Raw genomic sequence first — 72,089 nt, forward strand, 5'->3', positions numbered from 1 at the left:
TATTCTATGAAATAATAAATTATATACATTACATATAATAGTCTAATTACATATAATATCTAAAACTAAATAACTATTTTCTAAATTATAGAATGCTATAACTTTATAATTTCCAACTTATTACCAGAACTGAAATAAATAGAACAAATGATTCCATAAATTATTAAGCATAAATATGAACCATATTATTAAAGATTTTATATTATAAAATATTAATTAAACTGAAAAGAATGCGCATAAAAGGCCTCATATCGGTGACACCTGATATTGTGAGCGATAAGTCGAATAGACTCGCGACGGCTACGACCACGAGAGCCGAAACTTAAATAGCAGATAGGCATATCGATCGACAATTCTCAGAAGAATTGTTGCTAAAAATTTTTCTTCTCGGAAGTCCTCCACTGAATCATCCTAAGAACATTTCAAAGCGCAACGCTTGATCTGCACACGGCCCGAAAACCCTTCGTTTGGACAGTATATAAGCCGGCGATTTCGAACCTCAGGCATTCAATTAAAAGCCTTCAAGCATTCAAGTATTTATTCTTGCATTCAAGATTTAAGCAATCATTCATAGTCAGCATTATAGCTCAGTATTTCATAAGCATTATTTCACGAGCATTCAATAGTCGCGCTTCATTATTATTTCACTACTCCGATTCATTACTATTTCATTACTGTTTCGTACATTATTGTTCAAGTATTCGCTCCGTATTATTTGTTCATTATTAAATTCATTCACTCACAAACTCATTTTCGAATCATTCATCCGCTCTGCACCTGGTCATTGTTCGCGTATTCAATACTATTCGCTATACAATTTCGATTAATACATTAATTGTTATTGCTGTCAATTCAGTGTTCAAGTTGTGTAAAAACTAAGGAAATAATAAAAGACTTTGTGCATACGTCTGTGTATTTTTATCCGACCTACCTCACTCACGACCGAGGTCTTAAAGGACGAGAGAAGGGCCTAATAGAGTACGACCAGGACTTGAGCAGAAGGAAGGATTTTTCTGCCACATCATTGTAAATATTTACAATTACTATAAACCCCCGTCTTTCCATAAATATTAAAAACTTTATTTCAATTGACTGACAACCCTTAATATCATTTAATTATTTTTTCATCCTCTAAATAATAAGAAATCCCCTGTCAAGCATCAGCAAGTTGCTGACAGTTTCTAGTCAGTCAACTTTAATAATTTGAAACATCCTCATAATATCAATACTAGTAAGTAAGATTTATAAATTATCCATGAAAAATATACACTCTACTGTTGTCATTTAAACCTGACTTAATCTTGCAACATCTTGTTCTTTTCCCTAAAAATTCATCGTTGCCGAGGGCTTATGGTGCCCCTGGCGACCCCCTCCTATCCTTCTGAATTCTTGATATAAGCGGGGAGCACACACTTTTGCATAAGCGCATAACCATAAACATAAAGAAATTGATTGGTCCACAAATGTATGCATAAGAAAATGAACCAATCAATTTCCTTATGCTTATTGTTATGCGCTTATGCAAAAGTGTGTGCTCCCCGCTATAATCCTTAAACCTAGTTGCCGAGAGCTGATCAAGGTGCCCTGGCGGCGTTTCCTATCGATTTAAAAACTTTCCACAAGAAATGACAACGAGAGATTAAATTGAAATCAAAATTTATTATCCAATTTTCTGAACACAACCCAATCTTTGAACCTAGTTGCCGAGCGTTGATTACGGTGCCCTTAGCGACCTCTCTTTTCTAAACCTTTTTTTTCTATCAGAAATTTAGAGTCATAATATAATCAAGTATTTATATTAAATAAAAGATTTTATTCTTTAAACAATTTTCATAATTAATTAATTCGATCTAACTAACATTCCATTATTTAGTCTCCACAAATTTATTTACTCTTAATTTTTATTATAATATTCCTTTTTAAATCTTAATTCTCTTCTTTAAATCTCATTAACTTTCGAATTACATATACATAGTTGAGCCTATATCCCTAAAATACCTAGTGAAACCTTCTAGTAACCAACTAGTTCCGCGCCTAGATCATTTCCCTAGACCACTAGGTTAGTCCTAGCTCTCGGCGTCTCTTAGATATAGCCGGTGGAAACAGGTTGTTTTATAAAAGTAGAGAGCAATCTTTTTCTCACTAATTGAAGTATAGAGAGAAAAAGAGCTGAAACGTAACACAAGCGTATCAAACTTCGATCAATGACAGACTATATCCGCTGTTTTTATACATCGATGATCTATTCAATTCATTGTTCGAGCGGATTGCACTCATACATATGTATAATTGTATATTGTTACATATATGTGTAAAAAAAATGTTAATTAATTGCCAATATATACTAAATATTTATGATAATTAAATAAATTTGACATTAATTAAGATGACTTTAAAAATGACTATTAATATAGAAATTAAGTTTAATCTAAAAATAAAATGATAATTTGTTTCATGTGTTCAATATAAATTTAATCCAAAAATAAAATGATAAATTGTTGCGTTTGTTCAATACGCCGTAGTTGGATCTGCTACTGTCCCATAAAGCGGATTACGCGGAAGCGGAATCTGCGGATCACGAGACTGCTTTGATGTATTTTCCACTAAACTATATATCATAGAACTATATACTGGAACGTGCACGGCTCTGCTGATTGGCGGTCAAAAATGTAGAACTGCGAGATTTATCTTTTCAAACCTGTTCTTAATTGTGTTCCGTTTTATACATAAAGCGTACAGATCGCTTGGAAATCTATAATATATGTTACGTGAACTATAACTTTTCAGGCGATCAATGCATTAATGTATGAAACGGAACGCATTCCTTGTCTATCTAACTATGTCGACCACGTGACCAGATGTACTATCCGTTCTTTACCTGTGAAAACCTTAGAACATATAGAACTGGAAGGAAAACGACAAACTCATATATGTAATATTATTATATTGCTAGTCACGTATCTTCCCAATAAGCGGCGTTAGCGAAAACATTACGGTGTACAGATGTATATCAACTCGCTTCCACAATTTGTGTATTTGACGCTATGCATATGCGCGAATTTTGTTGAATCAATAATACCACATACATGGTCTTAAAGCCATTGCACGTTAAAAAATTTTAACCATAGTAAAGCCGTAAGTAAATCAACCAATCACAGTTCAAACATTCTTATTATGTTTTAGAATGTTTGATTGTGATTGGTCAATTTTCTTACCGCATTATGATTACGATTAAAATTTTAACGTGCAATATCCTTTACGTATGCGCATGCGCATTGCGTCAAGTACACGAATGTGGAAGGAAGAGGTTGATATACGTCTGCATCGTAATGTTTTCGCCCGCATTGAGCTTTGACTAGCAATATAGTATTATATATATATGAGTTTAGTGCAACACAAATTCAGTGTCAGTGTAAATCGATCAAATTCACTATTAAAAAAATATGTCCGAAAGTATGCAATTTATTAAATATAATTTTTTTAATATTGGAAATAATAAAATAAAAATATTTTACAACATTTTTATTCAGTTGGCATAATTTTTCAATATTATTATTTTTATAGGAAATTTAAATAACTATTTTAAACAATTTGACTAAAATGTTTTTATTTCAATAATGATTAAAAAATTATAAATTGATAAAAATTATAAATTATAAATTTTATAGCATTAGTTTTATTCTTTTGGTGCAATTTTCTGATATCATTATTTTTGTAGGAAATTTAAATAATTATTTTATATAAAAGTATTTTTATTTAAAATGTTTTTATTTAAATATAATATTTTTCACATAGCGTGTGTACTTGGAGCCTTTTTTACATTTTTTTAAAAAAGATAATTTTTTTAGGGATATTGTTCTTTTTTTCATCAAAATGCAATAGTTCTTTTTGCTTATTATAGATATTTAAATCTTTCAAATTTCTTATTAACTCTTAATCTAAAAATAACGGATAATTACAAATTAGTGTATCAGAAATATACATTATTATATACAATCTAAATATTTTGATGAATAATCGCTGTTATTCATTTAATTTTATTATTATAGATAGAAAGAAAATTACGGGCAGCTCATACTTTTTATAAATTTTAAATTAAAGAATAAAAAATTAACTTAAATATAATAATAATATAATTATATTCAATATAATATTCTAAGAATAATATTTTTAATAATAATGTAACAATATAACTTTTTGACTTTTTAACATTATTTAATTAATTTAATTTATATAGTATGATCATTGTTTTGCTATTTTATATTAATTTGATTAGTCGGTTTTTGGTACATTTTATTCTAAGTGAAATAAATCATTTAATAATTTTCAAACTTGATTGATAACAATTGTTAATAAAGACTTGCATAAAAAACATTTTTATACAACGCAATTATAACTGCATTGCACTACATTCGTTCATGTATACTAGAGACCTTAAAGATAGAATCTGCAGGTGAGTGGCCACTTAATTAGTTTTGGAAAATATATGCAGCAGTGTATACATGAACGAGTGTAATGCAAAGCAATTATAATTGTTGTATAAAAAAATATTTCTTATGCAAAAGACTTGCATAGATAGAATAATAATAATAAGACATTAACAATTGTCACCAATCAAATTTGAAAATGAGACAATTTATTTCATATAAAACAAATATTGCCTGTATCAAAAGCCGAATAACCAAACCAATATCAAAGCAAAATAGCCATTCTATTATTAAATATTAAAAATTAAAAGTTTTAATTTTTATTATATAGTTTATATTTTTTATAATATCGTATATTATTATCTTAGAATATTATATTAAATATAGTTATATTATTGTTATTTAAGTAAATTTTTTTATTCTTTAATTTAAGAATTTATAAAAAAGTACAAGTTGTTCGTAATTTTCTTATTTAAATAAATATGTAAATTTATAAAAAGTACAAGCTGTTTGTAATTTTCTTATTTAAATAAATATAAATTGTTTGTAATTTTCTTATTTCATTTTTTTTAATTATTATGTTTTCCCTAAAAATTTTTATTGGTTCTGCCATGTTTTTCTAAACTTTGTTTCAACTAATAAAAAAGAACACGCACTATGGTCAGGAGGCCTATTATGGTTTTCGAAACGAAGTGAAAAATACAAAAGTGAGGAAATTTACTAGAATATCTTCAATTTCATTTGTTGAAATCTAGTAAATCTGCTCACTTTTATAATTTTCACCTTGTTTCAGGAACTGTAATAGCTCCCCAGATTAAACTCAGACTTGCACAAATGTAGGCCTTTAGTTTAGATGCAATTACCATGGTAAATTTTTCAATTAATCGCTAATTACAGAACGTTGCTAATATAACTCAGAACAACGCTAGCGCAATCTTTCGTCGAAAGCAACAAATGAATATTTTATATTATATTATGGCTGCGGTCGGGAAGATGCTAGAAATGCTTCGAAGCATTTGATCGACCAATCAGGACAAAAAGAGCAAAGATTTCTTTATTCTGATTGGTTAATGTAATGCTTCAAAGCATTTCTAGCATCCCGATCGCAGCCTATATTATATATATATATATATATATATATATATTTGTTGATGATAATGACGTAGACGTTTCTTAAAAAAATTTTCACATATGAAACTTTGTATCATAATATCACTGATTATAGATCAAGTAGAGCAAGATAAAGATATTTTTCTTATATGATTATTAAGATTCAAGCTATCCATAAGGTGTAAATTCATGAGACGTTGCATGTGGTCACGTGACTTCGAACGTCACTAGCCGCGCTAGCGTCAAAAAAGAGATGTTGGATTTTTTCAACTTTAGCATCAAGCGCATAGACAGAAAATATAGAGACTGAGCATAAATTTCTGGGATAGACGAGGGAAGTAAAGCCACTACGGGACGATGCGACGAGGTAAATTGTGCTTAAATTTGATTGGCACGTTATATCGCGCAAGTTCACATTAGCGATACTCGTGTTGGCGGCTGTCAAACTGTCACAAGTATTTTGACACTATTTTTCTATATGTTAAAAAAATTTGTCAGAAATAAAATATCTAAATATATAGGTATATAAAATATATATCTATATATTTGTAAATATATAAATATGATTTAATAACTTTAAAATGCATACATAAAATATACATAATAAAATATAATAAAATTAAATATTATATTTGTTATAAAATTAAAAAAATAATTATATTATATTATATTATTATTTAATATTTAATAACATTCAATATTTATAATAAATATTAATAATATTTATCGATTTATTTGATATATATATATACTAATAAATATTCAACAATAGAACGTATTATACAATAATACAACATATAATAAAATAAAATATAACACATATAATACAATATATATTCTTCATTGAAACATATATAATATGAGTTACTGAAAATTTGGCGCTGACATTTAAATTTATCTATATTATTTAAAGCTATATAATGTAATTTAATTTTTATAATAAATAATAATAATAATAAAATTTCTTTAAATAATATAAATAAATCTAAAAATCAGCGTCATTTTTAAACAAACTCCTACTGTTTATATAAATGTGAGGCAAACAACTGACTTGAATCGCGCGCCGATAATACCTCAGAAGTACTAGGTTGCGTTCCATTTCATGCATAGAGCGCATAGATCGCTTTGAAATCTATAATATATGTCACGTGAACTATAGATTTTTAGGCGATCTATGCGCTCAATGCGTGAAACAGAACGCATCCCTAGTAAGATGCGCTAGTAAGACGGAATAGGAGAGAGGGCAACAGAATCGCAAGGGAGTAGCGAGTCAGTCAAGGGGAAGCGTGCGATAGAGAACATTATTGTTGTTATTGCTTGACTGTGCAATATTGAAGTAATAAAGTTATTAATCGAGCAGGATTAATCAACTCCTTACATAAAGGTCAATTAAAAATGTATTATATATATATATATATATATATTGTATATATTTATACATTTTATTTTATTATATGTTGTATTAATAAATATTGTATTTATTAATATATTATGTTATATGTTTATGTGCGTATTATTAAATTATATTATATGTATGTGTTGTATTGTTAAATATTATATTTATTAGTATAGTGTATTAAATAAATCAATAAAATTAATTATTATAAATATTGAATGTTATTAAATATTAAATATTAAATATTAAATAATAATATTAAATATTATAATTATATAATTATAATATAAATATTATTCTTTTATTTTAATTTCTATAACAAATATATTTAACTTTAATATATTATTTTATTATGTACTTTTTATATGTACATTTTAAAACTGTTTAAAATATATATATATATATATATATATATATATGTATATTATATATTTATATATTTATAAATCTTATTTTTGACAAATTTCTTTAATATATAGACAAATACTGTCAAAATACGCGTGACAGTTTGACAGCCATCAACACGAGTATCATTGACGTGAACTTATGCAATATAATAGCCAATCAAATTTAGACCTAATTTACGCATCGTCGCATCGTCCCGCAGTGGCTTCCATTCCGCAATGATATGCTCGGCCCCTATATTTCTATGTCTAGGATCAAGCGTCAAGCTATACTGTTGGCCAGTATTGACGCTATAAATTCGACGCTATAAACTCTTTTTATACGTTTTTACAATATAGCGTCAACTTTAATGACGTGATCTACTTTGACGCTAAAAATGAACGTCGAACGTCAGCGTAAAAAGGCATCTTTAAGCTTATTAAAAATTCGATCGGCCCAGCCGTTACTGAGAATCGTAATTATGAGGTTCTTGCTAACTAACCGACTCGCGTAGATACACGATGTGCTTCGCTATAGTTGGCGCGAGACACTACCATGTCTCTTGATAATTCAGTGATATTCTCTATCGGAGTAATCCCGTGATTAGCGATCCGTTGGTTCCGCTTCTGCATCATCCGCTTCATGGGATAGTAGGACCGAAATTCCAGCGTACTGAAAACAGTGGATCGTCTGTGATTGGTTGCGGAGTTCAGTACGCTTGATACGCGCGTATCGCGATATGCGCCATGGGATGTCACCCGGGGTGCGTTTTGATTCCCCACTCGGATGCACCAGAAAACGTTCAGATTCCTTCCAAATGGTCCCGCCGAACTCTCAAGTGAAACGTTCAAATTATCATTTTATTCACCCGGGAAAGTGTAAAAGCCACTCGGCTCATGGAGATCTCCATATACTTAGCAGACAAATTTGGTAGTTCTTATTTTTTATTATTGCAATTGTTTGGGAATCGTTTGGGCAAATTTAGGAATATATTCTCATAGTTTAGAAAATAATAATTTGTTTATAATAAATGAAAATTAATTGAGCATATAGTTAGCAGACATAATTAAAAAAAAAATTATTTTTTTATTTTAATCAACGTGAAATTATTTGGGAAACACGTCTGTAATGTTTCTAACATTTAGGAAATAATAATTTATTTTATAATAATTAATTTTCTATCAGTTAATAAACCGGAACCGGATACATAAGGGATCCGTTCATATTGCTAATTGGCCAATTGTTGCATTAAGATTCTGATTGATCAATCGTACTACATTGATCCATTTTCTTAATATAGACTTATATGGACTAATTAATTTTCTTGCATTTATCTGCACTTATTTTGTCTGAATATATGGTCTTTATGGTTACGACTAAAAATTTTTCATGTGGCAGGCGTGGTCTACAATCACGATCTTCTATACAGGTCTGGGCACTCGCTACTCTCACTTTTGTGTAGCACCAAAATCGGGCATTGTTTTTGCTCTTTGCCACGGCGCTACAATCAGGCGGGCCGGTGTGCAAGAGAGAAAACCATAAAGCAACTGTCCTTTTCAACCACGAGCATACGCAAATACTAATGTATTAATATTTTTTAAATACATTATTTTGTATGAAATCAGACTTGTAGTAAAAAAGGGGTTGAAATATATCTGAAATTTGATAAAAATTGCTCATGCGCTTTTTATCGGCTCGCCTGTCATTAACGACACCGTGCGGCAGAAACGAGAAAAATTGCCCGTATTTGAGGCATAGCTTTCAAAAGTAAGTGTCCAGAGCAAGTGTCCTGTATAGAAGACCGTGTCTACAATAGAGTCGTAATTCATAAAAAAATGAGCAATTACAGTCGACATTCTCCTATCAATCAATCTAGTACAATTTATTAATCTGAGAGTTCTAGTGCAATAGTCTAATTAGCAATATAGTCTATATTAATCAATATATTAATCAATGTAGACTATATTAGTCTATATTAGTAGCCTAGTTTACATTGTGAAATCGTTGGTATGCGTATTAAGTTTGATACGCACTAATGCTTTAGTACGGATACGTTTACATCGAATTAATGTAGAAAAATAATACAAATATAATTCATGTCGATTGCCTCATAGTTACGTTTAGCATATAATATCTATTACTGTAGAAGTTATGTTCCATGCTACATTCTCTTCAAGACTCCAAACTGTTTCATGCGTTTACATTGTCATTTGCATCATTTAATACGTTCAATTTAGTACGATATTCTTGCTTAATTCGTTCGTACCAAGTTGATCCGGCTGCGTTTACATCGTGCGTACTAAATATTTAATACGAATTTGATACGAATACCTGACACACGTATCAAATACACGATGTAAACTAGGCCACATACGTCACCTTTAATCGAATTTAACAATGTCCGTTGTTGTAAAACTGACCAATCATAGCTATTCCTCTGAAGAATGTAATGACTGTGATTGGTCAGCCTTAGAACTACTAAGTTATTAAGCCCGATTAGGGATGACATGTAAACGTAGTCTGCTGTTACGTCTCAGCGACGCTCTTTCACTCTCTATACATCAGTTAGTGAGAAAAAGATTGCTCTCTACTTTTATAGGGCAACCTGCTTTCATCGGCTATACCCCAGGGACGCCGAGAGCTAGGACTAATTTAGTGGATCTAGGGGAATGATGTAGCGCGGAACTAGTTGGTTACTAGGAAGTTTCACTAGGTATTTTAGGGATATGAACGCAACTAGGTATATGTAATTCGAAGGTTAATCAGGTTTAAAGAATAGAATTTTAATATTATAATAAAAGAAAGATATCGATTATGGTTGCGTTTTATGGCAAGTCCGCTTGTACTGCGGGTTCACCATATACAAGGGGCTTGTTACTTAAGATATATATATATATATATATATATATATATATATATATATATATATATTAATTAGAAACCGTAAGAGTTAGAGAATTAAGATTTGAAAAGGAACATTATAATAGAAATTAAGGGTAGTTAAAAAATTGTGGACACTAAATAATAGAGAGTTAGATCGAATTAATTTATTATGAGAATTGTCTAAGGAATAAAGTCTTTTATTTAATATCAATACTTGATTATATTATGACTCTAAATTTCTGATAGAAAGAGAAGGTTTAGAAAAGAAGTCGAATGTCGCCAGGGGCACCGTAATAAGCGCTCGGCAACGATGGAATTTTAGGGAGAATGTGTAATGTCGCCAGGGCACCGTAATTAGCGCTCGGCAACTAGGTTCAAAGATTGGGTTGTGTTCAGAAAATTAGATAATAAATTTGATTTCAATTTAATCTTTTGTTGTCATTTCTTGTGGGAGGTTTTTAAATTGATAGGAAACGCCGCCAGGGCACCTTGATCAGCGCTCGGCAACTAGGTTTAAGGGTTATATAAAGAATTCAAAAAGAAAGGAGAAGGTCGCCAAGGCACCGTAAGCGCTCGGCAACGAGGTTTAAGGATTATATTCGGAATTTAGGAAGAAAGGAGGGAGTCGCCAGGGGCACCATAAGCGCTCGGCAACGATGGATTTTCGGGAAAAAGAGCAAAGTGTTGCAAGATTAAGTCAGGTTCAAATGACAACAGTAGTATATATTTTGCATGGAATTTATAAATCTTACTTAGTATTGATATTAGGATGTGTTTTAAATAATAGTAGGATAATAGATTAAAGTTGACTGACTGGAAACTGTCAGCCACATGCTAATGCTTGACAGAGGATTTCTTATTATTTAGAGGATGAAAAGATAATTAATTGATATTAGGTGTTGTCAGTTAATTCAAATAAAGTTTCTAATATTTATGGAAAGATGGGATTTATAGTAATTGTAAGTACTTACCGTGATGTGGCAGAAAAATCTTTCCTTCTGTTCAAGTTCTGGTCGTACCTTGTTAAGCCCTTCTCTCGTCCTTTAAGACCTCGGTCGTGGATGAAGTAGGCCGGATAAAAGTACACAGATGTATGCACAAAGTTCTTTATTATTTCCTTAGTTTTACACAACTTAACACTGAATCGACAGTAATAACAATTAATATATTAATCGAAATGGTATAGTGAATAGTATGCAAACAATGATCAGGTGCAGAGCGGATGAATGATTCGAAAATGAGTTCGTGAGTGAATGAATACAGAGCAAATACTTGTATGAAATAGTAATAAATTAGTAATGAATAATGTTAACTAATAATAAATGCTTGAATGTAAGAATGAATGATTCGAATGCTTGAAGACCTCGTAATTGAATGCTGCTTAATTGAATACCCCGAAGGTTCGAAATCGCCGGCTTATATACTGTCGCAACAAAGGGTTTTCGGGCGTGTGCAGATCAAGCGTTGCGCTTTGAAATGTTCTTAGGATGATTCAGTAGAGGACTTCCGAGAAGAAAAATTTTTAGCAACAATTCTTCTGAGAATTGTCGATCGATATGCCTATCTGCTATTTAAGTTTCGGCTCTCGTGGTCGTAGCCGTCGCGAGTCCGTTCGACTTATCGCTCTCAATATCAGGTGTCACCGATATGAAGTCTCTTATGCGCATTCTTTTCAGCTTAATTAATATTTTATAATATAAAATCCTTAATAATATAGTTAATATTTAAGCTTACTAATTTATCATTTGTTCTATTTATTTCAGTTCTGATAATAAATTGGCAATTTATATAAAGTTATGGCATTCTATAGTTTAAAAAAAATAGATATTTTAGATAACTTATATGTTTTATATGTAATGTATATAATTTATGATTCCCTAGAATATAAGCCTCTTAAATTTATATTTATGGTCGCTTGATCGATACTACAATAAAGCATATTAATTTTATTAATATCATTTCTTTATGGAAGCATTCGTGCATTATATAATAACTTGTTTTAATTAATATAATTTTAGTTATTTATAAAGTATAATTGTATTGAATATAGGATTGAAAGTTATATATGTGATGTTTTGGATAAAATAATTATAAATATTGTCAACAAATTATTATTATATATGTTTTATGATTCCATAAAGTACGGCGCATTTACTCCTCAATTTAAGAGTGAGTAATTATTATATATATATTTGTCTGTACGATTAAATATTAAAATCTTAAAAGTTAGATATTAGTATCGATATTATCGAGTGTGAAATTCGCAAGTCCGTTTTTAAAGTAATCAGTACGTTAGTTCTAGAAAGTCACTGCTAGTTAGTTCTAAATTATGCTTCCTGATTCGTCGATCTAAGGAATTCTCAATTCCTTGCGCCATCGATTATTATTACTAAAAGGATTAAAATATATTCGGTTTTTAGCCTAAATAACCATATGGAACTAAAATGATAAGCAATTAATGAAATTAGTTAACAATTAAAATAAAAGCAAATGGATTACATAATTATTCCATAGGTATTTTGCAGGGATAAAAGCGGTACTTAATTACTAGCTAAAATATAGTTTTTAAAATTGGCAGGACGTTACACTGCGATTGCGAATTTCTTACGAATTACGACTCTATTATAGATCACAGCTGCCGCATGAAAAATTTTTACTCGTAACCGTAAAGGTATATTCAGACAAAATAAGCGCAGATAAATATGCAAGAAAATTAATTAAGCCATATTAGTATGCATTAAGAGCCAATTTCACCACTTTGGTTAAGTTAACCGATGGTTAAAATCAGCAGGGTGGCAACAGAAAATAGAAGTAAAGGAAAACCAAGCATTTTTATCATTTCAATTGCCACCCTGCTGATTTTAACCGTCGGTTAACTTAACCGTGGTGAAATTGGCTCTAAGAAAATGAACCAATCTAGTACAATCAAAGTCCTAATGTAATAAGTAGTCAATTAGCAATGTGGACTATATTGGATCCAGTCCATTTAGTATATTTGACCTAGACGGTCTGTTCTTTACAACTGAATTGACTGCACTAGTTCAGAATTTATCTTTTTTTCTTCATATTAGAAAGAGAAAGTATACCCTGGGGATTAATCGTGTAACTTTTTCCCTAGGGCGGAAACAAAAATGAAAAGTTTTCCATTGAAATTAATGGCAAAATTTTTCACTTTTTACGTTTCCGCCTTAGGGAAAAAGTTATATGATAAACTCCCTGAACTAGTGCAGCCGTAAAGAACAGACCCTATGTATTCGGTTTCGGATTATTATCAGGAGGTTTAGAAAATAAACTATTATTTTAAAATTATGTTAAAAACATAATAGATGTGTTTTCCAAATGATTTCACGTTAATTAAAATAAAAAATTTTTTTTTTTAATTATGTCTGCTAACTATACGCTCAATTAATTTTCATTTATTATAAATAAATTATTATTTCCTAAACTATGAGAATATATTCCTAAATTTGCCCAAACAATTGCAATAATAAAAAATAAGAAATATTAAATTTGTCTTCTAAGTATACGAATGTTTGATGGAGCCGGGTGATTTGGGTGGTGATGACCATAGACATAGTAAGTATAGACTGCGCGTTCCCTATCTTTCCTTTGTTTAGGCAGCGTGAAACTTAGAAAGAGAAAGCCTCTGTTCGCAGGCTCTTTCTCTTTGTCTAATGACGCGTGAGGGAAAGAAGCCTTCGCTGATTCATAGTATGTCGCAGCGATATCGAATTTCTGCCCCACTCTAAATATTGATAGACAGAGATACATAGCCTGTGAAAGCATGTTGTCTCCTTCTAAAATTTGTACATCGATATAGTCAAACGCGCAGTTTATACTATGTCTATGGTGCAATATGCGGGCAATATTAAAGTCTAGTTCATTAAGTCAGTATCGGGCATCAGACTATAGAGTGCGTTCAGATTCTATTACCTTTCCAGATAGTTTTCATTAGACTCCGCCCATCACTCGCTTACCCAACTATCATCGGGTGAAGAATCGAATTCGTATGATGTTTGCCGACTAACACTTTTTTTAAATAATTCTGTATGAAATCGATTGTATTTCATAGATGAATGCAGTGCATTTATTTTTGTATGTTAGTTTATAATTAATTTTTATTATTTATTTAATTGTATACCATGAAACTAGTCGACATGTACTATAAAATTACAAAAATAAATGTGAAATCGATTGTATTTTGTTTGTAGATGATTGTAGTGCATTTATTTTTGTTTGTTAGTTAATAATTAATTTTTAATTAATTATTTAAAGTTTGAAATATACCAAAAAGTACGTGCATGACAGGAAGCACGCGCGCGCGCGCATGCGCCACACACACCCACACAAGGGGTAGTGCAAGTGGGGCCTTCGGTCCCCCTCCCGCAACCACCCCGTCGTTAGGCAAGGTGGACCTTGCTTTACAATATAGCATGTACTTTGTAAGTTGTAAAATGAAGTTCACCCTGCCTACCGGTGGGACGGGTGCGGGAGGGAGGCCAAAGGCTCCCCTTGCACCACCCAGTGTGTATGTGTGTGTGTGCGCTAGTGTGCGCGTGAGCGCGCACGCGTGCTTTCTGCCCATGCATATATTTTGGTATATTTCAAACTTTAAATAATTAATTAAAAATTAATTATAAACTAATAAACAAAAATAAATGCACTACAATCATCTACAAACAAAATACAATCGATTTCACATCTATTTTTGTAATTTTATAATGCATATCTGCTAGTTTCATGATCTACAATTAAATAATTAATTAAAAATTAATTATGAACTAACAAATAAAAATAAATGTACTACAATCTATAAACAAAATACAATCAATTTCACACATAATTATTTAAAAAAAAGTGTTAGTCGTCGGCTAACATCATACGAATGAGAATCGAAACACAGCCCAGGCTAAAAAGTGATTATATTAAATAGTAAATATAGTTACTTCGTTATTCGAAGACAATGAGGATTAGTCTACAAGTATAGTAAAGCGGGGAGCATACACTTTTGCATAAGCGCATAATTATAAGCATAAGGAAATTGATTGGTTCATTTCCTTATGCATATATTTGTGGACCAATCAATTTCTTTATGTTTATGGTTATGCGCTTATGCAAAAGTGTGTGCTCCCCGCTTAAACTTCAAGCCTTAAGATCCAAGCACAGACTTTTGCATAAGAGCTTAACCATAAATATAAGGAAATTGATGGGTCAATTTCCTTATGCATATGCTTATGGACCAATCAATTTCCTTATGCTTATGGTTATGCACTTATGCTAAAATCTGTGCTCGAGCCTTTAAACTTAAGGCCATTGCACGTTAAAAAATTTTAGTCGTAATCATAATGCCGTAAGAAAATTGACCAATCACAATCAACATTCTAAACATAATAAGAATGTTTAGACTGTGATTGGTTGATTTACTTACGATTTTACGATTATGACTAAAATTTTTTAACGTACAATGGTCTTTACTACACCTATTGTAGATCTTAAATTATTAATTCAATCAAGCCAAACTGACACGAGATTTGAATCGAACCGAGTTGAATTGGGTCGATCCAAACCGAGTCGAGTCGAGTCGAGTTGAACCGAGCCGAATCGAACTGCCATGATGAATTACGTACTGAATGATTTTACATATTGTAGAACCACAGACTTCTATATTATACTAGACCGCTAACTCTACGAAATACATAACCCCGAAAAGTATGTACAGAACACATGCATAGCACACACACACACCAACACACACACACTTTTCGTCTGTACACGTCGGCCATATTACCTATCAGCTCCTGTCCTTTTCTTTCCTATTGATTCCTACTTAAATCACGCATGCGCAGATGCTTACTTTTATATGTTTTACATACTTTATGGGGTCAATTTTTCGGTCAGTATATAAGGGAGTTAGCAATCTAGTATTGTATAGAAGTCTGTGTATAGAACACAAAAATAGAAACTACAGCAAAAAAAAACGATGTATAATATAATATTTCTTCAACACAATAGAGAGCACCATTTAAATCAGTGGTAAATATAAGAAATACCTATACCATTAATGCTTATTTACGCTGTAATCAGTGAATAAAGCATCTCCCGAAAGAATTATACAGTAGAAAAACAGAAGATTGAGCGTTCATATATATATGTAAATATATATATATATATATATATATATATATATATATATATATATATTATTTACTGAATTTTATGGATATATACCTATGTCGGCGTTGCAGTAGTTCTTGATATGTAAACAATTTGTTGAACTGCGTGTTTCGTACGGGATAATGATTTATTATGTAAGCTGCATATGAGAAGAAGGCTATGGTGAGAAAAAAGTGTACGAAATTTCCTCGATTTTTTGCAACGGATGGTGGTTTTCAAAAATGACTGACTCTGCCTCCTCTACTTTCGTCAGGTAAAAACGTCCGCTCACTCATGAAAGTTACATTTTTTTGCAATATTCATTACATTTTCTTTCAAATTGCTAAATATTTATATATAATACATATCTCGAGAGATAAAAATTTTCTCCTGTCCTAATGTAAATATCGCAGCATGAATATATTCATACTTATATCTCATAGGCACAATGTATGCTTAATCCTAACCTTATATCATGTATGAAGAAAGCGAAATCGAGAAAAAAGAGAGAAACATATATCTTTAACAATATCTTCTAATAATTTTAGATATTAATATCATTAATACAATATATATATATATATATATATATATATATATATATATATATTGTTTTCTCTCTTTTTTCATAAAATGTTGTAGCTACTTGATTAAACATGTGTATTATCTGTACACATGTATATGTATATGATATATAGAAAAGAATTTTATATTTATTATGTATGTGTAAAAATAATGTATAATAGTATAGTTGACTCTGTTCAGTGCTGATTCAAAATTTTTGAAATTTTTTACTTTTTTTTCTACTTTATTTTCACTTTTAAAGCAATTTATTTTTTTTTTAATTGTAACAAAATTATTATAATAAGATATTAATTATATGTTATTATTCATATTAATTATAATAACCATATTAATTATTATTCATATTAATTATAATATATTGATATTATTATAATAACTGATAATAATTGATATTAATATAATATTAATTATGTTATTATTCGATTATTTGATTATTACTTAATTTTTTCTACAACATATGATGAATTATTTTATATATAATTTTTAGCTGCAATTTTATTTTTAATAATGCTTTGTTATAATAAATTATATTCAATATCGGCATAATTTTAGTTTTTAAATTTGGAATTATTTATGTATTATACATTGATTTTCTTAAAACGATATAATGTTACTGTTTGAATTCAATACAATTTGAATTCTACTATACTATTTGCTTGATTCTTTAATGTTGAAATTGCATATAAATGGATTGTGCAGAAATTATTCTTTTCAATGATTAACTTTCAAAATATTTTATATGATATATTCAACTGAAACATATTGACTAAAGTTGTCCCATAAAAGTTTCAGTCTTTGTTTGTTTTTTGAACGTATCTAATGTTATGAAAGGTAATATGCATATTAACAAGAAAATATATAGTATTTCTTGTGCATACTCTTAGATAATTATATTATCTAAAAGATAATTATATTATAATCTGTGTTAATTATATATTTAAAAATTAGTTATAAAAAATTTAATTATATTAATTAAATATAATTACAGTTTGTTAATAATAATTTGTTATTAATAAATCATAGGAAAAATTTATTTTGCTTCTGTTTTTATATATATCTTGTATGTATATTTTATATATTTATTTATATATCATTATATAAATCATATATATTAAATCAAAATGTCATATATATATATATATATATATATATATATATATATATATAATATATAAATAATATTTTTTTAACAATTCTTAAATAATTCTATTTCTTCTGGCATACTTATAATATATTTTACTTTTCCCTAAAGTAAAAGTGTATGAAATGTTGCAATAATTAACAAAAAAAGAAATACATGTAAATTATTAAGAAATACATAAAAATTTGATAAAAATTTGTATAATCTACCTTTTTGTTAAAATTAGACAAGCAATTGATTTGATATTTAGACATACAAAAAAAAGTTCTAACTAGAATATATATTTTGCAGAATAATTAGCAACGTAGTGACTTTATTGAAATGTGTTGCTCGGACGGCATTTGTGATATTGAACAATGTCTACTGTATACCTACATATGCAGTATGGATGATGTTATTGTTTCCTGTAAAAGTATATCAACCTCAAGTGTATTGGCGAATCGAGGGCCTATTTTTTCACTGGTTGTTGGCAATGGTATCAATGTGGACTTGGTCTGCAGGTTACGACAGTAAGCATTAATAATATACAAATTAAAAAGGAGCTGTTTTAGACTTTTAAAATATGATTATCTTTTGTTCAACAGTAATAGAACAAGGTGATGACATACAGCAGATTATAAATGAAAAAACATTAGTTATAGCAAATCATCAGAGTACTGGTGATGTTCCTATATTAATGACAACATTTAATGCCAAACCAAATGTTTTACCCAATTTAATGTGGATAATGGATAGAGTATTCAAATTTACTAACTTTGGAATTGTTTCTATATTACATCAAGATTTCTTTATTGTATCAGTAAGTATGAAATTGCTTCTTAAATTTCTGTTTCTTTACTGCAGTCATATTGAATACACGAGAAATCAAGTAAATTTTTTTCTTGCAAAATATGAAAATTAATTAGTTTTTTCATTTGCCATTATTTGCAATCATGAAATATATAATAGTCGAAATCAAGAAAATTATTTTTTATAATAACTTGTTTTATTATTCCTTTTCCTGAAAATTAACACATTGTAATTACTATTACTGATTTAAAAAAAGAACTGGTTAGCATTACCATTACTCGAAAAGTAATGAATTATTACAATTTCTATTACTTTGTTTAATGCTATTTCACATTAAATATTTAAAATTTATATTTTTAAATATTCTTTTCATATTAACAAAACATTATATGCAGAATAGGGCATTTAAAGTGTTATAAATTGTTATCTCTGAAAATATATATTATAACAAAAATGGTTTTAGATAAAAATTGTTTGATTCAAAGAGAAAAAAAAAGATGGGATATTTGTTTAACTTGGGCATAGGTGGTTTCCCAATATATATATATATATATATATATATATATATATATATATATATATATATATATACAAGGTGTCCGATAATTCGCAGATTACCTTTTAAGGGAAGGTAGAGGTGTTATTCTGAATAGAAAAGTCCTGTACCATTTTGTGATTTTCTCAATATTTAAGAAAATATTAATTTTAAAGATCAGCCAACGAAGTGCCGCGAAAAGCTCGCGGCGCGAAGATGCCTCCCACTGTCAATTGATGTTCGGTCCGCGGCGAAGCAATGGGAGGAGCGGTTTGCGAGCGTGCTTCACTATGGCAACCAAAAAAATTACACACATGATGAAAAGATCACATACATAAAACGGAGCGCGCATTATGTGTATATTTTTTTCGATTGCCATAGCGAAGCATGCTCGCAAACTGCTCCTCCCATTGCTTCGCCGCGGACCGAGTATCAATTGACAGTGGGAGGCATCTTCGCGCCGCGAGCTTTTCGCGGCACTTCGTTGGCTAATCTTTTAAAATTAATATTTTCTTAAATATTGAGAAAATCACAAAATGGTACAGGACTTTTCTATTCAGAAGAAAACCCTCTACCTTCCCTTAAAGGGTAATCCGCGAATTATCGGACACTCTGTATAATCTGACATATTTTAGTATAAAATATAAAATATCTCGAAAATTATTTTTCGATAGTTGTATCGTAATACTTTTATGTACAGAATAATAAGATGAATCAAATGGTGTGCAGAAAATAATTGTTTTTAAAAAAAAGTATGCAATTATTTGCAATATATTTTTTTATAACAATTATTTATTTTTTCTTTACACCATTTGATTCATTTTATTATTCTGTACATGAAAGTATTACGATATAATTATCGAACATTAAATAATTTTTGAGATATTTTAGATTTTATATTAAAATATGTCAGATTAAGATATAAAATAACTCAAAAAATTCTTAATGAAAAAATACTTTATTGTTTTGGAAAGCTCTCGACATAAGCTATAAGAATATGCAATAAAAAATAGGAGATTCCATAAGAAATTCCATTAAGAAATTAAAGGCGTCTTTGACTTGACCTTAACGATGCTATCCAAGATCAAACCAATGACATCATCTTACGTTCCCCTCAAAATCATACAATTTTTGTTCAAAACGTTTTTCTCTAAAATGCTTAGTTTTTAAAAGAAAAAGGATGTATGGGTGATCTAGGACACCCTGTATATACATACATGGTTTTTTTTACGTAGGAATTATAGGAATTATGTTGCATAGATTTGCAAAGTGATGACAAAAATTATAACTTTCTTAACAAAAAATGTATAAAATTTACTGTATTCATTACATTTTTTAACTTTGGCAATATACCGTTAAAATATTTCAAAATCTATCTTTTCTATTATCCTCCATTAGTAAATGCATATACATATAAATAAAATAACATATATTTTATATATTCTAGCAAAAATAAATATGATAATCAAAATTTATATTATTTATATACTATATTTCCTTTTAATATCACAATTTAATAAACATAGAATTTAGGCATCTTAAGAGTTCACTGATTTTGTTAAATATAGATATACTGCTGTTATTGTTTTTCTATGATTTGATATGGAAAAGAATTTTTTTTTCTTTCTCTCTATTATCTTCAACTATTATATATTAGATAACTACAGGGCCGCAAACGAAGGGAAGAAAGTTTAAAACAATTAGAGAAACATCTTAAAGATTCTTATATACCACGGGATAGAAAATGGATGGTACTTTTCCCAGAAGGAGGTTTTCTGTGCAAAAGACGGGAAACTTCGCAAAAATATGCTAAAAAAAATAATTTACCTATTCTTGAAAATGTAACTTTGCCAAGAGTAGGAGCCATGCAAACGATATTTGATACTCTTGGACCAGCATCAAGCAAGAATATGCAAGATCAACAATTAAACAGTCGACCAAGTAAGATTGCATTTAGTTAAAAATGTAATTATTTTATTTAAAATTGATTAATTCATAGTATATCCAAATCTTACTCATTGCAAAATTGTTATATAGTAATGCAACATTTTGCAATATTTATAGATATGACAGTAGCTAAGCCAGAAATTAGTTGGATTCTTGACATAACAATAGCGTATCCTCAAGGTAAACCACTTGACTTACCTACTATTATAACTGGTTCGAGATCCCCGTGTGAGACGGTATTATTCTATCGACTTTTTCCTAGTTCAGTGGTAAGTCTGATTTGAAATATCATGATGTATTGCTCGAATGCGTGTAATGGTATTTACAATATGATGTACTTTTTGCAGGTTCCTCGCGAACCAGAACAATTATCTAAATGGTTGTATGAGAGATGGGTAGAAAAAGAAGCGCTCTTGGAGCATTTTTATAAATATGGAACGTTTCTTGGTACAAAAGGATCAGACAGAAGTGGTTCCAAAGTACATCAGGATCCACTAAGATTCCTAGTCCTTCATTTATTCTTCATAACTTCTAGTTATATTCATTATAGTATGCTTGCATACGTGCTATCTTACTTTTGGTAAGATATTTTATACATCATGTACAATGATCAATGTTTATGAAACAATGTTTATAAAGGAAATCACAGAGAGAGAGAGAGAGAGAGAGAGAGAGAGAGAGAGAGAGAGAGAAAGAGTAACGAAGTAAGATATCCTTGCCTTAAATGAACACTAATATCTATGAGAACAATTCTAATAAATATGTGCGAATTATCACAAATTTAGGAAGCAAACCTAATATAAAAAAATTACTTGCGTATAACGATTATTTTTATTTAATATGTAATACAATTGAAAGCTATTTAAGTATTTATAACTTATGTTGTGCTATTGATTAAAGCTGATAATATTAGCATGTTTTAAATTTAATTTCACAAAATATTAATACCTTTTACATTTATTAAAAATAAACATTGTAAATAAATCAAATAAGTCGTCTCTATAATTGATTATTACATATTTAAAAATATTTTTATTATACCATATATTTTTTAAATTACAAAATTTATTAATTTTAAGTCACAAAGTTGGTTTCAAGAATCAATGTACTCTTGTGTTTTCACTAATTTGATTAAATACTCTGAGAACAAAATTTTTGAGCATGCGCAGGTTTGTAGATTTGTAATCTTTATTTGAAATATATATGCATATGTATCTGTGTGTAAGGTGTGTGAGGTTTTATACATATACATATATATATATATATATATATATATATATATATATATATATAAAATCCAATGGGAAGAATTATATGCCTAGGTCAAGAAATTGACATCAATAATGATTTCAATCATATATATATAAGACGGTACACAAAATTAATATAAATTTTTAAAAATACACATACATATATGAAAATAAATTCCTGGTGTACAATATTGAAATATATATGTATATATTGATTCTTTTATAAAAATGTTATAATATTTCTTGCTTTAGAATCTTGCAAACATGTAAACGACATAGTATATGAATTAATAATCGATTTGAGGCAATTCCACGAATAATTTGCATATTTTGTCTGCATAATAAATGTTATATCCAATTTTATAGATACTCAAGTGGTATATGCGATAATTCACATTAACTTTAATTATTTTCACTTACAATGTATGCATATGTTCACACATTTATTTGCACATACATCTGAAACTTGGCAGCGTAATAAAAAAAAAAACTTATAATACATAGAGTTACATGCGTATTTAATAGTATAATAAGTTTATTATAGGTTAATTAGATGTTCTATGTAAAATGTGATTACAATGTATAATAGCGAGAAGAATTTCTACTGCTGTGCAGGCTAGAATTTTTCAAAAAAAGTATCCAGTCATTTGTGATAGGTTAGCGAAGAAAATATTTTTCAAGGAAAAAATGGTCCATTCTATAAGCATAATGTTTTTACATTGTAGAAATTTTGTAATAATAAGTTCGTAATTGTATTGATAAAAATTAGAAAAGTAATATGTTAAGAAATTAAAAATAAAAATGAAGAACAGATTATATTGACTATATATTTATATATATGTGAAATATAAACACGGGACATAATTGTTATCACCTAATTGAGAAAATTATATTTTTTGAGCACAAAGAAATGATATTATGATATTTATTATAGTTGATATATCATATAGTCTCATAAATCTAACAAATGATCAATGTTCTCTAGACATTTGCAGATCCTATATATATTATACAATTTATTTTATATATACATATATCATCCCTATTATCGTAAAATTATATATTTTCTTACTTAATCACAAATCTTATGTAGCTAAGAAGGGCTCCGAGGGGTCGCCGGCTGCCGGGGGACGCGTCCGCGCTGCTGCTCTTGGGGGGGACTCGTGGGGCTGTCCGGGTGCGCGGTTCCGACTGGTTCTCGCGGCCTAACCTGTTTCGCGCGCGGTCGGGCGCTCTTCGCCCGGTGCGCCCGCGTTCCTCGCGACGGGGGAGAGTGTCCCGGTGTCGCCGAGACCTGACCAACGGTGCCTGGTGTTGTGTTGAGACCTAACCAACAGTGCATCGGCCGTGGCACCTCCACCGGAGCTGCGGCTGCGGCCTAGCCTGTTTCGCGCGCGGTCGGGCGCTCTTCGCTCGGTGCGCCCGCGTTCCTCGCGACGGGGGAGAGTGTCCCGGTGTCGCCGAGACCTGACCAGCGGTGCCTGGTGCTGTGTTGAGACCTAACCAACAGTGCATCGGCCGTGGCACCTCCACCAGAACTGCACCAACACACGCGCGCACGGACGCGCGAGCCGCACCGGCCCGCCGCAGCGCGGCGTCCGACCGCGGGGCCGCTCCCGCATCCCGAAACGCGCGAGAGTGCTACAAAAAAGCGCAGGACTGAAAGCAGGGCATCGCTTCTCGGCTCTCTGAGCTAAGATCAAAGTGTAGTATCTGTTCTTATCAGCTTAATATCTGATACAATCCCCATAGGGGATTCAGAATATTAAACTGATTTTTGGAGCCTGGCGGGTGACCGGAGCTTGCTCCGACTCTGCCGCGGGTCGGCCTGGCATTGCAGTACAGCCAGGAACGGCCTAACTAACCTATAAAACATATATAGATTGGTTAGGTAACCGTGGTAGAGTGCCTGCGTTGCACTCAGGCACCAGGAGTCAGCGGTTCCTGGATCCCCGGGCACCCGCGTGCATCGCACTAACCGCGCGCGGGTGATTTTTATACTTTTATTTTATTTATTTTTTGTGTTGGTCTTGGCTCGGAGAAGCAAGTTTTTATTTATTTATTATATATATATTTCGTGTGTGAGTGTCGCGTTATTCGTTTACTAAATTAATTTCGCCGAGAAGCGAATTATATTTTTGTCGCGCGGTCGTTTTTCGTGTTTGTGAAGTGCCGCGACGCGAGTGTCCTGTGACAGTTAGTGGTTAGGAATCCCACGCGACCTGGGGCTCTGTGCCATAGAGTCTTATTTATTTGTATTTATTTATTTGTTTTTATTTATTTTTGTATATATTGTTATGGCGCAGAGTCCCCCGCGAGTAATCGTGCTCGCATACCCCTTGCCGGAGCGACTTTATTGTCCGCGCTGTCGAGGGGGTGCGAGCAACGTCATAGGGTCCGTGGGATCCTTCAGTGATCAGGCTCATTTAATTAGACATTTAAAAAAGCATCACCCGGGGGTTCCGTTGCATACAAGTGCTCCGTGTGCGAATATAGGGGACCGGAAAAGTCCCCTCAGAACAGTTATAAATCATTTTAAAAAAGAGCACACGGAGCTCCCCCGGGAAGAGCCTGGTCGCGCCACGACTTCGCGGACACAAACAATTTTAAGTGCAAGTGGTGGGTTGAATAGTGCGCGGACCCGGGCGCCTGCTGCATCATCATCGGCGGCGGCACACACCGGAGCATCGTCGCGAAGCCGTCCATCCTCGCGGCCACCCACGTCCTCCGCAGCCACCTCATCATCATCGAGGACACCACCTGCGGGAACAACAACATCGTCGCCGAGGACAGCACCATCCCGGACCGCAGGGCAGTCCCCCACATACGCGGCCGTCACTGCAGCGGGGCCGTCGACACGGACATCATCGTCGACGGCCCACCTGTCAACATCGCGGGAGGCGGCCATATTGGATATGGCCGCCATGACGGCCGCCACGAGGAGCGTCGCATCGAGAGGTACCGCCGCATACACAGGTAAGGCGCGCCATATTCAAGATGGCGGATTCCCTAGGGAAGATGGCGCGGCCAATAAGAAGAGGCCGTCTCCAGCGTCAAGGGAGGCGCGCGTTAGCCCCCGTGGAGGACCACACGGGGGCCCTTCAACATCAAGGAGGACCTCCGCAACCCCCCCCACCCCCACCACAGGGGGGGGAACAACAATAACAACGAGGAGCATGCGGAGGTCCATAAGCGCGCCTCTCGTGAAGAGCGGCGTGGCAAGGCCGGTGCGCATGCCCCCCAGGAGGTCGCCGAACACAATTTCACCATCGTTTGGCGGCCTGGGGGGCACAGGAAGGAGGACGCCCGAGAGGACCCCCCCGATGACATCCCAGGGGGGGCCTGTCACCAGGAGTAGAGCTACTCGGGCGTCCAGCGTACCGGCTGAGAAGATCGCCACGGAGACGGGACCCCTGGCCCGGCCACCGGCCAGGGGTGTGCTGCGGGGGCCCCCAACGACAGGGAGGAAGGACCAAGGGGCCCAGCCGGCAATTCCATCCCGTGCCGGCACCGCAGCACGCGACCTCTTGGCCGCGTTGACGCCGCGGAGCACTCCGGGGGAGGCGGTGGGGTCGGTGCGGACACCGACCCCGCAACGAGGGTCCCCGCCTCCCCGGATGACCCCCCCCACGCCATCCACCATCTACGGCGTGGTCATGGGGGTCACAGCAACAACACCACCGCTGGTGCCCGCGGCGTCGGGATCCGCCACTTTGACTACCTGCACGGTGACGACATCAACGTGCGGGTCCCCCGTGATGTCCACGGGGTACCCTGCGGGGAGGGGCGCAACACCATCTCCACCAGCGCGCCCTTCCCCCCTCCCTACCATCCGGGAGGTGTCGCCGTGCGAGGTGGTCCAGCGACCGGCGCGCCTTGCCCTCAGGAGAAGGAGGCCTCCACCACCACCAGCAGAGAGGCCTCAGGAGGAGCGGCGGTTGCCAGGAGGAGCGGCGCCGAGGACAACTCCCCCAACGCCATCATCGGGGGAGTCGGGGGACTCCGGTGGGCCGTGGAGGACAGTGGGGCGAAGAGCGAGGAGGCGGTGGAGCGGCGACTCCAGCGAAGGTGATAGTCCGCCGCCGGCGGGGCTGCAGCGGACGCCCGGCCATCCGCCACAAGTGCCGGCGAATAATTTAGGAACAGTGCCTATTGTGCGGCCATGCAGGGTCGTCCTGGAGCGGACCCTCGTCCGCTCCATCAGGGAGGTGAGCGCGAGCATCCCACATCCGAGGACCAACGAGGATGGAGCAACGGGAGAGCGTGCTGGACGGGACAACGCGGGACATCCGAGTGCCCAAGTAAGTGTCCCTGGGGTGATGGGTCGTCGGCGGGGTGAACCCGTAACCGGCGGCCCCGGAGCGAGCGGGCAGACACCGTCTGTCCAAATTAGGGGCGGGGGCGGGGAGCATCCCCGAGGCCCGCGGCGTGTGGCCGCTCCGCGCGGTCGGCCCTCCGGTGGCCAGCCTACCCCTGCGGCTGCTGCAAGGCAACGCAGGCGGGAACGCTTGGCTGTCCGTGACGGGCTGGTGGCGCGGGCGGAAACCGTCGCCTCGATTGCTGACCTGGAGGAGTTGGCGGCCTTGGTCGCTAATTACTTCGGGGAGGATGCACCGGGTGTGGCTCGCGGGGGTGTTCCCGGCGTCCGCGATCGCCCGGATCGGTCGCGTGGGGCGCGAGCGCGTCGGGGTGCGGGGGGAGTGCCGGCGCGAGACGGCGACAGTCGGGGGCCGGTACCGGCCGGTCCCCAGGAGTCGGGAGAAGGACGCGGGGGCTGGGTACGCGAAGCTACGCGTCTCCAGGCCTTGTACAGGGCGAACCGTCGCAGGGCAGTTCGAGAAGTGCTGCAGGGGCCCGCTGAATCGTGCCAGTTGCCGAAACAGCGGATCCAGGCACACTTCGAAGAGCTGTATAGCGGCGGTGAACTCCTGGACACGCCGGACGCTGAGGTGGAGCGGACTCAACCGCCGGCCGAGGGCGAGGGGTTCGAATACCTGCTCGATCCCTTCACGGAGATAGAGGTGGACCGGCGGCTCCGGCGTATGACTAATTCTGCGCCGGGGCCCGACGGTGTCACTTACCGTGACCTCCGTGGAGCGGATCCGGGTGTTCGGCTCCTCACCGCGTTTTACAACGCATGCCTTCGGCACGAGACAGTTCCAGCGTCCTGGAAGACCTCCAACACCATATTGGTGTATAAGAAAGGGGACCGCGAGAACATCGAGAACTGGCGCCCTCTCGCGCTGGGGGACACGACCCCCAAACTTTTCGCGGCGCTCGTTGCCGATCGTATGACCGACTGGGCGATCAATAATAACATTTTAAGTCCGGCCCAGAAGGGATTCCTGCGGGACGAGGGGTGCTATGAGCACAACTTTGTCCTGCAGGAGATCCTAACTGAGGCACGGAGGACAAGGCGGCAGGCGGTCGTCGCGTGGCTGGACCTATCCAATGCGTTTGGATCGGTCCCGCACGCGGTGATCCGCCGCGCTCTCGTTCGCTCCGGGGTGCCGGGGGGCATCGTCAATATATGGAACTCCATGTATGACGGATGCACCACACGGGTTCGCGCCGCCGACGGACTCACTGCCCCAATCCCTGTTCGCTCGGGGGTTCGGCAAGGTTGTCCGCTGAGCCCAATAATATTTGACCTCGCTATCGACTCGGTACTGCGTGCAGTCACCGAGGTTGATGCGGGGTACGATTTATTGGGCTCTCGCGTCAGTATTCTGGCGTATGCGGACGACATTGCACTCGTTGCCGATACGCCTGAGGGAATGCAGCGGCTTTTGGCTGCTGCAGAGGAGGGAGCATCGTTGGTGGGACTGCGGTTCAACCCCGCTAAATGTGCCACCCTGCACATCGGTGCGGGAGCAGGCAGCGGGGTCCTACCGACGACCTTCCAAATCCAGGGATCGCCCGTTCGACCCCTTGCATCCGGTGAGCCGTATCACCACCTTGGCGTCCCGACGGGTCACTCGGTCGACCAAACGCCATACACCGCCATCGGGGGCGTCCTGGAGGACCTCGGCGCGGTTGACCGGTCTCTCCTTGCTCCGTGGCAGAAACTAGAGTTGGTGGCAACTAACATCCTGCCACGGATGGATTTTCTGCTGCGGGGGGCCGCAGTTGAGAAGCGTCCTTTAAAAGCGGCGGACTTAGAGATCCGCCGCAAGGCTAAGGCCTGGCTCAATCTCCCGCAGAGAGCCAGCGCGGAAGTGGTCTACCTCCCTCCCAGCCGGGGGGGTTGTGGGCTGCTTCCGCTTGCTGACCTCGCGGATGTCCTGTCCGTCGCGCACGCCTACCGTATGCTTACGGCTGGCGACGAGACGGTCAGGACGCTCGCGTGGGCGTCTCTGCGGGGGGTTGTAGCCAGGCGCATAGGAAGTCCTCCGACCAACGAGGACCTCGCGGCCTTCCTCTCCGGTTCGCAGGAGGGGAGGCTGCGGGATGGGGGGGAACGCTCCCTGTGGTCGAGGGCCCGGAATGCCGCGCGGAGACAATCTGAAAGGTTGTCCCTTCGGTGGGTATGGTGTGCGGCGACCGAGGGGCTCATTGTCGAGTGCCGAGGGCCCAGGGGCGACGCGGTTAAGGTCCCACCTGGTGCTCGTAACCAGGTGGTGACTCGTCTGCGCTCAGCGGTGGCGGCTTTTTGCGCGGGCACGCTTTTGCGTAAGCCAGACCAGGGGAAGGTGTACGAGGTGTCGTCGCGGGCGGGTGTGAGCAATCACTATGTCCGCGGCGGCAGCTTTACCCGCTTCGCCGACTGGCGCTTTATCCATCGCGCCAGGTTGGATGTCCTCCCCCTTAACGGTGCACGCCGTTGGGGGGAGGGGGACCGTAGATGTCGGCGATGCGGTGCGGCAGCCGAGACCCTTCCCCACGTTTTAGGTCATTGCGGGATCCACTCAGCCGCCATTCAGCTGAGACATGACGCCGTGTTGCACCGCCTCTGGAAGGCTTGTCGGATGCCGGGGGAGAAACGGGTCAACCGGCGGGTCGAGGGCATCGACGGGGAACTTGGTGAACTCCGACCGGATCTTGTGATTCGGAACGAGCGAACCAAGTGCGTCGTTATCTGCGACGTGACCACCCCCTTTGAAAACCGCTGGGAGGCTTTCGATGAAGCCAGGGCGAGGAAAGTTGCCAAGTACTCGCCCTTGGCTGAGGAGCTCCAGCGGCGGGGATATCGCGTCGTGGTGACGGCCTTCGTCGTCGGTGCCCTCGGCTCTTGGGACCCGAGGAATGAGGCGGTGTTGAGAGTGCTTAGGATTGGTAACGCCTACGCCTCTATGATGCGCCGCCTCATTGTCTCGGATACCATTCGCTGGTCCCGGGACATTTACGTGGAGCACGTGTCTGGCGTTCGCCAGTACGCCGCTCCTTCTCGTCCCTCGGCTGAGGGGGTGCTCGCGACACCTCCTCGCGCGATTCGCCGGCGCTGGCCCACCAACGCGTAGGTGCGGCACTTCAGCGTGTTTGTCTCATTTCGTTTGCGTGTATGAATGTCGCGTAATTTATAGCGTGCGTCGTCTTGCCCACCCCTTTTTATTTTTCGGGCTGAGTGAGCAGGGGCTTAGCCATGTGCCGAGCCCCTCCTCGCTCCCCTGTTTTTATTTTGTGACCCCCCTTTATATTTTTATATTGCATGTTGTGTGGGCCTGTCTGTTCGAGTGTGAATGCCGCGTATCCGAATATTGTATTTTACTCGAGTGTGAATGTGTCGCGAAATGTTTTAATTATATATAATATTAGCCGCGTGCGCGCCCCCGGGCCCTTTTAATCTACGACTTCTTCTCTGTGATCGGCCCGGGGGCGGTCTAGCTGTGATATTGATATGCATTGCCCCGGTCTGCCAGCCGGGGCAATTATACTATCAAATGTTTTTATCCTCGCGACCTGGGGGAGGCTAGTGCTCCCCCAGTCCTTTAGTTTTTATGACCCACTGGCGGGGGGGGTCTTTTGTCCCCCGCCCATATTTTTAAGTTATTGGCGCGCGGCCAAAAGCCGCTTTTTATTGTATAGCACCCCGGGGAGGCTTGTCTCCCCGGGGAACATTCTTTGAAAATAAAGTGGCTTTTATCTGTTCTTATCAGCTTAATATCTGATACAATCCCCATAGGGGATTCAGAATATTAAACTGATTTTTGGAGCCTGGCGGGTGACCGGAGCTTGCTCCGACTCTGCCGCGGGTCGGCCTGGCATTGCAGTACAGCCAGGAACGGCCTAACTAACCTATAAAACATATATAGATTGGTTAGGTAACCGTGGTAGAGAGCCTGCGTTGCACTCAGGCACCAGGAGTCGGCGATTTCTGGATCCCCGGGCACCCGCGTGCAATTACTCGCACCGCGCGCGGGTGATTTTTATACTTATTTATATATATATTTGTGTGTGTGTTTGACTTAGCTCGGGGATAGTTATTTATTTATTTATTTATATATATTCCGTGAGTGTGAGTGCCGCGTTTTCGTTTATTTTAATTTCGCCGAGAAGCGAACTTTTATATTTTTGTCGCGCGGTCGTCGTATTTGTGAAGTGCCGCGACGCGTGTGCTCCGTGACAGTTAGTGGTTAGGAATCCCACGCGACCTGGGGCTCTGTGCCATAGAGTCTTATTTATTTGCGTATATTTATTTATTTGTATATTTGTATATTTTGTTATGGCGCAGAGTCCCCCGCGAGTAATCGTGCTCGCATACCCCTTGCCGGAGCGGCTCTATTGTCCGCGCTGTCGAGGGGGTGCGAGCAACGTCATAGGGTCCGTGGGATCCTTCAGTGATCAGGCTCATTTAATTAGACATTTGAAAAAGCATCACCCGGGGGACACAGTTTCATACAAGTGCTCCGTGTGCGAATATAGGGGGACCGGAAAAGTCCCCCTTAGAACAGTTATAAATCATTTTAAGAAAGAGCACACGGAGCTCCCCCGGGAAGAGCCTGGTCGCGCCACGACTTCTGGGGCACAAAGAACAATTAGTGCAAGTGGTGGGCTTGTGAGTGCGCGGACCCGGGCGCCTGCTGCATCATCATCGGCGGCGGCACACACCGGAGCATCGTCGCGAAGCCGTCCATCCTCGCGGCCGCCCACCTCCTCCGCAGCCACCTCATCGTCAACGAGGACACCACCTGCGGACATAACAACACCATCGCCGAGGACAACAACATCCCGGACCGCAGGGCAGTCCCCCACATACGCGGCCGTCACTGCAGCGGGGCCGGCGACACTTCCATCATCGTCGTCGGCCCACCTGTCAACATCACGGAGGGCGGCCATGTTGGATATGGCCGCCATGACGGCCGCCACGAGGAGCGTCGCTACAAGAGAGACCGCCGCAACATCAGGTAAGGCGCGCCATATTACTAAAGATGGCGGATTCCCTAGGCAAGATGGCGCGGCCAATGGAAAGAGGCCGTCTCCAGCGTCAAGGGAGGCGCGCGTTAGCCCCCGTGGAGGACCACACGGGGGCCCTTCAACATCCAGGAGGACCTCCGCAACCCCCCACCACCACCACGGGGGAATCGATTACAACGAGGAGCATGCGGAGGTCCATAAGCGCGCCTCTCGTGAAGAGCGGCGTGGCAAGGCCGGTGCGTATGCCCCCCAGGAGGTCGCCGAACACGATTTCTCCATCGTTTGGCGGCCTGGGGGGCACAGGAAGGAGGACGCCCGAGAGGACCCCCCCGATGACATCCCAGGGGGGGCCGGTCACCAGGAGTCGTGCGACTCGGGCGTCCAGCGTACCGGCTGAGAAGATCGCCACGGAGACGGGACCCCTGGCCCGGCCAACGGCCAGGGGTGTGCTGAGGGGGCCCCCAACGACAGGGAGGAAGGACCAAGGGGCCCAGCCGGCAATTCCATCCCGTGCCGGCACCGCAGCACGTGACCTCTTGGCCGCGTTGACGCCGCGGAGCACTCCGGGGGAGGCGGTGGGGTCGGTGCGGACACCGACCCCGCAACGTGGGTCCCCGCCTCCCCGGATGACCCCCCCCACGCCATCCACCATCTACGGCGTGGTCATGGGGGTCACAGCAACAACACCACCGCTGGTGCCCGCGGCGTCGGGATCCGCCACTTTGACCACCTGCACGGTGACGACATCGACGTGCGGGTCCCCCGTGATGTCCACGGGGTACCCTGCGGGGAGGGGCGCAACTCCATCACCACCAGCGCGCCCCTCCCCCCTCCCTACCATCCGGGAGGTGTCGCCGTGCGAGGTGGTCCAGCGACCGGCGCGCCTTGCCCTTAGGAGGAGAAGGCCCCAACCACCACCATCAGCGGGGCCTACGGAGGAGCGGCGGTCACCTGGAGGAGCGGCGCCGAGGACAACTCCCCCAACGCCATCATCGGGGGAGTCGGGGGACTCTGGTGGGCCGTGGAGGACAGTGGGGCGAAGAGCGAGGAGACGGTGGAGCGGCGACTCCACAGAAGGTGATAGTCCGCCGCCGGCGGGGTTGCAGCGGACGCCCGGTCATCCGCCACAAGTGCCGGCGAATAATTACGAAACAGTGCCTATTGTGCGGCCATGCAGGGTCGTCTTGGAGCGGACCCTCGTCCGCTCCATCAGGGAGGTGAGTGCGAGCATCCCACATCCGAGGACCAGCGAGGATGGAGCATCGGGAGCGCGTGCTGGACGGGACAACGCGGGACATCCGAGTGCCCAAGTAAGTGTCCCTGGGGTGATGGGTCGTCGGCGGGGTGAACCCGTAACCGGCGGCCCCGGAGCGAGCGGGCAGACACCGTCTGTCCAAATTAGGGGCGGGGGCGGGGAGCATCCCCGAGGCCCGCGGCGTGTGGCCGCTCCGCGCGATCGGCCCTCCGGTGGCCAGCCTACCCCTGCGGCTGCTGCAAGGCAACGCAGGCGGGAACGCTTGGCTGTCCGTGACGGGCTGGTGGCGCGGGCGGAAACCGTCGCCTCGATTGCTGACCTGGAGGAGTTGGCGGCCTTGGTCGCTAATTACTTCGGGGAGGACGCACCGGGTGTGGCTCGCGGGGGTGTTCCCGGCGTCCGCGATCGCCCGGATCGGTCGCGTGGGGCGCGAGCGCGTCGGGGTGCGGGGGGAGTGCCGGCGCGAGACGGCGACAGTCGGGGACCGGTACCGGCCGGTCCCCAGGAGTCGGGAGAAGGACGCGGGGGCTGGGTACGCGAAGCTACGCGTCTTCAGGCCTTGTACAGGGCGAACCGTCGCAGGGCAGTCCGAGAAGTGCTGCAGGGGCCCGCTGAATCGTGCCAGTTGCCGAAACAGCGGATCCAGGCACACTTCGAAGGGCTGTATAGCGGCGGCGAACTCCTGGACACGCCGGACGCTGAAGTGGAGCGGACTCAACCGCCGGCCGAGGGCGAGGGGTTCGAATACCTGCTCGATCCCTTCACGGAGATAGAGGTGGACCGGCGGCTCCGGCGTATGACTAATTCTGCGCCGGGGCCCGACGGTGTCACTTACCGTGACCTCCGTGGAGCGGATCCGGGTGTTCGGCTCCTCACCGCGTTTTACAACGCATGCCTTCGGCACGAGACAGTTCCAGCGTCCTGGAAGACCTCCAACACCATATTGGTGTATAAGAAAGGGGACCGCGAGAACTTAGAGAACTGGCGCCCTCTCGCGCTGGGGACACGACCCCCAAGCTTTCGCGGCGCTCGTCGCCGATCGTATGACCGACTGGGCGATCACATATAACATCTTGAGTCCGGCCCAGAAGGGATTCCTGCGGGACGAGGGGTGCTATGAGCACAACTTTGTCCTGCAGGAGATCCTAACTGAGGCACGGAGGACAAGGCGGCAGGCGGTCGTCGCGTGGCTGGACCTATCCAATGCGTTTGGATCGGTCCCGCACGCGGTGATCCGCCGCGCTCTCGTTCGCTCCGGGGTGCCGGGGGGCATCGTCAATATATGGAACTCCATGTATGACGGATGCACCACACGGGTTCGCGCCGCCGACGGACTCACTGCCCCAATCCCTGTTCGCTCGGGGGTTCGGCAAGGTTGTCCGCTGAGCCCGATAATATTTGACCTCGCTATCGACTCGGTACTGCGTGCAGTTACCGAGGTTGATGCGGGGTACGATTTATTGGGCTCTCGCGTCAGTATTCTGGCGTATGCGGACGACATTGCACTCGTTGCCGATACGCCTGAGGGAATGCAGCGGCTTCTGGCTGCTGCAGAGGAGGGAGCATCGTCGGTGGGACTGCGGTTCAACCCCGCTAAATGTGCCACCCTGCACATCGGTGCGGGAGCAGGCAGCGGGGTCCTGCCGACGACCTTCCAAATCCAGGGATCGCCCGTTCGACCCCTTGCATCCGGTGAGCCGTATCACCACCTTGGCGTCCCGACGGGTCACTCGGTCGACCAAACGCCATACACCGCCATCGGGGGCGTCCTGGAGGACCTCGGCGCGGTTGACCGGTCTCTCCTTGCTCCGTGGCAGAAACTAGAGTTGGTGGCAACTAACATCCTGCCACGGATGGATTTTCTGCTGCGGGGGGCCGCAGTTGAGAAGCGTCCTTTAAAAGCGGCGGACTTAGAGATCCGCCGCAAGGCTAAGGCCTGGCTCAATCTCCCGCAGAGAGCCAGCGCGGAAGTGGTCTACCTCCCTCCCAGCCGGGGGGGTTGTGGGCTGCTTCCGCTTGCTGACCTCGCGGATGTCCTGTCCGTCGCGCACGCCTACCGTATGCTTACGGCTGGCGACGAGACGGTCAGGACACTCGCGTGGGCGTCTCTGCGGGGGGTTGTAGCCAGGCGCATAGGAAGTCCTCCGACCAACGAGGACCTCGCGGCCTTCCTCTCCGGTTCGCAGGAGGGGAGGCTGCGGGATGGGGGGGAACGCTCGCTGTGGTCGAGGGCCCGGAATGCTGCGCGGAGACAATCCGATAGGTTGTCCCTTCGGTGGGTATGGTGTGCGGCGACCGAGGGGCTCATTGTCGAGTGCCGAGGGCCCAGGGGCGACGCGGTTAAGGTCCCACCTGGTGCTCGTAACCAGGTGGTGACTCGTCTGCGCTCAGCGGTGGCGGCTTTTTACGCGGGCACGCTTTTGCGTAAGCCAGACCAGGGGAAGGTGTTTGAGGTGTCGTCGCGGGCGGGTGTGAGCAATCACTATGTCCGCGGCGGCAGCTTTACCCGCTTCGCCGACTGGCGCTTTATCCATCGCGCCAGGTTGGATGTCCTCCCCCTTAACGGTGCACGCCGTTGGGGGGAGGGGGACCGCAGATGTCGGCGATGCGGTGCGGCAGCCGAGACCCTTCCCCACGTTTTAGGTCATTGCGGGATCCACTCAGCCGCCATTCAGCTGAGACATGACGCCGTGTTGCACCGCCTCTGGAAGGCTTGTCGGATGCCGGGGGAAAAACGGGTCAACCGGCGGGTCGAGGGCATCGACGGGGAACTTGGTGAACTCCGACCGGATCTTGTGATTCGGAACGAGCGAACCAAGTGCGTCGTTATCTGCGACGTGACCGTCCCCTTTGAAAACCGCTGGGAGGCTTTCGATGAAGCCAGGGCGAGGAAAGTTGCCAAGTACTCGCCCTTGGCTGAGGAGCTCCAGCGGCGGGGATATCGCGTCGTGGTGACGGCCTTCGTCGTCGGTGCCCTCGGCTCTTGGGACCCGAGGAATGAGGCGGTGTTGAGAGTGCTTAGGATTGGTAACGCCTACGCCTCTATGATGCGCCGCCTCATTGTCTCGGATACCATTCGCTGGTCCCGGGACATTTACGTGGAGCACGTGTCTGGCGTTCGCCAGTACGCCGCTCCTTCTCGTCCCTCGGCTGAGGGGGTGCTCGCGACACCTCCTCGCGCGATTCGCCGGCGCTGGCCCACCAACGCGTAGGTGCGGCACTTCAGTGTGGTTGTTTATTTCGTTTGCGTGTATGAATGTCGCGTAATTTATAGCGTGCGTTGTCTTGCCCACCCCTTTTTATTTTTGCGGGCTGAGTGAGCAGGGGCTTAGCCATGTGCCGAGCCCCTCCTCGCTCCCCTGGTTTTATTTTATGACCCTCTTTTTATTTTTATATTGCATGTTGTGTGGGCCTGTCTGTTCGAGTGTGAATGCCGCGTATCCGAATATTGTATTTTACTCGAGTGTGAATGTGTCGCGAAATGTTTTAATTATATATAATATTAGCCGCGTGCGCGCCCCCGGGCCCTTTTAATCTACGACTTCTTATCTGTGATCGGCCCGGGGGCGGACTATCTGTGATTTAGATATGCATTGCCCCGGTCTGCCAGCCGGGGCAATTATACTATCAAATTTTTTATCCTCGTGACCTGGGGGAGGCTAATGCTCCCCCAGCGCTTAGTTCTTACGACCCACTGGCGGGGGGGGTCTTTTGTCTCCCGCCCATATTTTAAGAATATCGCGCGCGGCCAAAAGCCGTATTTTATTGTATTAGCACCCCGGGGGGGCTTGTCTCCCCGGGGAACATTTATTGAAATAAACGGCTTGTATCTGTTCTTATCAGCTTAATATCTGATACAATCCCCATAGGGGATTCAGAATATTAAACTGATTTTTGGAGCCTGGCGGGTGACCGGAGCTTGCTCCGACTCTGCCGCGGGTCGGCCTGGCATTGCAGTACAGCCAGGAACGGCCTAATCTAACCTAAAAGGTTAATATAGATTAGGTAACCGTGGTAGAGTGCCTGCGTTGCACTCAGGCACCAGGAGTCAGCGTCTTCTGGATCCCCGGGCACCCGCGTGCAATTACTCGCACCGCGCGCGGGTGAGTTTTATACATTTTATTTATTTATTTTGTGTTGGTCTTGGCTCGGGGATAGTTATTTATTTATTTATTTATATATATTCCGTGAGTGTGAGTGCCGCGTTTTCGTTTATTTTAATTTCGCCGAGAAGCGAACTTTTATTTTTGTCGCGCGGTCGTGTTCTGAAGTGCCGCGACGCGTGTGCTCCGTGACAGTTTGTGGTTAGGAATCCCACGCGACCTGGGGCTCTGTGCCATATAGTGTTTATTTATTTGTGTTTATTTATTTATTTATTTGTATATTTGTATATTTTGTTATGGCGCAGAGTCCCCCGCGAGTAATCGTGCTCGCATACCCCTTGCCGGAGCGGCTCTATTGTCCGCGCTGTCGAGGGGGTGCGAGTAACGTCATAGGGTCCGTGGGATCCTTCAGTGATCAGGCTCACTTGGTGCGCCATTTGAAAAAGCACCACCCGGGGGATACGGTCGATTATAAGTGCTCCGTGTGCAATTATAGGGGGGCCGGTAAGGTCCCCCTTCGTAACGTAATAAATCATTATAAGAAAGAGCACACGGAGCTCCCCCGGGAGGAGCCTGGTCGCGCCACGACTTCCGGGGCACAACAAACTTTAAGTGCAAGTGGTGGGCTTGTGAGTGCGCGGACCCGGGCGCCTGCTGCATCGTCTTCGGCGGCGGCACACACCGGAGCATCGTCGCGAAGCCGTCCATCCTCGCGGCCACCCACCTCCTCCGCAGCCACCTCATCTTCAACGAGGACACCACCTGCGGGAACATCAACATCGTCGCCACGGACAACAGCATCCTGGACCGCAGGGCAGTCCCCCACATACGCGGCCGTCACTGCAGCGGGGCCGGCGACACTTCCATCATCGTCGTCGGCCCACCTGTCAAAATCACGGAGGGCGGCCATATTGGATATGGCCGCCATGACGGCCGCCACGAGGAGCGTCGCTACAAGAGAGACCGCCGCATCCACAGGTAAGGCGCGCCATATTCAAGATGGCGGATCTCTTTATAGGGAAGATGGCGCGGCCAATGGAAAGAGGCCGTCTCCAGCGTCAAGGGAGGCGCGCGTTAGCCCCCGTGGAGGACCACACGGGGGCCCCTCAACATCAAGGAGGACCTCCGCAACCCCCCCCACCACCACCACAGGGGGGGGAACCACAATAACAACGAGGAGTATGCGGAGGTCCATAAGCGCGCCTCTCGTGAAGAGCGGCGTGGCAAGGCCGGTGCGCATGCCCCCCAGGAGGTCGCCGAACGTAATTTCACCACCGTTTGGCGGCCTGGGGGGCACAGGAAGGAGGACGCCCGAGAGGACCCCCCCGATGACATCCCAGGGGGGGCCCATCACCAGGAGTCGTGCGACTCGGGCGTCCAGCGTACCGGCTGAGAAGATCGCCATGGAGACGGGACCCCTGGCCCGGCCAACGGCCAGGGGTGTGCTGAGGGGGCCCCCAACGACTGGGAGGAAGGACCAAGGGGCCCAGCCGGCAATTCCATCCCGTGCCGGCACCGCAGCACGTGACCTCTTGGCCGCGTTGACGCCGCGGAGCACTCCGGGGGAGGCGGTGGGGTCGGTGCGGACACCGACCCCGCAACGTGGGTCCCCGCCTCCCCGGATGACCCCCCCCACGCCATCCACCATCTACGGCGTGGTCATGGGGGTCACAGCAACAACACCACCGCTGGTGCCCGCGGCGTCGGGATCCGCCACCTTAACCACCTGCACGGTGACGACATCAACGTGCGGGTCCCCCGTGATGTCCACGGGGTACCTTGCAGGGAGGGGCGCAACTCCATCTCCACCAGCGCGCCCCTCCCCCCTCCCTACCATCCGGGAGGTGTCGCCGTGCGAGGTGGTCCAGCGACCGGCGCGCCTTGCCCTAAGAAGGAAGAGGCCTCCACCACCATCTACAGCGGGGCCTATGGAGGAGCGGCGGTCACCTGGAGGAGCGGCGCCGAGGACAACTCCCCCAACGCCATCATCGGGGGAGTCGGGGGACTCTGGTGGGCCGTGGAGGACAGTGGGGCGAAGAGTGAGGAGACGGTGGAGCGGCGACTCCACAGAAGGTGATAGTCCGCCGCCGGCGGGGCTGCAGCGGACGCCCGGCCATCCGCCACAAGTGCCGGCGAATGTACAAGTAGCGCCAAATGTGCGGCCATGCAGGGTCGTCCTGGAGCGGACCCTCGTCCGCTCCATCAGGGAGGTGAGTGCGAGCATCCCACATCCGAGGACCAGCGAGGATGGAGCATCGGGAGCGCGTGCTGGACGGGACAACGCGGGACATCCGAGTGCCCAAGTAAGTGTCCCTGGGGTGATGGGTCGTCGGCGGGGTGAACCCGTAACCGGCGGCCCCGGAGCGAGCGGGCAGACACCGTCTGTCCAAATTAGGGGCGGGGGCGGGGAGCATCCCCGAGGCCCGCGGCGTGTGGCCGCTCCGCGCGGTCGGCCCTCCGGTGGCCAGCCTACCCCTGCGGCTGCTGCAAGGCAACGCAGGCGGGAACGCTTGGCTGTCCGTGACGGGCTGGTGGCGCGGGCGGAAACCGTCGCCTCGATTGCTGACCTGGAGGAGTTGGCGGCCTTGGTCGCTAATTACTTCGGGGAGGATGCACCGGGTGTGGCTCGCGGGGGTGTTCCCGGCGTCCGCGATCGCCCGGATCGGTCGCGTGGGGCGCGAGCGCGTCGGGGTGCGGGGGGAGTGCCGGCGCGAGACGGCGACAGTCGGGGGCCGGTACCGGCCGGTCCCCAGGAGTCGGGAGAAGGACGCGGGGGCTGGGTACGCGAAGCTACGCGTCTCCAGGCCTTGTACAGGGCGAACCGTCGCAGGGCAGTCCGAGAAGTGCTGCAGGGGCCCGCTGAATCGTGCCAGTTGCCGAAACAGCGGATCCAGGCACACTTCGAAGAGCTGTATAGCGGCGGTGAACTCCTGGACACGCCGGACGCTGAAGTGGAGCGGACTCAACCGCCGGCCGAGGGCGAGGGGTTCGAATACCTGCTCGATCCCTTCACGGAGATAGAGGTGGACCGGCGGCTCCGGCGTATGACTAATTCTGCGCCGGGGCCCGACGGTGTCACTTACCGTGACCTCCGTGGAGCGGATCCGGGTGTTCGGCTCCTCACCGCGTTTTACAACGCATGCCTTCGGCACGAGACAGTTCCAGCGTCCTGGAAGACCTCCAACACCATATTGGTGTATAAGAAAGGGGACCGCGAGAACATCGAGAACTGGCGCCCTCTCGCGCTGGGGGACACGACCCCCAAACTTTTCGCGGCGCTCGTCGCCGATCGTATGACCGACTGGGCGATCACATATAACATCTTGAGTCCGGCCCAGAAGGGATTCCTGCGGGACGAGGGGTGCTATGAGCACAACTTTGTCCTGCAGGAGATCCTAACTGAGGCGCGGAGGACAAGGCGGCAGGCGGTCGTCGCGTGGCTGGACCTATCCAATGCGTTTGGATCGGTCCCGCACGCGGTGATCCGCCGCGCTCTCGTTCGCTCCGGGTGCCGGGGGCATCGTCAATATATGGAATTCCATGTATGACGGATGCACCACACGGGTTCGCGCCGCCGACGGACTCACTGCCCCAATCCCTGTTCGCTCGGGGGTTCGGCAAGGTTGTCCGCTGAGCCCAATAATATTTGACCTCGCTATCGACTCGGTACTGCGTGCAGTCACCGAGGTTGATGCGGGGTACGATTTATTGGGCTCTCGCGTCAGTATTCTGGCGTATGCGGACGACATTGCACTCGTTGCCGATACGCCTGAGGGAATGCAGCGGCTTCTGGCTGCTGCAGAGGAGGGAGCATCGTCGGTGGGACTGCGGTTCAACCCCGCTAAATGTGCCACCCTGCACATCGGTGCGGGAGCAGGCAGCGGGGTCCTGCCGACGACCTTCCAAATCCAGGGATCGCCCGTTCGACCCCTTGCATCCGGTGAGCCGTATCACCACCTTGGCGTCCCGACGGGTCACTCGGTCGACCAAACGCCATACACCGCCATCGGGGGCGTCCTGGAGGACCTCGGCGCGGTTGACCGGTCTCTCCTTGCTCCGTGGCAGAAACTGGAGTTGGTGGCAACCAACATCCTGCCACGGATGGACTTTCTGCTGCGGGGGGCCACAGTGGAGAAGCGCCCGTTAAAACCGGCGGATCTCGAGATCCGTCGTAAGGCTAAGGCCTGGCTCAATCTCCCGCAGAGAGCCAGCGCGGAAGTGGTCTACCTCCCTCCCAGCCGGGGGGGTTGTGGGCTGCTTCCACTTGCTGACCTCGCGGATGTCCTGTCCGTCGCGCACGCCTACCGTATGCTTACGGCTGGCGACGAGACGGTCAGGACACTCGCGTGGGCGTCTCTGCGGGGGGTTGTAGCCAGGCGCATAGGAAGTCCTCCGACCAACGAGGACCTCGCGGCCTTCCTCTCCGGTTCGCAGGAGGGGAGGCTGCGGGATGGGGGGGAACGCTCCCTGTGGTCGAGGGCCCGGAATGCCGCGCGGAGACAATCTGAAAGGTTGTCCCTTCGGTGGGTATGGTGTGCGGCGACCGAGGGACTCATTGTCGAGTGCCGAGGGCCCAGGGGCGACGCGGTTAAGGTCCCACCTGGTGCTCGTAACCAGGTGGTGACTCGTCTGCGCTCAGCGGTGGCGGCCTTTTACGCGGGCACGCTTTTGCGTAAGCCAGACCAGGGAAGGTGTTTGAGGTGTCGTCGCGGGCGGGTGTGAGCAATCACTATGTCCGCGGCGGCAGCTTTACCCGCTTCGCCGACTGGCGCTTTATCCATCGCGCCAGGTTGGATGTCCTCCCCCTTAACGGTGCACGCCGTTGGGGGGAGGGGGACCGCAGATGTCGGCGATGCGGTGCGGCAGCCGAGACCCTTCCCCATGTCATCGGTCATTGCGGTATTCATTCCGCCGCCATTCAGCTGAGACATGACGCCGTATTGCACCGCCTCTGGAAGGCTTGTCGGATGCCGGGGGAGAAACGGGTCAACCGGCGGGTCGAGGGCATCGACGGGGAACTTGGTGAACTCCGACCGGATCTTGTGATTCGGAACGAGCGAACCAAGTGCGTCGTTATCTGCGACGTGACCGTCCCCTTCGAAAACCGCTGGGAGGCTTTCGATGAAGCCAGGGCGAGGAAAGTTGCCAAGTACTCGCCCTTGGCTGAGGAGCTCCAGCGGCGGGGATATCGCGTCGTGGTGACGGCCTTCGTCGTCGGTGCCCTCGGCTCTTGGGACCCGAGGAATGAGGCGGTGTTGAGAGTGCTTAGGATTGGTAACGCCTACGCCTTAGTTGTACGCTGCCATAGCGGAAACTCGTACAGATCCTACGAGCGAAAACCCATGCTGAGATATCGTCCGTTTTCCAAGGCGCGCAGCATCGACAGCTTGTTGATCTCGTTCAATATAACGGGTGGCATTCGCCATTGTATCTTGAATATGTTAATCACAGGCTTCAACGCCAAATTTCCAATCAGACAATTGTTGTCGTTGCGCGATTGTATTAAAATCAACTCGTGACGAGCGTTAATCACAATGTTTGTAATCTTCGCAAAATCCCAATAACATGTAGAGTGGTACCCAAAAATTAAAGTATACATTCGCATTAGTCTGCGCATACCAGCCGGCGTTCCTCATAATTACGGTTCTATCGGATGATATCGTTACATAATTCTTGAGTGTGCTAGTTATTTCTACATTTCTTATTACGATCAATCTCCACCGTCGAGTTCGTATCGAATCTCATTGAACATGAACGCGATGCAATTATTTCCCAGAGTTACAGCAGATCCTTCAGCTGGTTTGTTTAGCGTTAGTTTTCCTTCAATGTATAGAAAACTCTCATACAGCAATGTATACATAATCCTGTATAATCCTGTTGTTGTATGGGTATTCGTTTCTCGTCGCTGTGTTCAAACGTTGTGTTGGCGTACAGATTGTACGTATGAGTCTCGATTTCGACGATACGATTGTCAAAGACCGGCTCGCCTCGAATATTAAGGATGTCGGTCATGTTTTCTCAGACATTACGTAACGCGAAGCCCAAAGGTTGTAAAAATTCAATGTTCGACGCGCTGAGCTTCTTTCTCGTCTTTTTAGCGCAACCTAATGATGATGATGATAATGATGATGATGATCGGATGGTATCATCAATCGGCACCGTAAAGATATTATTATCTCTCACGTTCTTCTTCGAGTCGTTCAACACGAGCATCTCATGTATCGCACGCTAATTTTGTCGCCGTCGTACGTGCAATCTAATGGTGATTTCTTCTCCTCGAAAATCGAAAAATCGTCAATCTTGATCCGCGACGCGTATCATTAGATCCGTAATGCTCCGAGCAATGATCGGCAGATAAATGATCTGCGCAGGCTTTTCCGATATCTTGGTGGCACGCTCGGTGAAAATTCATGTATCGTATGAACGCGTTTATCGTTCCTGTAAGCACCCACGGTCACGTTACTCTTTATACGGATAATGTTTACGTTGATGATATTAATCGGTACGTCCGATTGATGCCACTGTCTCGGCTGCAATATGCGGTTCGAGAATCCCAATAACGATCCAATGTTTTTGGGTTTGTTAAAGTTTACTCTGAAAGCGCACCTGTTCTCGCTATTCATCGTATTATAATTAGCGCGGAATACTATCGAGTATTCTATATTTTCGTCCTCGTCACCGTTCGCTCGAACGGTTTCCTCTCCTGACGGGATATCACCGCATTTATCAACACGATTGTCGGAGCGAAACACGCGTCGCAGGCATTTCTGTAAAATTTCACGATTCAAAATGGCGTTGTATGGCGTGTATCTCGTACGATCCTTCGGGAATCGTAATTTCCGTGTCATTTTCATTGAAATAAAATTTATTATTCGAGGAATTCACGTTTGGCATCTTATGATAAGTCTCAAAATTCGTTAGACCGAGTTCGTAGTCACCGTCGCTCAAATCTATGGCTGGATGGTAGTGCCGCGAGGACGCTACTCTTCCCAGTCAGCGTAAATGTCATAGAGATGTCGGGAAAACTGTTTAACGAATACTGAGTCTTAACGGCGCATCATCAGGCTTTACACCGATACGTAACAAGTAGTCAACAGTACGAAGAAATTGCAGACACAATTGTCCGCAGATACTCTCATCGTAAATTTGAACAGGTGTGTGATTGTACTGTATATTCGTCACGTTCCGCCCGAAATATCGCACCAATTCATTTGGTAGTCGAAGATTGCCTAAACTGTCGAAATATATAGCGCGATTTTTTCTTTTTGCGTAGGACACCCAATGAGTACCTGGTCCTTTAGTGTTATCCAAATTCACGATGCCACTCTCGTTTCGACGTATACCACCGATTGGTAAAGAATCACGCATAAAAACGCCTCTAAAGAATGGTATACGCATACGTTTTGTTAATTGTTCTAATTGTATGTTCGTTGTCACGCCCATAGGCTTATTTAACATCTCTTTGACGTTTTTTTTTTCTTCATTACCACGCCCTGTCCACGTTTGTACCGGCCGAGATACGATCCTTGTCCATATTTGTATGGAGCGAGATAAAGCCCGTGACCTTCCATTGCGTGATTGTTGTGTTGCTGCTCCAGCTGATGCCGCGCGGCTTTGCTATCGTTCACCGCTTTTACCATGCCGGCCGCTCCACCAATCAAAGATCCGAGCGCTCCCAATATTGGTAAAATCAGCAATACACCTTCTCGTTTTGTTGTTGGAAGTATCCGTTTCTTCACCGTCTTTTTTTCGTCTTCGTCTCCTTTTTCGTCTTCATACCCATACCGATCTTTGTCTTAGCTTTCATCGCTACCCAAACAGCTGAAGCTGCGGCTCTCTCACTCAGAGTCAAATCTTTTGCGACGATGCGTTTTTGCGCTCTCTCAGCGGGTATCCTGTCAGCCGCGAGTCTCTCGGTGAGATCGGCGCTTCGAGAATACGCAATGTCGTGCTCGCGGCACGCCGAGTCCAATGGATTTATACCCTGATCACCTTTCGCCAATCGTTTTTCCAAATGAGTACCCGCAAAATTGATAGCCAGGAATATGTAATTCGATAGAAAGTGCGTTTATCGCGCGATTTAATAGGCCTCTACCTATTTTCGTTGACATTCGCTGCAATCTTTTATCAACGGCATTGGCCCGTCGATGTGCGTTCGTTGCTACGGTTGATTGTAATGTTCGTAGCAGCGACGATATTATTGAATCTACAAATTCGCCTTTATATGTTCCGGAAATTTATCCCACAGATGTGATGGATGTGATCGCCGCACATTTGCAGCAAAACGATTTTCGGCACAAATTGTAACTGTTCGGCGCTCAAATTGCAAATATCGGAAGGTCTCGAAAGCAAGATGAACATTTTCGCTACTGAGCGATTCGTGGTTTCGCACAATAGGCGTTCAATCCAACTGCCCTCTCAATCGGCAGTATGAAAATGAAATTCGTGCGACAAACGTTGGCAATAATCAAAGTGACGAATTGTGACGACAAATTACGGTCGATGGGGGACAACGCGGAGATGCGCAAGCATGGTGCAATGTTACCGACTACTATATACGCGGTATCATTTGCGGTCCTTCGAATTGCGGTTAAACCAACGTGTTGATAAGTTTAATAGAAAATCCACACGGTTTACGTTTCGAGAACGTGTAGGTGTACTCAAAATCGCTTCAACATCCGAAATATCGATATCTGGAGAATTTATTGACATTGAACGACGAAATTGGTTATTTTACATTCTCCAACAACGTCATTCCGCCGAGCGAGGCGCGTCCAAATTCTATCTTCGTGTTCGATGACGTGGCATGCGATAAGCAAGATGCGGTAAGAGAATACATTTCAATGGGTCGATACTCGAGCGTCGACTGCTTTTATCTCTGTCAAACATACGCGAGAATACCTAAACATCTGATACGCACAATGCGAACTTGCTGATTCTATTTAAACAGGATGCTATCAACCTGAAACATGTATAACGATTACGTGAATGTACCGAATGACCGATATGTCGTACGATGAATTTTGTGCGTTGTGTCGCGATTGTTAGCAGCACAAGTATGGATTTGTAGTGATAGACAAAGAAAGCTCGCTCAACAATGGTCGGTACAGAAAAGGATTTAACGTGTTCGCGATACCGCAAAGCGATTAGTCGTTGCCGATACGTCGTGGTGAATCGTGAAAAATTGACACTCTACCGACATGTCTGGCAGCGAGGGTATTCGTGAGCGCGAGAAGATTGCGAGGAAAATTGCGAAAACGAGCGAATCGATTCGCAAGAAAATCGCGCTTTGAAAATCGAGGAGAATATCGTATTAGACAGACAGTTTAGATCTCTCATTGAACCGCAAAAAATTGTCGACAATTCTAGTTCGATCGTGGTAAAGAACGAGCCGGGGAGTAACATCGACGCGGAGATCGAACCGTTAATCATCCAAAAGCGTGAGAAGGATGCGACACCAAAAAAGAAAGAAAAACAATCTGACGTCTGGCCGAATCACTCAGCAAAACCGCATAAATCAAAACGATTGGATGCTCCACTGGAACTACCTCTACATAATAACCTCTACACCGTCCGCAACAACGAGAATCGTACCTCCGATGCCTGAATTACTTGCTCGCGAGGATGTTTTCGAAACTACCGACGACTCGCTCGTAACATCCGTTCGAAATCAATTGCAAATGCCGGAAGGTCAAGAAATGTTGCGAGATCAGTTAGGTCCACTGGGCCAAAAATACATCTGGCCTGTTCTGAGTGGTGATCAACATAGCGATATAGACAACGTGTTTGTCTCGGTCAGGATGGAATGATGTTCGGTAATAAACGTATTGACGTGGACAACGCGGATAACATAATTATCGATGGTGCCCAATACGCCTGGTCTTTACGAGTTGATCTTAAAGAGAACCCCTGATGATGTCATTTATACAGATGATGATAAGCAAACGTACAAGAGCATGCCGTTGACAACAAGCGCGCATAAAGACAATCACGATGCGCACTGTCGAATACGGGACAACAGAGGATACAAGTACAAAGAAATAATCGCACCGTTATTGTCGATCGAACCGAAAAAGAAAAAAATCTGGAAAAAGAGTATTCATACCTCGCGCGATGTCGCTAACCGATAATAAGATTGATTACGTGCATTGGAACGATCCCAACGAATTGGTGGATCGTCTACGATTGCTCGACGCTTCGTGCAAAGCAGGTCACAACAGTCACGACAACCAAATCTTGTCGATCATCGAGGAACTTCGCGAAGCTGGCATTATTATAACTTAAACGGTGTCTCGACAAAACTAATCGATCGATCGGCGCCGTTCGCATCGATGATGCATATCAACAAATTTGGAATATTCGAACAGCAAAATGATACAAGTGATCATAGATTTGTGAAAAGTTATGTACGCGAAAACCATGCTGCGTCGCTATGGACTATGACGCGAGGTCGCGCAAGATTCGCCGTGTAGCGCAACCTGAAGCCGATACCGATGTCGTCAACAAACTGTACGTCAATCAATGTGTTAAAACGTTGAGGAATCAACAGAAAGAGTCAGACGATGAGCTTGCTGCGTTCGAGAAAGACGTGCGAGCGTTATAAATTGTGATAAACAAGCTTCGGCGTACGAATATCGCTAGATTAGAAACGAGTATCGAACGCTAACCAAACGTCAACAAATAACAATGGACAGCAACAACCGATCCAAGATCGGCTACGAACGGTTAGCTACGACGGACGGCAACGAATGGCAACGAACGGTTCAGGAACGGCTATCGGACTGTCGAACGGCTTAGAAACGGCTACAAATGGCTAACGGACCGCTATCGGCATACGGAGGATAAAGAACCGCTATTGAAATGGAAATAAACAGCTATTGAATGATAAAAAAAATGGTTAAAAAAAAAGTTTGAGATATAAATGATAATGTAATTTTTTCATACATATTATTACGCGCCGAGAGACCAGTTGCAACGCTAAAAACATGACATCGTTAAAATCCGATAAAAATATCGAGAAGTTACGACTCGTCGAGGAACTGCATGCTCCGGCAAGAAGAAATTTTCCTCGAAGACATGTTATAGTGCAGGGATACGATGACCTGTGGCAAGCTGACATCATCGAGATGCGTCTGTACTCGCATTTCAGCAGAGGCCACCACTACATACTTACAGTCATCGATGTGCTGAGCAAGTATGCGTGTGCGATACGCCGCACAAGACTAAAGGCGGAAGCGAGACGGCTAATGCTATCGCTGAGATAATTTGAGATAGTAAGAGATGTCCGAGAAACATGCAAACCGATATGGGGAAGGAATTTTACAACACCGACGTGCAACGCCTCATGAAGAAACATGACATCAATCATTATTCCACGTATTCGGTGTTGAAGGCATCGGTCGTCGAACGATTCAATTGTACACTGAAAAACGATATGTGGAATATGTTTACGCTCAACAAATCTTACAAATGAATGAGTTGCCGCTATTCATATTATCATATTACAACGCGCGCAAGCATCGAACGATCGGTATGCGACCCGTCGACGTTATTCCCGCGATCGCCGAAAGACTCTTGGCTACAGTATACAGCGCAATAAAGATAGCGAATCCAGCAAAGTTCAAAGTAAGTGACTCGGTACGCGTTAGCAAATACAAGACGATTTTCGAGAAAGGTTATACACCGAATTGGACCACCGAGGTGTTTAAGATTGCTAAAGTGCAGCGTACTAATTCCGTAACCTATCTACTCGAGGTCTATCGCGGAAAATCCATCGCTAGAGTGTTCTAGGAGTTCTACGAGTTGCATCGCGCGAATTATCCGGATGTGTGCCTCGTGGAAAAAGTACTATGCAGGAGAGACGATGAGGTTTACGTGAAATGGCTGGGATTCGATGGATCGCACAATTCTTGGATATACAAGGACAATGTCGTTTAATTAATACAAACTGTATTTATTTTTACATATGCAAAATATGAAATACATATAAAATATCTAAACTATATAAAAATATAATATAATATAATGTAAGTAGGCATATAAAATATAAAAGAGAAAATATATATATTGTTCGAGACTGCAATGATCTCGAACCTCGCATTTTTGTTGCCGTACGACCGCGTCATCGCCGCGCGCGCGATGCGAGGTAGCGTTTTCTGCGACCGAGCGGAAACGCGCGGCAACAACAAACATCGTCGCCCTTCTCGAAGGATCTAAGGTAAAATTACGACAAACAAGTCACCTAAAAACTGTCGGCGGAAATGACTAAATTTCGGAGACCTTCTGGATCCTTCGAGAAGGCGACGACAGTATAAAAGTAAGCCGCCAACCGAGCGCGGCGCATTCCGCTCAGAGTACTTTGACGCATGTACGCTATTCAAGCGAGATAAAGATTCGGTCTTGTTTATTGAAATAGACATATTTCAGTGCCGTTGTGTGACTACCGGAGCAACTCCGAGACAGACGATTTATCGCTGTTTATCCGCCGCGTGCGAATTATAATCGTATCTCGCGTATGATTAATATAGCAAAGTGTTAAGATTCTATTCATCTTAGAATCGAGCGCGTCTCGATACTTGCGGGTGTCGTTGTCCGTCGGCCGTCTCATTTCGCGCTTGTCTCTTTTGGAGCACGCTCGCTCGCACGCTCGCTATAACTTTCGCGCTCATATATATATATATATATATATATATATATATATATATATATATATGAAGTAATACTTGTAAAAATGAAAGGTTAAGAAAACGTATATAAATGTTAAGATAAAAAACATTTATATATACTATATTATTATAAATATAATTGCCGTAATATATTGCATTGTAGAAGTATATATATGTTACATTGCAATATTACAAAAAACGGTGCAATATTACAAAAAAACAATTTCAGTATTATCCTCACTCGAGAGTTAACTTGAGTGTTATTCTCAACTTAAAAGCTTACAGAAAGAAAGTTGAGAGTTATACTCAAGTTGAGAAGTTTTGAGTGTTAGAGAGTGAGAGAGTGAAAAAGACACTCAAAATAATACTCAATTTGAGTTTGAATTTCGGACACTCAACTTGAGTATAACTCTCAACTTTCTTTCTGTAAGTGTTACTCTTAAATTGAGAATAACACTTAAGTTAACTCTCGAGTTGAGGATAATACTGAAGTTGTTTTATTGTAATATTGCACCGTTTTTTTGAGTGTTTTTTCCGTAAGGGAATGTTCAAAAGGGATATAAATATTTAAACAATACAAACAAAATTATAGATATTGCAGTAAAATTAATAATTTCATTTTTTAAAATAAGATAAAAATGACTAAGTGAAAAATAATACTTAACTCAACTTACTTGCAAATAACTAACTTCTTAAAATTAATTAATTGCAATAATTAATTGATGCTTTCTTGTACGCATGTTGTTCATATTATCTTTAATTTCTAAATTAGAAGCAACGCTCTTACTATTATATAGATGTATTAAAAAAAGAATCAAAATTTTTAAATAGTGCAAATAAAATGTTGATAGATATTGCCTAAAAAATTTTCAGGATATCTTAATTCTTTGTCTTTTTTCTTCATGCATATACTGTGTGGGAAATATACTTAACTTATAATTGATCTCAAAATTGATTAATATTGCAATAATTGACGCTTACACATGTTATTCGTATATTATTTTTAATTTTGAGGTTAGAAGCAGCACTCTTTTACTGCAGTGCGCATGCGCATCTGTATTACAAGTTTATTACCATTTTTAAGTTAACATTTTGATATTGATTTGAAGAGATTTATTAACATCTTACAAAAGATATCTTTTAGATATTTTATGTAAGAAACTTCTTAAACAAGATGTCTTTTAGGTTTATTGATAATAGACATTGTAATATATTTATTTGGTAGGTATCTTTCTTTATTATTCAAAAAGTTATCTTTAAAAAAATATCTTAAAGAGATCTTTCTGACACATATGCTGTTTGGGAATTTTCCATGGGGGAAAAAGCACACATGCGCGCGAAAGTCAAGTCATTGTGCGTCAAATTGAAACATCGGCTTTCGCAGGAAGGAAACGATGGGCGCAATTATCTTGAGGAAAGGTTCGAACACATTATGGGATGGAGAATATCCCAGATTCCGTTGAATGGACCGGAGGAGCTGACCGCGAGCAACGGACAATGCCAAAGAATGTGATTAATATCTTGTTGCGAAGCTCCACAGTCATAAGCAGGTGACTTCACGATATAGCACCTGTTCAAACTGTAATTTAAATTATAATGATTAGAGCAAATACGACTAACTATTACTATTTCCAAACGACTAAGCCTCAATCCAACACACCAAGGACTAGGTAAAAAAGCAGGATTCAGCCTGAAGTACTCAAAGCCCTTATGGGCTGCTTGATCTGTCAAAAATATTTCAACTGTCTCTATGTATCTCTCTCGCGGGATGGTGAAAAAGTCCGAGTGAGGGGGGAGGTACTCCGACGGTTCGCCCTCGCTAGTCGCCACCCCGACGAGACGATCCGTTGCTTCATTGCCAGGAATGCCGACGTGCGTCGAGATCCATGCAAGTATTATGTCAATTCCCTGGAGGGAGACCGACCTCAACTTGTTTTTCATGATTAGGATAAGGTAATTGTGATCTCAATCGATTCTACTGAATAAAACTATATCGACCACGCTGCGGGAGTCCGTAAAGATTGTCAACACAATTTTTCAGAGCTAGTTCAACTGCATGGTTGATAGCGATACACTCACCCGTGAACATGGAGGAATGGCCATCTATTCTATATTTCCTCTTAATATGTAGGAAAGGGGAGAAGATGCCCATACCGACGTGATCACTGGGCTCTTTTTTGAAAGCATCTGTGAAAATTAGGTGCCTCTCTTTAATGAAATGCTAGAGGAAGGATCAAAAGACAAGCTGGGGTGACGACGAGTGGCAGATATCCTCCGCTATTGAACAGGGAGTAACTTCTAGGAGCAAAGGACGAAATCTTATAGGAGAAGAGGATCTTGGCGAATGAGTCATCCTGTGTCTGTACATTGCAATAGGCTCTATATAAAGGAAATCTATTAAATAAATCATATCTTTATTATTAAAAAAGGCTGCCTGTAAATCTCTAACAATAAGTTTTCTATAAGTATATTGTTGTATATTGTATATATATTGTCTCTGAGAACAAAAGATTTGAGAATAAATTTTGTTGTCAAATATATAAAACGATACTTGGGCCTATTCCAGTTTCAGCGTAAATCACATTGGTCGGAGTTGTACGTTTTAAATCGACACAGTAACTCAAGGCCTTACGTTGGGCTCTCCAGGAGCTCTATCAGTCTCCCATTATGTGTGAGGAAGATGAGGACTTTATACTCAACTGATCCGCGTACCAAGGTCCTAAATACACTAAGTAGGGTCCTCGAATCCGCTCCCCACCAAACCCCAGTCCGTGCCTTCAGAACATTAGCGAGTTTCCCGCACTTCTCCGCCAAAGAGCGAGCGTGCTCCTATCCCCTCAAGAAATAGTCCATAAAACTCCGAGAAACCTGTGTGAGCTCGAGGAATTGACAGTAATGCCATCGAGGGTTATTGAAAAACTTAGAGAAGAAATCTTCTTTCTGTTCTTGTTGAAAACAATAAAGGATTGACAGGAGACACTGACAGGTCCCTGAAGAGCAGGAACCGTTGTTCGCCGTTTTTTCCAATACACAGAGCGAACCCCGAGCATCCGAGGATCTCATATATATGGCTATATCGTCCGCAAATTGTACAATCTGACAACCTACCGAAAAACATTGCTTACATTTTGAGACGTAAAGGTTAAACAGGAGAGGACTTAAAATTGATTCCTGCAGAATGCCCCTGACCGATGTATACACCGAAGAGATTTCACCATTATTCACGAATTGGATGTTTTTTTTATTTATGCCGGTAAATGAACTAACAGATTTTGGGAGGAAAGCCCATACCCACAAAGTCCTCGATCAGAATATTTGGCACAACATGTTGAATACTGTGTGGATGTTTAGAAACAGACAAGTCATGGACTGTCAAGACACAAAACCGTTGTAGATTTCAGTGGTCAGTATGTCCAGCTTGTCCAGGCACGACTTTCTCTTATGGAAACCAAATTGGGTGGAAAGGAGAAGCCCCGATTCAATCTATCATTGCAGGCGTGTCAGGATCATTCTCTCCAGTATCTTCAGCAGACAAGATGTGAGTGAAATAGAGCGCAGTCTACCCTCCGGTGTAGACTTGGAGATAAGGAAGATGCATGTCCAGGGCGGTGGACAATCTTTGGAAGCTGCACATCAGGCATCAACCTCAGTGCTATCGAGACTCGGACTAAAATCCTGGATCATCTGTGGGAGAGATTTGAGTCGCAGCATGAGCTCATTCGCGCCTACTATAAAGACAAATATGGCGAAAGTGAGTATGCTACTGAGTTTTTCGACACGGTTGAAAATACTTATGTGATGCAACGTAACAAGCTGTCAGAATATACCGAACGCTACAAGGCCGTTCCATCAACGTCGGCAACGTCGAACGAGCAGCAAAACAGCGAATACTCGCTGAAAACCGCGTTATCCCGCATTCAATTACTGCAATTTTCGGACGCGTTCAAGGACTGGCCGTCGTTTCGCGATTTCTTCATCTCGGTGATCGGTGAAAACTCCACAGTGCCGAACATCAAACGCTTTCACTATCTTCGGTCGTGTCTTCAAGGACCCGTTGAACAATTCTCATACAGCACAGAAAAATTGCAGATATATTGTAGAATAATTTCATTGAAACAAGGAAAAGTTACTCAAGGTCATGTCCTTGACAATATATGTCAAGGTCAAAGTCATTGGAGGTGAGTACATTAATCTAAATATTTACCCTTACAATGTAACATATACTTTTACAATGCAATACATTACTGTGCAATTATATTTATAATAATATAGTATAAATAGATGTTTTCATCTTAATATTTATATACGTTTTCTAAACTATCTTACATTTTTACTTAAGTATTACTGTATACATATATTACATAACAAAAACACTTTGACATATTTACACATAATAACATAATTAAGTAAATAATAAAATAATTCTAAATATTTGTAAATAAAATAAATCTAAATCATTTAATTCAAGAAACTTAAAATCTTATTTATATAAATATTAGACTCCATTTTACATCTTAAGATAATGAACAAACAATTTTAACTTTTTTGGACATTTATCTGCCCGATTTCTAAAAAAATCAATCAAATATCTGAAGTCCTTATCAGAGATGCCAATTTTGCGCAAACCGTTCTGCGCATCATATGTACATAGTTATGCTTGTGTATGTATCCCTTTCCACTACGATTTGCCATGTGGTGCGTCTTATAATTGGCATCTGTGGTCCCTGTGTTAAAGTCGTCAGACAAATTATACTGTTAAAAATAGTTATTATACTTTAATCTTATTAGCTACTCTTTGCAACCTTTATATAATCATCGTGACTAAAAATTAAATGCAAGATAGATAGTGCAACGCACGCCGCATAGCGATAAATGAACAAACTAGTGATTATCAAATATTGGTTTTTGTAATGTTTTTGGAATGTTGCTGTAACATTATCATTCAATATTACAATTCCACGTTCTAATAATGTCTCAAAGTATTACATTACAACTTGCAAGATTGTAACATTACTACAATGTAACTGCAATGTTCTGTGCTGTATGGATTAATTCGGCCGTTAGCTGTTACAGGCGAAAACTACGACCGCGCGCTGGTTCTTCTGAAAAAAATACTTTGAAAACAAAAAGGAACTAATCTGCTCAAATTTCGCCGCATTTACCGCTGATACAAAAATAAAGGGAGAGACCGCCGAAGAACTTACTTACGTCTACCACGCCGTGACAACTCCAGTGAATGCTCAAGATCAACATCCATAGGATAAACCTCTTCAACCATCTGGTCATTAGGTTGTTCGAACCACACACACATTTTGAATGGGAATCTTCGACCAGCGATTTCACTGATCCGCCGAACCACGACGCACTGCTCGAATTTATCACGAAACAAATACTTACGCTAAAAGCTGCAAAACTGCAGCCCTGTGAAAGCACTGAGCAAACCGCTAGAGATTTACTGCGCTCTGTGAAGATGCACTGTAGCAAGCACGAAGCCGATTCGTCATGGTGTGTGCTCTGCAAGGAAAATCACACGCTAATGCAGTGCGGCCAGTTCAAGACAAAGGCCGCAAGTGAACGACTTACATTCGTGGAGTCCAGCAGATTGTACTATAATTGTCTTGTCAACAAGAACCTGTTGGACATGCCAGGAAAGGCATTATTCCATGTTTCACAACGCCTATCACCGCAAATAACGGAAGTCAGCATGCTTTCCGCCATGCATGGAACCGACGACCGCAAGGCGACCCTTCTCGCAATAGCGCAAGTGGATATCGCCGATCGCTACAGGAATCCGCATATAACGCGGGTTCTCATCGACCAGGGATCTGAGGTGTCCATAGTCTCACAGGCCCTGCCCAATGAACATTATTGAGAGAAAGAACTCTTTAAGAGGACTTTTAGGAGACCTCATTAATTTTTTTTGAAAATGATATCAATAAGTTATCTTTTTGTATAATGTCTTCATAAAAAATTCTTTGAAAGAACTTTTAGGAGATTTCATTAATTTCTCTTGAAAATGATATCAATAAGTTATCTTTTTGTAAGACATCTTTTTAAAAAACTCTTTATGATATTTATTTATAGATGTCTCTAGCATGTCTAGTAAGTGAATTTTTATGTAAAATATAACCTAGATATATTTAGACTATCTAGAGAAGACTTTTGATTCTTAGAAATTTGTATGAATAATAGAATATGAATGAATGAATAATAGTAAGGATAAAAGGATAATTGGATGGAGAGGATAAAAATAGAAGAAGAGTAGAAAAAAGAGCACACTAGATATAAGATAAGTATTAAATCGTTTAAAAGTAAAGTTACATTAAATACATTTTAAAAAATTACAAACAAGGTAACTTCAATATTATATAATATTTTCTCACTTTAAGATTTATATTTTAATAATTAATCTTTTTTAAATTAATTTTTATACAATTAATATTTTTATATTTTATGTGTTAAAATAAATTACAAAATGTCATTACGTGAAAATTTTAAAAAATTATCTGTGAGACAAAAATAGAAGGCTTCTTAAAGCTTATAAATGTTTAAAAATAAGTGATTATAATGTAGATAAAAATGATAAAGTGTGTTCAAGTAATAGTTCAAGAAATAGTGTATTCAATTTCTGAAAACTATATGGATGAAAATATTGATATCTATAGTGACAATAATAGTGAAGAAAATTATTGTGTTGAAGATAAATTAAATGATGTAATAAATGATAATAATATAATAAATGAAACTTTTAACATTAAAGAACAATTAAAGCAATGGGTGTGCGAATATAATATTACTTATCAATCTATTGGAGTATTACTGAAGTTATTAAAAAATGTTAAAGATACGAATGAATTACAAGATCTTCCACTTGATTTCAGGACATTACTCAGTACTCCTAAGCACACTGTTATTCGTGAAGTTCCTCCTGGGAAATATTTTCATTATGAATTAGAAACTGCTCTGATAGATATTTTAAAAACTACACATTTAGATATAGTACCTAAGAACATAAAAATAAATATTAATACAGATGGTTTACCTCTAACAAAAAGTTTAAAAAGCCAATTTTAGCTAATATTAGGAGAAATATATCCAATTTTAGCCAATATTAGGAGAAATATATCCAAGAATTTCTGAACCATTTGTTATTGGAACATATCATGGATATAGTAAACCTGCTTGTCCTAATTATTTCTACAAGACTTTATCGAAGAGTACATTTCTTTACATGAAAAAGGATTTAAATTTAATGGAATACATTTTACAGTTACAATTCGATGAGTAATTTGTGATTCTCTAGCTCGATCATTTATAAAGTGTATCAAAGCATTTAATGGATATTTTGGTTGTTCAAAATGCATGCAAAAAGGTGATTATAATAATCATTGAATACTTTTTCTTAAAATAAATGCAAATTTGAGAATAGATGAAAATTTTGTTAATCAACAAAATGCAGAACATCATATTGGAAGATCAATTTTTGAAAGAACAAATTTGGGAATGGTAAGTCAATTTCCATTAGATTATATGCACTTAGTTTGCTTGGGAGTTGTAAAAAAAATGCTTCAAACTTTTATGCATGGGGAAATCAAAGCAATTAAATTTAAATCTGTAGTTATTCATGAAATTTCAGAAAATTTATGTAATATATCCACATAGATACCAAGTGATTTTGCACGGAAAACACATAGTTTTCAAGAGTTGTATCGTTGGAAAGCAACAGAATTAAGACTATTTCTATTGTATGTAGGACCAGTTGTACTTCAAAATCATTTACCGTAAAATTATTTGTTACATATTAATTCTCTACATTGTGCTATTAGAATATTGTACCATGAAAGTGATTGTATTAACAATAATAAATATGTCAAGAATTTGTTAACTTGTTTTGAAACTTCAAAAGTATTATATGGAAAAGATTTTCTTATTTATAATGTTTACAATTTAATTCACTTATTTGATGATGTTGTAAAATTCGGACATTTAGATTCACTTTAGTAGTTTTTCTTTTGAAAGTTTTTTATATTAAATTAAAAAACAATTAAAAAAAACAGAAAAACCTCATGAATAATTTACATAATAGAATAGCAGAACGTGCTGAATATAATAAAAGACAACATGAATATAAGTTTTCTAAACCTCAAGTTGCTCAGTATAATTCTATACAGTCGAATGAAGTAAGATCAGCATATGATTCCATTTTTTTATAAAACATTCAAACTTTCAACAAAAAAAGAATCTGACAGATTTTGTTATCTAAAAAATTATGACATTTTTCATATTAAAAATATTTATAAACATAATGAAAAATCCATTATGCAAGGAAGAATATTAATAAATCCAAGTAATCTTTCTCATTATCCCATATCCCAATTCTAAATTATTTAACATTATCGTTGGAAATGAATGGTCCGAATTAAAAAATTTACCTCTTGATGAAATAAATATGAAGGCAATTTGTATTTCTTATCAAAATAAATCTTTTTTTTCCTATCATTCATTCATGTACATAAAATTATGTCTTAAACGTATATATAATTCATAATAAATTAAAAATTTTTTATATGAATTTTGTCTAATTTACATAAATGATATTATTTTAAATAAATGACATTATTATTATTTTTTTTAATTTCTTTTATTTATTTAGTTTCCTTACATTTTCTATCTATACTCCATATATATTTATTTATATAATTTTATTTTATTTCTTTCAGTTTTATTAATTGTTCATTATTTTAATTTTTATTATCGTATTACCATTGTTTAAGTGATTGCATTATTGCTAGCATTTTGCTACTTGGTTTATTTATTCGAAGTAAGTAATCTATATATAATCTGTATTACTTGTAATTAATATATGTATATTAGTAATAAATATCATGTACACTTTATCATGTGTGTATCTTTCTAGGTTATATATGTTCCAAGTATATTTTGCATAATAATATCATAATAATCTTAAGTTATAAATGAAATTAAAAAAAAATGAAATGTGATATTTGTGAGTAAAACCATTTTAATGCTCTATAGTTCTATAATCTCTATATTCAGTCTTAAATCCAGAATCCCGCTCAACATAAGATTTTTGTATAGTTTTCATTTTTATAATACAACAATTACAATATTATGAAAAAATATATGTCTAGAAGAGTATTAACACATGTAGAAATATAAAAAAATATTAGAAAATTTTATGTCAAACTAGATATATAATATAATACCACAGTATAGGTACAGTAGGTTCTATGTCGGCCCCTTTGTTCTCGATGCTAAATGATCGCCATATTGCTGGTTGTGCTCGGACTTTAATTTAAATGATGATAAATACTAGTTAAGATAGAAATCTATGTATAATGTTTAATGTCTAATTATGAGATTTACAAAAAATGACTTACAAAAAATGTTATGAAAAAAATTAATTTAACATTTAATATTGCTTTTAATTCATAATATTATTTTATATATTAATAAATTTATACACTTAATAAAAATAGTAAATATAATATGATTATACACAACAAAAATATAAAGCAACAATAAGCGAAAAAAGAATTATACAATAAAATATGTAAAAACGACGATTTTATTTAAAAAATGTGTATTTAAAAATGTATTATTTATTGTTATATGTATATTACAAAATTTTAATAATAAAAATTTACAATGTAATGGACATAATTTAAGTTATAAATTGAAAGGTTCAGAAGATCGATTATGTATCACAAAATAATAAAAATTTTAAAAGTGAATTTTTATTCAATTGTATAATTTTCATGATGAAAATGCGATATTTCTCACATGAGATTAATAAAATATCATGCTATAATGTCAAATGATATTAAAATGGCGATTTAAAATAGATTTACATGTAATTAAAGTACTATATACTAAAATATCACATATCACATGTAGCCTTCTTCGTTACTGTGGCTTTACTGGGCGCTACGTGGCCGCCATATTGTTAGTTATGCAACTCATGCGCAAGGGACAACCATTAGCACAATTTTCAGCAGAGTGAACCTACTGTATGTAACTATACTGTGATAATATTGTCTGTTAATTATTTGAGAAATATTTAATATATTCTGGATAAATACTCCATATATTTTGTAAAAAATTAATAAAGTATGCTTGGATGTATGAAATTTACAGAATGTATTTCTTTGTGTTTTGGGATGAATGGTTAGCAACAATACCAGCTTCGTGGTTGGTATTAGAATCGAAAGTGTTCAAATGAGCCTTCACTTGCACAGTACAATTGGATACGTTGCAATTGCACACAGTGTTATTAGACACATAAAGTTGCGCACCGTTCGATTGGACACATTTCACTTGCGCACAGTTCGTTTGGACACATTTCATTTGCACACCGTTCAATTGGACACCGTTGCTTTTGGACACAACACATATTTTTGTATAATTTAAAATACATACACGTATGCATGTATAATTTTGAAATTTTTTGACATTTATTATTAATTTCATTTGGTGAATAAACGTTTGTTACACAACAAAAAATGTGCGCGCGCGCGCACACACACACACACACACACACACACAGAATGGTGCAAGCGAGGCCTTCGGCCCTCTCTCGCATTCCCCCCGCCGGTGGATACTATCTAGGCAGGGCGGACCTCGCTTTACAACTTACAAAGTACATGCTACATTGTATGTGTGTGCAAACAAACTGTGCGCAAACGAACTGTGCGCAAAAGAAATGTGCGCAAAAGAAATATGCGCAAAAGAAATGTGCGCAAAAGAATTGTGTGCAAACGAACTATGTGTAAACGAACTGTAACAAACGTTTAGTTATCAAATAAAGTTAATAATAAATGTCAAAAAATTTCAAAATTATGCGTGTGTATGCATTCCAAATTATTCAAAAACATGTGTTGTGTCCAAAAACAACATGTCCAATTGAACGGTGCGCAAGTGAAATGTATGCAATCGAACGGTGCGCAGCTTAATGTATCTAATATCACAGTGTGCAATTGTAACGTGTCTAATTGTATTGTGCGCAAATAAGTCTCTCCCCGTTCAAATAGCCACCAAAAAAGAAAAATCTTAGTGTCGAATCTAAGAAGAAAACATTACTTAATAATGATTGGGATATTATTCATTATAAAAAATATTTAGGACCTTTTAGTAAATATTATTTAGATATATTATTTTTAATATATATTGTTAGAAGTTTGTTATGTATTTTTGGGTTAATAAAATAGACCGTGATTATATTATTAAATATGCCGAACAGCTATCTTTATTGATGTACAAAAGAAAAGTGGTTATATATATTACTACTGGTTAGATAGGATATGAAGGGTAAAAAAAAGATAAAAAACAAAGACAGAATATAAGTAGACGCGCACGCATAACTAAACTTTTCCCGCGAAATTTAAACTTCTATCATTTCCCCCACTTTTGAGTTTCGTGGAGGGGCTTAGATTTAATTTTTCTACGTGCTTTTCATATGTTTGTCTTGATATCGCTTTAGTCAATATATCTGCAATATTCAATGTACTTGATACGTAACTAAGCATGATAGTACCATTATCTATCTTTTCCCGAACATTGTGAAAAGCTATATCTATGTGTTTTGTTTTATTCCTTTCAATTCTGTTCTTTGCAAAGTCTATAGCTGTTCGATTGTCACAAAATAACTTATAAGGTATGTTGATCCATTGATCTAATTTCAATTCCTCAATAAACATTTTTAGCCAACTTGCTTCTTTGACAGCAGCGGATAGAGCGACGTATTTCGCTTCCATTGTTGACATCGCTATACATTTTTGTTTAGAAGCTTTCCAATCGATAATATTTTCTCCTAGTGCGACTATTGTCCCCGTAAATGAATGTCTGTCATCTGTGTCTCCGGCCCAATTCGTCGCTCCAGAGTTTTATATTTAGGTCGTTACTACTGTAATGCAGGCAATGTTTCATAGTACTGCCTAAATATCTAAATGTTCGCTTTGCTTTAATCCAGTGCTTTCTTCCTGGATTTGATGAAAATGGATTTGATGAGCCAAGTTGGATACAGCAAATGCTATATCAGGTCTGATACATTGACTAATGTATCCGATCAGTTCTCGATATGGGACATTTCTCATGTCCCGCCTTTCATCATCCGTTTTCGGTGAATCTTCTGATGATATTGAGTTCCCTGGTTTTAATGGAATATATGCTGGTCAACATTCTTGTAAATTATATCGTTCTAATAACTCTTGAATATATGTCTCTTGGTTTATCTTTATGTCGCTTTCAGGATTTCTTTCGATATTTACACCAAGGAAATGTGTGATCTCACCTAAATCTCGTGCTTCATATTTATTTTGTATCTTGAACTATCTTATTTATAGTATCTTATAATCCTGAAAACCTGATACCTAAAAAATACTAAGATATCATCAACATATATTATTAGAAATGTACAAAAATCGTAGCGATAAGTGCAATTAGATGATTTTAAACGTATAAAGCCGGTTTCAATCAGAAAATCATCCAAGACTTCGTTATGTTCACTTTGTTTCAGTTTATAAATTGGTCTAAGTAATTTAACAGTCTTCGTCTTTTCATTCTTGCGTAATGCCGGTAATCTCATATATAGCTCTTCTTTTAAATGTCCATTCAAATAAGCACTTTTTGTGTCAATGTGACGTGTTATCCATCCGAAAGTTACTGACATTGCTAGCAAAAATCTTTCTATAGCAAATATTGCATATGTCTGATCATAGTCCATCCCTTCCTTTTGGTTAAAGCCCCGTGCTACCAATCTAGCTTTATATCATGCAATATGTTCATTTATGTCACGTTTCAGTTTAAGAACTCACTTGCTATCCATGCAATTTTTATCAGCTGGTGATTCAATGATTTCCCAAGTTTTTAGTCGTTCTAAGTTACTTAATTCTTCTTCCACTGCTTGTATCCACTCATCTGATTGGGGTGATGACATCACTTCAAATTCTGTGGTTCTTTTATCAGCATTAAGTTTAACTCTACCTTATTCTATGGTTGACCCTTGCAACCATATGGATTTCTTATTTTCTTTTTAGGTCTACCTGGCGCTTGTTTCTCGATTTCGCTGCTTGATGCCCCCACTATCTCTTCCTTTTCATTCATTTGTTCATCGTGCTCATCTGAAGAATCTTGGCCACTATTCTCTGTCTTGCGTTGAATAATGCTTTTAGATCGTATTTATATTGGTTCAGTTCTTATGCATTGTTCTTTGTTACTCTTACCGTCACTTTCCTGTTGAGTATCTGCTTGTTTGTCATTCGATTCCTGGTCTCTTTCTGAAAATTCACTATAGGGAAACTTAAATAAAATTTGAACTGCTGTAATTTCTGCTTGTTCATATCCTAGTTTAGTTTCGTTAAATCTCACGTGCTTGGTTTGAATAATTTCTGTTTTTTTAGTATCTCATAACTGATATCCTTTGGTTTGGTTAGAATATCCGATAAGTACACACACGCGAGCTCTAGGATCTAATTTTTTTCTTTCATAATGAGGTAAATGTGCGTAAGCTAAGCATCCATAGGCCTTGAGATGCTTTACACTTGGTGGTCTATATTCCTTTTGGAACTCCATCTTCTAAGTAAGCATGAATCATTCCTCATACGGAACATGACATCTATCGGACGTCCTATAGCCTCCATAGCTCTATGCAGTATCTATTTCCACAGTGAATATTGTATAGATTTCTAATAGAAATTCATATTATCTCCACGGTAGATGTCGTCCATAAATTCATCCTAGATGTCTATTAGACATTTGTTATGGATGTATGGTTTTGTATGAATTTAATAATATTATATATATATATATATATATATATATATATATTTTAATTTATAGACAATTCAAATTTAATTAAAAAATTTTACTAAACTTTAATAATTAACAAAATTTTTATACTAAGATAAAAGATTTCTTTGATATCAAAATATTTTACAAAATCCATATAATATATATCATTAATTTAACAAAGAAAATTGAACCAAAAATATTCTTAATTTATAGATTAAAATTGCAGATTTCTGAATTATATAATTGGTTCATATTTCATAAAACCAAAAATATATTTTTTTAGTTGTTTTTTTACTTACAAAAATAGATAAATAAATAAATAAAATATATCCAATTGCCTAAATAATTATATTAAAAACAACTAATATATTTTTGATTTTATAAAATAGATTTCTTGATACAATTAGTACGCACACAAACAAAAGAAAATAGTATTAATTTAACGAATTTATAAATGACAGTTTAGTTTTTAATTTTTATAGAAAAAACATCTATAATAAATCTATGTAATTAGTTATGAGATTGATGCAGTCACTTTAAATTGTCACATAAAATGATAACATTCTACGGAGATTAACAAATCTATCATTAATCTCTCAACGACATGAAAATATTCGTCCAAACTCATTTCATTAATATATTCTTAATAGAAATCTTGCACGTAATATTATATTAATATTCATATAACATGCCACAAAACTCCTAACATTATTTTTATTAAGAAACTCTTACAAAAAAATATTATATTGGCAAAAATCGATTAATCATCATTTTCAATCGTTCTTTCACCAATAATTGAATAATTCAATTTTTTTTTTAATATATGTGGCATCTCACAAAAAATCCAAAACGAGCTCTTTATTAGCGTATTTTTGAAAAGATCTTTTTGATAAGATCTATATATCGTATATATTGTATACTTTTTTTTTTAAGTAGACCACGGATGATTTTAACTTTTTTGAACATTTATATCTGAGGAATGTGTCCCTCGCAGCATTGAACATTGTAATAAAATTATAGGGAGGTTACAAATTTACACATTTTAATGGTCACATTACTGATATTTACCACTTACTTTACCATAAAATCTTTATAATATTGTTGAAAAATTAATGGAATTTTATTTTAATATTTCAGCGAACTTATGAGCAATCATTTTATTTTTCGCGTATGCTGAAAATATTATAAAACTATGAAAAATCTTTAATATTAATAATTGATGTGCATGTTTTTATAGATTCAAAAATATCATTTATTTAATATTTCATGAGAAATGTTACTGCACGTAACATTTCAAAAACTTTACAAAAAGATATGTAGTATTCAATCGCTAGTTCATTTGTTTACCGCTATGCGACGCGCGATGCATCTATCTCGCATTTGAGATTCAGTCATGAGAATTATATAAAACTTGCAAATAGCAATTGGCAGAAGATTAAAAATGCAACTATTTCTATCAATCTAATTTCTGATACATTCCTACTATAAGAAATTCAAATATTGGAATGATCGTTTCTTAAAAATTAGGCAGATAAATGTCCGATAAAATTAAAATTACTCTTGTAACGACCTGTGTCGTTACGAGAGCCTCGCGGACCGTCCACCCGTCCACAGAAGAGGCCGGCGCTTAGCGCCCCACAAATTTTCATGTAGCCGCGCCATTGCGAGGCAGCGAGCCTATCGTATGAGCCGCCGCTGGGCCATGCGATCCCCCACTAGGGCGGCGCGAGCCTAAGTAAGGGAAGCCGGCCGGGCATATAAGCCGGCTCGACACGGCTCTCGGCACCATTCCTGGTCCCGATCCTTGGGACACTCGAAGCCTCAGAGCGCTCTCTGAGACTCCAGTTGACCGATCCTTATCCCGTTCCTTCGACCTGGTCCAGGAGACGAGTGCTCTCGGCGTCCAGTCCTGTCGGTGCGAGGGAGTGCTCTCCCTCACACCAACCACCTCCGGTCCGGGGGACGAGTGCTCTCGTACCCTGTCGAGTGCTCTCGACGACCGGCGTTGTCCGCGACGAAAAGTGCTCTCTTCGTCGCCTCCTCGCGATACCGGCGACTTCGCGCACCGTGCGACGACCACCGGTGGTCCGCGACCGGGAGCCTTAAGCTCCGTCCGATTGACTCCGCGCCCGCGTCTCTAGTATATACCACGCGTAGTCCCTAAGCCGTCTATATTAAGTAGAGAGCCGGTGCTCGCTCGTGACGCCAGGAACAGCATCTCCGGCGCTCAGTCCTTTTTAGGATAAGTCGCCTAGCGCGCCGGTGGGTCCCTAGTCCTTTTCAGGATAGACCGCCGAGCAGTGCAACTCCTCGGATCCGGACGTCACGTCCTGGCACGGGTTCGCCGTTAAGAATACGGATTCGACGCGGCCGCCCCCGATTTTGTTAGCCGATCCCATTCTCTTATTTCATGTGTCGATTCCTATTATATTAATTTTACCGTTTCTGTTAGTATAGGCCGATCTCATTTGTTTACTCCCTAAGTTAAGTCCGCCATATTCTAGCATTAGAAACCCGGGCTGCGTGCCCAAATTGTATTCGCGCGCCCTAAGTGTAACGGCCAATTCCATTGTACCATATGTTTGCATGAATAAATCATTATTATTTGTTGGCCAAATCAAGTGTGTAATTTGCGAGCCCCGAGTCTCTTCCTTCTCCCGAATCCTGGAACCGGCGAGCCTATCCGTGGCGTCGGGAAGGGTAGATCGTTACATTCTTTATTCTCTATTTAAGATGTACAATTATATATATGTGTGTGTGTGTGTGTGTGTGTGTGTGTGTGTGTGTGTGTGTGTGTGTGTGTGTGTGTGTGTGTGTGTGTGTGTGCGTGCGTGCGTGTGTGTGCGTGTGTGTGTTTTCCAAAAATACATTATTAAAGAGATTTGAAGAATTTTATTTAATTTTATGTACTTTTGTGAAATGCCATATATAAAGAAAAGAAAATTCGAACTATTCAATTATTAGTGAAAAAACTTAATTGATTGAAAATCAATATTGTTTAATCGATTTTTGTCAATATTTTTTTGTAAGGGTTTTTAATAAAAATAATATTAAAAGACCTATTATATTTGTTACATATTATATGAATATTAATACAACGTTACGCGCTAGATCTCTGGGATAATAATGCAATAAGTTTGGATGATGAACATTTTCATATTGCTGGGAGGTTAATGGCAGGTTTCTCCGTGGAATATTACCATCTTACAATTTAAAGTGACTTTAACTTCTTATTGAAATGTTGATTTGTTATGAGGGATTTATTCAGCAAAGTTTCATGAAATATGTATGATTATACCATGTGATGTCCATGTGACATCTATAAATACGTCTAATAGATATCGAAAGAATGAAGAAATGCGAAATTGTGGATGTCTAGTAGATGTCTATAAGAGATTACATAGATGTCTAATAGAGGTTTTGAATCTCTATGGTGGATGTCTACTGGACATCTATTAGAGTTTGTTGTTCCGTGTGGGACCTTTCTTTTGTACATCAATAAAGATAGCTGTTCGGCATATTTAATAATACAATCACGATCTATTTTATTAACCCAAAAATCCATAAACTTTTAACAAGGTTATGGGTCTGTCCCAGAATATTTCTGCGGATACAGAAATTCTCTAAATAAAAGAAAAAAATTGTGAGTACAAGCTAACTTAGACATGACAATTGTAAATGCGTTTGATCGAGTTGATAGACTGAATAGCAATAACTATCGAACATGGAAATTTGCTATGAAGATGTTATTGATACAAAGAGAATTATGGGGTTATGTAAATGGGTCCGTTGTATTACAAGATGATGCCACGGCTGAGCAAAAGATGAGACATAAGTCGAAAGACGAAAAGGCTTTATCAACTATTGCTTTATCGTTAAATCCGGACCAACAAGTTCATATAGTACATTGTGAAATGGCGAGGCAAACATGGTTGGTGCTTGAAGAAATATATGAATCAAAATCGAGACAGCGAATAATACAGCTAAAAAGACAATTTGTTCGAATTCAGTTAAAAGATGACGAAAATATAGAATCATACTTAAGTCGATTAAAAATCTGTTCAGATTATTTACGTGAGGCAGAAGCAGAGGTTAAAGACGAAGACTTGGCGTATGCTATGCTTTCTTTCTGAAACCTACGACGCTCTTACGATGACACTCGCAAATCTGGAAAACGATAAATTTACTTCTATTGAAATAAGGAAAGTTTTAATCATGGAATATGATAAACGGATATTCAAATATGAGGATGAGCAAAAAAATAAAATTGTCGCATATCAAACAAAAAAAGGTAAGCAAAATTTCTTTGAAAAATCTATTAAATCAGGAAAATGTTTTAGTTGTGGAAAAGGACATTTTGCGAAGCAATGCCGAAATCAAAAAAGAAAAAGTGATAAAAGCAGTACTATCAAGGAAAAACTGATAATTTTATTCACGGACGCAAATTGCACTATGTCGGAGGATGCCTAGTTAATAGATAGTGCTGCAACGCACCATGTTGGTTAGTGATCTTTCATCTTGATATATTGTGGTTTCAGCAGTGCCGATGGGTTCAGGTATAATCTTTTTTAGATTTTCAAACTATTCTCCATGCTGCAACGCACCAACATGGTGCGTTGTAGTATAGTATAATCATACATATTTCATGAAACTTTGCTAAATAAATCCCTCACAACAGATCAACATTTCAATAAGAAGTTAGAGTCATTTTAAATTGTAAGATAATAACATTCCGGAGAAACCTGCCATTAACATCCCAGCAATATGAAAATATTCATCATCCAAACTTATTGCATTATCATCACAGAGATCTAGCGCGTAACATTGTATTAATATTCAAATAATATGTCACAAATCTTTTAATATTATTTTTATTAAAAAACCCTTACAAAAAAATATTGACAAAAATCGATTAAACAATATTGATTTTTAATCAATTAAGTTTTTTCACTAATAATTGAGTAGTTCGAATTTTCTTTTCTTCATATATGACATTTCACAAAAATACATAAAATTAAATAAAACTCTTCAAATTTCTTTAATAATGTATTTTTGGAAAACACACACACACAAACACGCACACGCACACACATATATATATAATTGTACATCTTAAATAGAGAATAAAGAATAATTTTAATTTTATCGGACATTTATCTGCCTAATTTTTAAGAAACGATCATTCCAATATTTGAATTTCTTATAGTAGGAATGTATCAGAAATTAGATTGATAGAAATAGTTGCATTTTTAATCTTCTGCCAATTGCTATTTGCAAGTTTTATATAATTCTCATGACTGAATCTCAAATGCGAGATAGATGCATCGCGCGTCGCATAGCGGTAAACAAATGAACTAGCGATTGAATACTACATATCTTTTTGTAAAGTTTTTGAAATGTTACGTGCAGTAACATTTCTCATGAAATATTAAATAAATGATATTTTTGAATCTATAAAAACATGCACATCAATTATTAATATTAAAGATTTTTCATAGTTTTATAATATTTTCAGCATACGCGAAAAATAAAATGATTGCTCATAAGTTCGCTGAAATATTAAAATAAAATTCCATTAATTTTTCAACAATATTATAAAGATTTTATGGTAAAGTAAGTGGTAAATATCAGTAATGTGACCATTAAAATGTGTAAATTTGTAACCTCCCTATAATTTTATTACAATGTTCAATGCTGCGAGGGACACATTCCTCAGATATAAATGTTCAAAAAAGTTAAAATCATCCGTGGTCTACTTAAAAAAAAAAGTATACAATATATACGATATATAGATCTTATCAAAAAGATCTTTTCAAAAATACGCTAATAAAGAGCTCGTTTTGGATTTTTTGTGAGATGCCACATATATTAAAAAAAAAATTTGATCTATTCAATTATTGGTGAAAGAACGATTGAAAATGATGATAAATCGATTTTTCCAATGTAATATTTTTTGTAAAATTTCTTAATAAAAATAATGTTAGGAGTTTTGTGGCATGTTATATGAATATTAATATAATATTACGTGCAAGATTTCTATTAAGAATATATTAATGAAATGAGTTTGGACGAATATTTTCATGTCGTTGAGAGATTAATGATAGATTTGTTAATCTCCGTAGAATGTTATCATTTTATGTGACAATTTAAAGTGACTGCATCAATCTCATAACTAATTACATAGATTTATTATAGATGTTTTTTCTATAAAAATTAAAAACTAAACTGTCATTTATAAATTCGTTAAATTAATACTATTTTCTTTTGTTTGTGTGCGTACTAATTGTATCAAGAAATCTATTTTATAAAATCAAAAATATATTAGTTGTTTTTAATATAATTATTTAGGCAATTGGATATATTTTATTTATTTATTTATCTATTTTTGTAAGTAAAAAAACAACTAAAAAATATATTTTTGGTTTTATGAAATATGAACCAATTATATAATTCAGAAATCTGCAATTTTAATCTATAAATTAAGAATATTTTTGGTTCAATTTTCTTTGTTAAATTAATGATATATATTATATGGATTTTGTAAAATATTTTGATATCAAAGAAATCTTTTATCTTAGTATAAAAATTTTGTTAATTATTAAAGTTTAGTAAAATTTTTTAATAAATATGAATTGTCCATAAATTAAAATATATATATATATATATATATATATATATATATATATATATATATATATATGTATTGCGACGACTTTTCTCTTCGCAAGCTCGGAGCGCGTCTGCCGTCGCGATCTCTCCGTCGCGCGGATGTTTCGTTGCGCCGGCGAACGGGAGTACGATTCGCCGGTCGGGAGATACGGGAAAAGGTCGATCGTCGTCAAAAACACAAGGAAATCGAGAAATGGTTACACGCCGGGAAGGAACGGGATGGAAGGTGTTCCGCGCGTGCCGTGACGAAGCTTTAATACTCGCGAGAATTGCAATTGGGCGCCAGATACGGTCTTGCACGTATCAATTTTCGAATACGCGAGATAAGCGCAAAAAAGACGCGAAGAAAGAAGTCGATTTCGTCACGGGCGGACTAGCTCGCCTAACGGTAGAGGGGCAGGGCGGATGTTGAACTTATGCGATATGGAAGCAAGAGGCGACACAGATAGAGCGACAAACACGTGAAAAAGAAATTAAATTCATCAAGCGTAACAAAGAAATAACAGCTTTATTAATTTAGAGACGGTGCGTCCGAATGATAAACCGAGATAAACGGTGTTAGGCCCGGTGTCGATAAATTCGCGGAAGCGAGACTGGGTGTTAGAAACGACGTAGCGCCACAGAGACTAAAACGCCTTTAAATCCTAGTCGATCGAGCCTGGGTCTGAGCGCATTTTACCAGGTTGATTATCGGACCCCTCATGGATCGATAATATTTCGCTCGCTATTCCGACGTGCCGTACGAGTACCTCATGCATCCAGTGCACCCTTAACATGCACCGCGGAGATATAGCTCGAAACCCTCCGTACAATGTTACGCATCAACCGCGAAATCACTCGATCGCTAATCCACTTCCAGCGTGGGACTCGACACACATAAACAGAATTATTTCCCACGCGAAACACACTCAACGACATACAGGATCGCGAAACACACTCACTCTGCACGACAGACTACTCACATCTACCGGACTTAAACGCTAGACGGGCGACAGATTTCGCTACTATCAGATTACGTCATATTATCGAGCCGCGATCTCCAGAGAGACGACTTACGCTGACTCTAACGCGCGATACTAATCGAATCTGCGAAACCAATGCTCCTGACGCTGCGGGGCTCGAATCGCTTGCCGACGTGGCCGTGTCACAATCGCAATTACGCTAATGCCAACGCGATAAACACCAATAGTTTCGAGCCGAGCTCGAACGAAAAAATAACACGAAATCGCGGCCACGACGGCAGAACGAAGGATTCCGATCGCGATCGCGCGTGGCTACTATATAGCGGGATAACCTCACCGGCAACGATGCTCTTTTCTCGGGAATCCGGGGGCTCGGCAGCTTCTCTCTGTTCGGCCTCTCGAGGTCCTGCCGCAATCCCTCGCACCCTGTTCGCTCTCGGCCGGGATCCCTCCTCGCTTTCTCTCACGCTTATGCACACTCGCTTTCGAAATTGGCTCTCCCAAAACACGTCTATCACTCTCTTATGCTCGCGCCAGTCTGACCCGGGAGCACCGCGATCTAGAATCGGTAACGCCGGGCCAGCCGGGGATGCGCAATCGGGGTGCGTGTTATCACGGCCAATCACGCGATAACACGCGAGGCAGCCGCCTGGCGGCACGCTCATGATCGTA

At 40.6% G+C, this 72,089-nt stretch overlaps 3 protein-coding genes and 3 non-coding genes across 9 annotated transcripts; 5 read left to right on the forward strand and 1 right to left on the reverse strand.

Moving 5' to 3' along the window:
* Nucleotides 1-16,008: 16,008 nt before the first annotated feature.
* LOC126854542 (acyl-CoA:lysophosphatidylglycerol acyltransferase 1-like) lies at nt 16,009-23,413 on the forward strand. The gene is made up of 7 exons (XM_050601408.1): nt 16,009-16,233; nt 16,446-16,627; nt 18,371-18,588; nt 18,664-18,878; nt 21,071-21,344; nt 21,468-21,619; nt 21,698-23,413. The coding sequence occupies exons 2-7, from the start codon at nt 16,596-16,598 to the stop codon at nt 21,932-21,934; spliced, it is 1,128 nt and encodes a 375-aa protein (XP_050457365.1). The 5' UTR covers nt 16,009-16,233; nt 16,446-16,595; the 3' UTR covers nt 21,935-23,413.
* An 859-nt stretch (nt 23,414-24,272) lies between these two features.
* LOC126855161 (U2 spliceosomal RNA) lies at nt 24,273-24,465 on the forward strand. Its single transcript, XR_007688200.1, has one exon. It is a non-coding gene; the product is annotated as a U2 spliceosomal RNA (small nuclear RNA).
* Nucleotides 24,466-25,901: 1,436 nt separating this feature from the next.
* On the forward strand, nt 25,902-42,593 carry LOC126854332 (uncharacterized). Of its 3 annotated transcripts, none has more exons than XM_050600937.1 (2): nt 25,902-29,193; nt 41,906-42,593. In XM_050600937.1, exons 1-2 carry the CDS (start codon nt 25,924-25,926, stop codon nt 42,032-42,034), a joined length of 3,399 nt encoding a protein of 1,132 aa, XP_050456894.1. In that variant the 5' UTR covers nt 25,902-25,923; the 3' UTR covers nt 42,035-42,593. The 3 variants fall into 3 exon arrangements, with proteins under 3 accessions (XP_050456894.1, XP_050456875.1, XP_050456884.1); XM_050600918.1 differs by lacking the exon at nt 41,906-42,593 and adding an exon at nt 36,436-36,843 and having other exon boundaries at nt 25,902-30,077; XM_050600927.1 differs by lacking the exon at nt 41,906-42,593 and adding an exon at nt 35,752-36,843 and having other exon boundaries at nt 25,902-29,390.
* On the forward strand, nt 30,655-30,835 carry LOC126855173 (U2 spliceosomal RNA). Its single transcript, XR_007688204.1, has one exon. It is a non-coding gene; the product is annotated as a U2 spliceosomal RNA (small nuclear RNA).
* Nucleotides 31,262-38,585, reverse strand: LOC126854585 (uncharacterized). Of its 2 annotated transcripts, none has more exons than XM_050601496.1 (2): nt 38,436-38,585; nt 31,262-32,089 (listed from the first exon to the last, which is right to left on the reverse strand). In XM_050601496.1, the coding sequence occupies exons 1-2, from the start codon at nt 38,550-38,552 to the stop codon at nt 31,499-31,501; spliced, it is 708 nt and encodes a 235-aa protein (XP_050457453.1). In that variant the 5' UTR covers nt 38,553-38,585; the 3' UTR covers nt 31,262-31,498. The 2 variants fall into 2 exon arrangements, with proteins under 2 accessions (XP_050457453.1, XP_050457463.1); XM_050601506.1 differs by having other exon boundaries at nt 31,262-31,850; nt 38,197-38,585.
* Nucleotides 37,013-37,191, forward strand: LOC126855168 (U2 spliceosomal RNA). The gene has a single exon (XR_007688203.1). It is a non-coding gene; the product is annotated as a U2 spliceosomal RNA (small nuclear RNA).
* Nucleotides 42,594-72,089: the final 29,496 nt, after the last annotated feature.

This window comes from Cataglyphis hispanica, chromosome 1, assembly GCF_021464435.1.
Source record: "Cataglyphis hispanica isolate Lineage 1 chromosome 1, ULB_Chis1_1.0, whole genome shotgun sequence".
In the NCBI taxonomy this organism is placed as follows: Eukaryota; Metazoa; Arthropoda; class Insecta; order Hymenoptera; family Formicidae; genus Cataglyphis; species Cataglyphis hispanica.

Bases quoted from the DNA above. Each gene is read 5' to 3' on its own strand.
- LOC126854542 (XM_050601408.1), top strand. From the start codon at position 16,596: ATGACTGACTCTGCCTCCTCTACTTTCGTCAG. The intron at 21,345-21,467 runs GTAAGATTGCAT...CAATATTTATAG, and splicing joins ACAATTAAACAGTCGACCAA to ATATGACAGTAGCTAAGCCA. The intron at 21,620-21,697 runs GTAAGTCTGATT...TACTTTTTGCAG, and splicing joins GACTTTTTCCTAGTTCAGTG to GTTCCTCGCGAACCAGAACA.
- LOC126854332 (XM_050600918.1), top strand. From the start codon at position 25,924: ATGACATCCCAGGGGGGGCCTGTCACCAGGAGTAGAGCTACTCGGGCG.
- LOC126854585 (XM_050601496.1), bottom strand. From the start codon at position 38,552: ATGCGCACCGGCCTTGCCACGCCGCTCTTCACGAGAGGCGCGCTTATG. The intron at 32,090-38,435 runs GTCCTCCTTGAT...GGGGTTGCGGAG, and splicing joins TGGTGGGGGGGGTTGCGGAG to GTCCTCCTGGATGTTGAAGG.